We start from the raw sequence: 61911 nt of genomic DNA on the forward strand, positions 1-61911 counted from the left end.
CACTGGTAACACACACTGATTGTAGATTTTCTTTTTTAGGTACTGAGGTATTTTGGACGATGATTATTTTATTTTATGTAGCATTGCAGACTGCAGCTGTAAGCGACTGCTTATAATATACTTTAGCAGTCTTTTGTAGCGAACTTTTGGGCAGCTTAATGATTGAATATAGCCAAGTTTAAGTTTTATAAGAAACAAAATGATCTTGCGCTTGTAATTTCGCTACGAAAGCTGATCTGCAACCCTTAATAGCCTGAAGGCTCAACGTGGATCAATGGAAACGTGCTGCTATAGTTACACAATTTTACACATCGATCTAGCTTGGAGCTTAATTAACCTGCGCCTAAATACATAACGCTTAAATGGCGTCGTGTTCGCGTATGATTAATTAAATTATACAGTTTTGTACAGCATTGTCCAAACAAATTGAGTGACGACGCAAAACAATTTGGAAATGGACAGATTTTCGGATGCGGAAAATATAAACACTTTATCGACTGGTTTTGGTCATTGACCCGTGAAAATATTGGTCAAAACACGAAAATTGGGCAGCTGGTGAAATGTTTATGCAATAGATTTTTTGTTGTGTTTTAAATTTCATACATTGTTTTGTATTATTCGGATTTCAATATCTCAGGAAATATCAACGTTTTGTCACTTCGATAAATTCCAAGAGCCAAAAAGCTCCTTCAGCCATTAACTCCTGTTGCCTAATCCATAAACATACTAGGTACCACAAAACATTAAAATAGTGATGTCCCTCACGCTCCTGAATATCGATAAGAAAATCATGCTTAGAAGGGCACATATCGATAAGGTTAAACTACGTTAGGCGCTTATTGCGGCACATAAAGTGAAACGTTGGGTTGTCACCATAGATGAAGCCACTCAACCTATCAACCCAATATTATTATGATGTGCCCGTAAATTTCATTAGTATTAATACTAAAAGCATTTCAAGTAGTGTGAGTTGGAAGTAATTTATGTGTCTGAGAAATTTCCCCTCGCCCTAACTCGGAAACATTTTGTTCGAAGCATCGGTAATGCAATAAAATGCAGACAGACCGCCGTAGAACGTTAACGGCTGCGTTAAATGCTGAAACGTTTTTACTGGCATGCCTGACGCCAACCCACGTAAAAAATATTTCTTTATTTACTACAAATTACTTAATAGTATTACAGTAGAGGGTGTTCTTAATTAAGCTGGATAATTACTTGTACCTACTCGTATAAGGAGAAGCGCAAGGAACATTCTGAAAATCTTTCAGACCAAAGTATTTGTAGTTATGTTCTTGGAATAATAATAAGTATTTACCTATCTAGCTTTTGAAAAATAAAAGTCCTAATTTTTATCATCCAACTCCATACCTAATTTGTAAAAGTTTAATTTAATCAAACTTCAAGAAGTTGGTCAAATTGACCATGTAGACTTTAATTACCCGACAGGCAGCTGTTAAGGTTTTGCCGATTGTGATAACACAGCAATCTCCAAATTGATTAAAACACAGAGTCCTGTCCCAAACGCGCACAGTAACGTATGGAACAGGGAAGTCGTCGCCTCAAGCCCGCCACAGGTGTCGATCGATGCGACGCGCCGGCTCCACCGCGCCACGCACCACCTACCACCTACAGCAAACGCTAAGCATGCTGGCAGAAGCAACATGGGGAAATAGGCAGTAACTCAGTCAGACTATGCCTATTTATAGATCACACTTAGAGCATGCCCGGTGCAGAAGCAGCACGAGGAAATAGGCAGTAACTGTAGTTGAACTATGATGACAGTTTGCACTAAGCATGCTGGCAAAAGCAGCACGGGAAACTAAGTAAACTCTAGTAAAATAAGCTTATCAATTGCTGAGCTTGTTGGAAGAAACAGCAAGGAAAAATAGGCAGAACTCTAGTTAACTGCTACCAAACAAGACACAAAATAGAGTGAACAGTGCTAAAATCTACAACAAAGAACTCTGGTATCAAACATTATGCTACACGCCTGCCATGCCCCATTGGACCTACGGCCTAACGTGCCCTTCGAATCACTTTCTGACAATAAAGTCGCCAAGATCCCTTTCCAGAGTAAGTAGAGCCTCTATCTTTATCACCTACTTAGTTTCGAGCACTTAGGCTGAGTTGCACCACCAAACTTTGACCGTAACTTATACGATAATCCGTGATTTTTGTATGGAGTTTGACAGATTTTTGACGTTTGTTACAGTCAACGTAAAATGGTGCAACCCAGCCTTAGTTTCGACTGTAATTTTAATTATTTTCAAAAGCCACGTAGGGCATATCGTTTCGACTGTGCATTATTTTAAATGCCTCGCCGGCAGGGCCTCTGTATGTTTCTACCTAAATAGTGCATGGCAATCTCTGCGGCCTGCACAAAGGGATGACAGCCACAGACGCACGCGAACCGACAGGGATGGATTGGCTATAATAATTAATTCACGGACCGTTGGTCAAGCTAGACTACACCTATATTATGTATTGTACCCATGTGGGTACAACACTAAAGTACAGCCAAGACAGCAAACTAAGCCCACTCGGCATAGTTAGGTACTGCATTTCAACCTAGTGCTGTGCTTTCAAAACACTGCTGGACAAAAAGAATTTCCACGACGACGCTGTAGTGGCGTTTTCCTACTTTAGTTGGCCGATAGTTTAGTCGGGCAGTAATCAGTATGGAGATGTATGAGAAAGCGCACATTACACCGATTTGGTATCGGCAGATTCTTCATTCAAATTAAAATCGGGCCTAACTATCAGCCAACTAAAAGACGGTGGTCTGCGCCTAGGCTTAGGCAGGTATGTGAATTTACACCTAAATAAATACCCAAATAATAAAATATGTTGCAGCTCTATGTAGCTCTAATTCAAACGGGATCCCTCTCAAACGTCTTCGCCTTATGGCGCCTATAAAAAGGTTGAGTGTCGCTGGTCTAGACAGCCGGAACTTCGTAGAAACACCAAATTAAATGAGCCTCGAGAAAGGTCATGCGCCTTTCTGAAACAAAAGTTAAAAGGACGAAATAAAAATGTTGATAACCCTTTTGCCATGAATTGACAGACAGGCTCATAAAGACCGACGCCTCGGTTGTTAAAGCCCACGCGAATTATCGATGGGATTTTATTGACAATGTCAAATACGTACATGATACAGAAAGAACACTACCCTTTTAATGCGATCATAATGCTTTAGGTACGCATACCTGATATGCGGTATGCGTACTGCAGAAAGTTATATGGAACTCCTTGAATTTGTGACCAGCCCCATGCGCCAAGCTTAGGTATCTAATCTACCCACCACGTGATTTCTGCCTGAGACAACTATTGGTAGGACGACATTATCGCTTCAAAAACTAACAAAAGAAATATGCAAATCTATTACGTTCACAATCGGAAAGTGCTCTTAATCGATTTCGTACTCGCAGAATCGTTCAGAATCGGATCTCTACATTTCCGTAGATGGGAAAACGAATAAATATTGATCGTTAAAACCTCCGTGATTGTATGTAAACAACTCCAGGCTTCTATCACGAAAAATTGGGATGGAGTTTGGTGCCGACTCCGACGAGAAACGATTGCTTGATGAGATTCGTTCTGTCAACACGAAGTGCCTACGTTAAGGACGAGAATCGCTTTCGGAGAAGATTGCGTTTATTAATTGAAATAAAGATGGAAACTTTATTTTTACCAAAAAACGGTACCGGCACACGAACTATTAAACACTTTTAACTATACAATAGAAACCGATAATATATTATTAACTAAAATGCAAACAGGTGCTCTTTTGTAGAGTTGCCCATTGCTACGCTAAATCGTCGTCTTAATCCTGTTCAATGATTACATCTGATAGAAAATTGCCTTTGACAGGTGATTAGACCGGCAGACGAGTGTGATTTTGTGTTCCATATCTTTATAACTTTTCGGAACCCTAAAAATGACCCTAAAGCTCATAGCAGACTTATCAACTCGGAAAGGGATGAACACCGTATCGCCTTTCGCGAGCTGTCATCGCCGTNGTCGCCTTTCGCGTGATCGCGAGGCGAGGCGTTTGCGGTACGGATAAGTGTGCTTTCCAGTATGGAGTTTCATACAAATAATACTGACCGCCTCGAGTTGATACGGTTACGATCCCTTTCCATGTTGATAAATGCGCTACGTCCTTAATGCTGGACCAAACGCTCACAATTTGTCACCATAGACACCGGTCGTTCAATCACCGAAAGCCTTTCGTTTGTAATTCTTTTCCTATCCTAGTTAAAGCTCTGTAAATAGGAGAGGTCGCGGCAGATTGCCCTAGACATTCGCAGCTTTTATTGTCGATAAAACCGAAGTGGTTCGAGCCGATAAACAAGTGCGTAGCGGTCTTTGGGCGGTTTATGACCTTGGATACATAGTGATGCTGTACCATTCGATATTGCGTGGTGAAGATAATTTGAATTTATTAACGCCCGTATTCACAAACGATGCTTGCTTAAGTGAAGCAGCAAATCGAACGCACAGCGTTGAATAGAGCTGTGATTGGTTCGTGTGTCACCCTATGCGTCCACGCGCACTTTGAGACCCCTCCTCTCCTCAAGTAATGTTTGTGAATACGGGCGTAAGACAACTTACTTAATTCTTATGTTTTTTTCAGGATCTCGTGGGTCGAGTGAAGCAGTTTCTCTGTTAAAAAGATCAGTGACAGTAAACATGAAAGAGCAGCGCTAACAGATATTCTTCAGCCTAACAACTAGGGTCATGCGGGCACTGGCAAACTCACTGATACGAACTTTGCAGATTAGTGGACGGATAATGTGTCTAATGTTGCGATGAGCCAATGATGTCTGTCCTTATTATACTACTTGTGGATGCCGTGCCATGGTTTTGATAAACGGGTAATGAACGGCCAAAAAATATACTTAACCTATTAAGACAATGCGTACCTATTTATTATTTTGTAGATGAATATTCCAAAAGGACAATGTTCATTTCTGGCCTGGCGTGGACAAGCTGCTAATGAAAATATGAATTTGCCAAAAATTTTTAATTAATTTTTAAAGTATTCACTTAGTGCAACTTTGTATCAATTTGCCTTTAAAAAAATCTAATTTAAATAGTACTTTATGTGATAATTACGGATTACTAATGTTTGGCCAAAAAACGTTTCCCAAATTATCACATCGCAAACAACGTTTCGCAAATTTTCATTTGGCAAATTCTCATTTGGCAAAGCAACTTATTGCAAACTTTTAATTCGCAAATGTTGTTTTTGGCATATTATTGTTTAGCAAATTATTGTTTGGCAATGTATGGTTTGCCAAATGTTTCATTAGGCAATAATATTTCACGATAAACTATTTACAAAACAATTTGATTTGTGCATAGAATGGAATACAAATTAGCTTGTGGTTATTATTTTGTTTAGTGGGTAGTTAATATAAAATTTGTTCTACATTCATTTCCTTATTTCATTCTTTTTATCGAAATTTCCAAATGATTCATTAACAATAGAGGTGATTCTAGCGCTCGGCGGCCGCTGCCGCGGCACGCTTCGCTCGCCTTCGCGCATTAAGGGTCACTGTTCTAACCTAACCTAACCTACTATTTTCTGTAATACCTACTTTTTGCAACCATACCATTTTCTGAAATGTTTTACATAAAATTCTTGTGAAAACCATGATCATGTGCCTTATGCTTTGATTTGTGGGTAACGGTGGGTAANGAATGCCACGGAAAAAAACTGACAGAAAAATAGGGAAGAAATAAATAACGAAGAGATTGAGATGACTTAAGATCTTATAGGTAGCAATAAAAGTACTAAGAGTCGTGTTGAATTGTTGATTATAATAAGAATAGCTTGTGCAGTTTTGTTATTATTTCTAATAAAAAACTACGCGGAATGGGCATTTTCTTTTCATATAAATACTGCCTTACCACGTTAATACTGTGTACCACGGTAGTGAGTCAGTGTGTACACCTAGTAGTCCACAGTGACTCAATTTTCATTTTTTTGTTTTAGGTTCCTACTTTGACATAAGTAGTAAATAATGTAGAATCATGAGTGCTCAGTTACAGTTCAATAGTGTATCTAAAATGTGAGCAAATTTTAGGCCAATATTAAAGCGATATCTATTTTTATTAAGCTTCGAAAAAAAAGTGAGTCACTGTTGCCTCCCTGACCCTACATATTGTCTATCATATAACATCACTAGATACAACTTTATTCGGCCAAATTGGCGATACCTCAAAAGGTCACGTCACCTCGGCCACCGTCGTAAAATGTACGGAGCGAGTTGCAAATTTAAAACAGAGTCGCGTATTTTTGGGCGGAAGACTGGCAACCCTGAATATACAACGGGTGGTGTAATGCAAGTTGATGGTGTTTGGGAACATCTACCCACGTCCGAGTGTATAGAAACTAGCAATTTTTCCAACATAGGGAGTTTACACATTGCAACTTTTGCAGCGACTGCATCGCGAAAGCGACTACGACTGAATCGCGTTTGTTTGTATCGCTCCAAAAAGTTTCAATGTAAAAGGCCCCTTATGCAGTCAAATTGATGAAGAATCACTGTATGCATTCAGTGGCCTGTGATTTCAAATGAAGTAATTTAAATGGGACAGTTCAACCGATGTTATAGGGTCGATTTTTACCATACTTTATTTACAAAATTTCTAGTCTCCATTGGCCTGTATAACATGTTACTTCCGGTGCTTCACTGGAAATTAATAAAATAATGCTAACTTTGTTTTATAAAGGTACACGGACACTAATTTATTTTCAATCCCGAGTGCAGAAGCCTTAAACAAAACAACAATCCACAAGGCGGCCAAAGCAGAAGGCAGTGGTTATACTGAAACTGAAACGGTTCTCAAACAAGATCCCCTTACTAAGAATTTAATTTAAGTTGAGACGTTGTTGTAGCGATCGAGCACTGCCGATATTGCCTCAAATAATTGAAATGCTTAGGTATACATTACAAAATCACTTCCATAATAGAAGGATGTAGAGTAGCTTCCTAGTTAAATATAATTAAATGGTTTTGAATAAAATCATCATCATCATCATCATCATCATTCTCAGCCACATGACGTCCACTGCTGAACATATGCATAGGCCTCCTCCAATGATTTCCACATCGCCCGGCTGGTAGCTGCCTGCATTCATTTGATTATAATACCTATTCGACGTCAAAGGTGGATTGTGTACCTACATAAAAAAATAACATACGTACCTACCTACATTACATACAATATGATATGATTTATTGTTATACAGGTTAATCATTTAAAAAACTGTGTTGCTCAGCTCAAAACTCAAGAATGGGTTGATGTCTTTTTATTTATTGTAGAAATCTGAGGAATCTGTATTTAGGTTATTCTTTCTTGCAAATTAAGGAAAAAACGACATCTCTACAATCTTTCAAAAATCAGGTAGGTAGTAGTCAGTTTAGACGGCCTTTTTACCCGATTGCGCCAGGAGGGTTATTCAATAGTAGTTAGTTTTGTTAACGTAGTGTAGATGTCGGTTTATTGTAAACCTTATATTAAAAACATAGTGTATCTGCTGATTCAGATTGCTACTTTGTTTACTAATTAATTTGATTACGATTATGTTTTGGAGGATTAGAAGATATAATACCAGGAAATAGTTTAAAAATATACTTTTATTCAAGGGTAAAAAACGAAAGCAAAATATAATGTTCCTCGTTTGCCCGAAAATCAAAATTAAACAAAAGTACAACTAACAATTTCAGTACTTTTTGTAATTGACGATTCGGGGCGCATGTTGCCTGTGATGAGCCTGTTGAATTGTTCATCTGGAAGCAGCACTGGTGGCGGTTTCAGAGTATCCACCCGTTTCGGATATGGAACCATCTTCCAAGGTATGCCAACATTTACTGGAGTCGTTTTAAACATAATTCTACATGAATTCATCAAATTACCTCCGTTACAAAGATGATTCATGTTTTCAGCTTTTTTCGGTATCAGAAAATAATGAATTTTGTCACTTTGACATGTGCGTTTTCAATAACTGATAACGTTATTCCGTTATTTGCGTCTAGAATTTCTGAACGGAACACATTTTTTTATTGTCAACAGGCAACATTGGCTTTGGCAGCTGGCTAGCTAGCTGTCAAATTTTATGGCTTCCTTGGTCAACCGATCTTTTTTGGTTTTTTTGGACCTCTTTTAACAATTTGATGATACTGCAAAAAGGATCGTATATCTAGTTGATTACAACAATGTCTTTCTCTTTTGGGACACCTTCAAGTGCCCCAGCAACAACTGGGCTTGGAGGAGGAGGCTTCAGTTTTGGCGCGGCTAAGTAAGTACTAACTACCTGTGATTTCTTTCACAATTTTGTAGGATTTTAAGTGAAATGTTGCTAAATGTACAAAACAAACCTCTTTTATAATTAGCATTCGCTATGGATCTCATTCAAAGACAATCTTATTTTGAGAAATAAAAAAAATACTGTCCTTGTAAAAAAATAACCTCAAACCTTTATGTTTTAACAACAGTTCTTTACTAGTTTTCCATCCTATAAACTTCGTTTAAGGGTGTAAATAGCACGTTTTAGGGCCAATTTAACCATTAATTCTTTCCTACAGACCAGCAACCCCCGGATTCGGTTTAACCGCGACGTCGCAGCCATCAACTGGTCTTTTTGGATCAACGCCTGCGACCTCAGCGCCTGCATTCGGCACCACCACTACACCAGCGTTTGGCGCCGCTAATACGTCATTTGGCGGGGCTAACACGTCATTTGGCGCTGCTAACACCTCATTTGGCGCTGCTAACACTTCGTTTGGCGCCACTTCAACTGCACCGGCCTTTGGGGCGACTAATACGCCTAGTTTTGGAGCTACACCTGCCTTCGGAGGCGCTCCAACCTTTGGGGCTGCTTCCGCTGCACCTACATTTGGGGCAACATCGGCTCCAACCTTTGGTAAGAAGTATTTCTGCTTTGTTATAATATAGCACACACAATGCATATTATATTAAAGAATAATGATCAAAACATTAACTTCAATGTAATTGTTGTAATATGCTTGCATTTGTGCTGAGTTTAACTATTCTTTATCTGGGTCTGCATTAACATTATGGTTTGTTCCATTGCAGTAGTTTAGCTTAAAGTTACTAGACTACTATAACTATCTATTAATTTCATATAAACTTGGTTTGCTTGTTGCTATAACTATGCAATACTCATTATTATTTTATTTATTTATTTATTCATGAATAAAACTATGCCAGAACTTAATCATAACAATGAATTTAGTCATACATACTCCCATCACACTTGCACTGCATAGCTAATGCAGAAGAGACTCTTTGTTTTAATTTATTTTTGTTTTAGGATTGAAAATTTATACATTATTTTATTAAATTGTTTTAGGATCAACTACAACACCGGCCTTTGGTGCCACTACCACACCAGCGTTTGGCACGACAAGCACTCCTGCGTTTGGGGCCACAGGGCTTGGCACCGGTGGTCTTAATTTTGGAGGCGCCAGCACTTCTACAGCCGCTGGTGAGACATCTTTATGTTTGTAATTAACTGTAAAATGTACCCATCAGGGGGCTTAGTATGAGTTAACATTAAACGTCTTCACTAGCGACATTAAATGTATGACGGATTGAACAACGACCCTAGCAGTTCCTTTCAGAACTAAAACCTTCATTCAGAGTATGATTGTCTTCTTAAATTTTATTATTTTTATAACTACAAGGTAATTTTATGTAAACAACCTACAGCTAATTACAAAGATAGAAGATTATTGTTGTATTTCCTAGTTTTATGGTTGTTTATAATGTTTTCTCTTAAATAAAAATAAAAAAAGTTTTCTATGAATTTTCTATTAAAGAGCACTCAATAATTTATACACTGACAAAATATTCAGTTTTTATTGACTAATAAATGGTATTTTTAATCCAGTGCCAACTTTCGGAGCGACAACCACCACAGCGGCCACTACTGGGCTCGGTGGACTAGGTGGCTTTAGTTTTGGAGGCACAACTGCTACTACAGGGCTTTGGGGTGCCACTAGCTCTGCCACTACATCGTCCAGTCTATTTGGTGAGTGCCGACCAAGATCTGTATTATTAAAGAAGGTTATAAACTGAATTCAGAAATTGATCGAGTTAATTGATTTTTTATTGGTTCATTATTGCACTTCAGCCACTCACAGTTTAATCAAATAACATAATTATGCTTGAGTTGGAATTATGTTTTAAGTATTGTTCCATAAATTATATGGCTAAGACCAAAAATATTTTTTATATTGGGCTTCATATAATTGTGGTATACTTAACTGTTTTTGTCTAATACAGTGCTAAAAAAGGGACAGCTGCAAAACAAAACCTGAAATACCTATAACTAGACTCCAATTCTTTCCAGAACCATGTTTCCTCACCAAAGCTCTCCATACGTTAGTCCCTTCGTGCCCATCACCCAGACCTTCCAAATGTTGCCATCAGCACACTTTGAAGCCAGTCCGAAACCTACTTTTGAACTGAGTCCGATAGCTTGTGACCCGTGCAGTTATACCACTAAGAGCCCTAAAAGAAACTGTTACAAAACTATGTCACCATCTTGCGGTGAGATACTCTGAATGATAAGTTTTGTACGTAATACTGCAGTATTTAGAAATCGTCTATCCATTCCATACTAAGACTTAGTTTTTGTACTACTAGGTACTATGCTTTTCTAATAATTGTTTTATTAGTATGTATCTTTTTTCATTGATATATTTTCTAGTGTTTTGCTTCTAATATGTTATTAGTTCATTTATTTTATTTTGTATTCTGTGCACAAAATTATATTCTGTTTTATTTACTTTCAATTGGCTTTTTAGGTACAAAATTAGGAACAACCACTGTGACCGGTACACAACCTTCGACATTAGGTAATTTTTAATTGGTTTTAAATAATCTGCCTTCCAAAAAAAATTTTTTTTTCAATATTTTTGTTCTAGACAGGCATTAAAAATTAATGTTTATTTACACATTTAATGCAATTAGGCTAAAGTTGGTAATCTTTTCAACTTTCTGTATATTAAATGAAATGAAACAGCTTTTTTAATAATATTTGTATTTGTGCAGGCTCCACTAGTCTTGGATTAGGTGGCGTAGCGCCCTCTACTGGAACGGGAAATGCAGCAGATGTCAAAAGTGAGTAAACTATTTTACTTTTAAAATCTTTAAAATAATAGAATTACTTATAGATGTAAACGAAAGAGAAACTACAGGTCTGGCGCATAACCGACTCAATGCCTGAGGTACGGCGCGGCACGGCAGGTATGACATATAACGGAGGACTTCTTGGCGGGAATCTGAAGCGTCATGTTAGCGGTTTTGTTTTATTTCCTCAAATACGTGTTTGGGCGACTATTAATGTGTAATAATGGTGGCTTATTAACCATTGAGTGTTCATGAACCAGCGTTGCCAGACGTCCCGATTTTGGCGGGACGTCCCGATTTTTAAATCAAATTTAAATGTCCCGCGCGGGACAGGCTCGGTCCCGCTTTTCGGATAGAGACACTCACTTCACTAGACTATTGTTTGAAACGCCATATTATTCTAAAGAATAAAACTTTTTTAATTACGATTTTTTTTTTCTTTTTTTATTCTAAAGACGAATTTAACGATAGAGTAAATCTGATTTAAAATATTATTTTTTTGTTAAAATACATTTTCTATGGCTACTTTTGCTATCTATTGTCACGTAAACGTAATTTGAAGTCAAATAAAAAGATAAATATTTGATTGAAAACCTTTGATTATTATACGTTTTTTTACTATGTCCCGCTTCTGACGCAAGAATCCCGCTATTTTCACTCAAAAAGTACCAAAGTCCCGACTTGGCGAAAAAAAAAAAACTGGCAACGCTGTCGTGAACGTGCATGAGTGTGGGCGAGTGAAGCAAAACAGTGCATCGTGATTCTTCTTCTCTCAAGTTGTCCATAGGAGGTCTCAGTAAAGTACCACAACTTTACTGAGACTCAAAGGGTGGGAAGGGGTATCGTCTATCATCCTTCATTATATCATTGCTTGACCTCATTTTGTAACTCGTATCACATAAATACTTGAAAATGGCACAAATCAAGTCGACCTCGACGTGTATTGCCATCATCAAAAAAGAAGAAGACGTTGACGTCACAAAAACACCCTCCCGTGCCGCTTCCATACCTCAGGCACTAACTCAGATATGTGCTAGAACTGTAGAATTTTACCTGTTATATTTCTACTTTCAGTAAATCTATATATATAAAAGAAAGTCGTGTTAGTTACACCACTTATAACTCAAGAACGGCTGAACCGATTTAGCTGAAAATTGTCAGGGAGGTAGTTTAGAGCCAGGAGAAGGACATAGGATACTTTTTATTCCGTTCGAAATTAAAAAAAAAAAGTCTGCTTATTTATTGCCATTAAGGCGGAACAAAGTTCGCCGGGTCAGCTAGTAATTTATAAACGTCAGGTTTTAAATTAACTTGTAATATTTGCAGCTGAACCACCAAAGCAGCAGAAGCTTCCAAATGAAATATCCACCACCATAGACACATTCAAGGAGTTTGTCAAGAAACAGAAGTCTTTAAGCTCAGATGTCATGAGGGTCTCCATCAAACCATTGCACAAGGTAATTAAGCTTGTTACCCTTCATTAATTATTTTATTGACTGAGTTATAATTATTTTAATTATTTATTTCAATGTATAGGATTTAATTTATTATTTTTCAAGAACTTCCAGTCAGTTCAGTCAGTCAGTCTGTTCAGAGCATTACTCTGCCTTTTTATAGAGACATTCATAAATAACATTATTTCCTCTGTTATTATGTTGTTGTATGAAATAGATAGGTTATATGGACATCACTAGTCAATAGTTACTTTTTATGCTATCATCATCACCATATATTTTTTATGGAATATCCACATCATGATGATGTAGGGCCCTAAATATAAAGACTGTTTATTTATATTTGGGAAACATACAGTTTTTAGTCGGCCGTTTGGTGTAGTGGTTCGGAAAGAACTACTATGCCGAGAGGTCCCGGATTCGATTCTTCCCGGTCGGGCAGAAATTGAAATGATGAATTTTAATTTCTGTGATGGGTCTGAGTGTTACTATGTATAATATGTATGTATTTAAGTATGTTTTTATCCGTTGTCTAGTGCCCATAGTACAAGTTTTGCTTAGTTTGGGACTAGAAGCGTAGTGTATAATGTCAAAGGATATTTATTTATTTATTATTATTTGTACAGTTGTAAATCCCAACTAATATTATAAATGCGAAAGTAACTCTGTCTGTCTGTCTGTCTGTCTGTCTGTCTGTCTGTCTGTCTGTCTGTTACGCTTTCCCGCTTAAACCTCGCAACCGATTTTGATGAAATTTGGCATAGAGATAGTTTGAGTCCCGGGAAAGAACATAGGATAGTTTTTATCCCGGTTTTTGAAACAGGGACGCGCGCGATAAAGTTCTTCTGTGACAGACAAAATTCCACGCGGGCGAAGCCGCGGGCGGAAAGCTAGTATGCATATAATTCTCGCCCTTAACAATAAGCGTCGTTTCCAGGTGGCTCGCGAAGCAGAGTCTACTCTCAGGCTGGCTCTATCTTTAAGCGGAGAGGTCAGTAGAGCGCGGGCTCACTCGCGGAGGCTCCGCTCCGCCGCCGCCGCAGCCCTAGCGGCCGCCGAGGGTGCTGCGAGGGAAGCTGCACAACCAGGTTAATAAAATGATTGTTTTTATTATTATTACAAGCTTTATATTGACTTCACTTGTTAGTATGTGTGGGACAAATCTTGCAACTGAATTTAAGACCAGTTCTCCTCAACCGATTGAGCTGAAATTTGGTATACCTATGTAATTACGATGACAATGCAATGTTATGGTACCATTGAGCTGGTCTGATGATGGAGTCAGGAGGTGGCCATAGGAACTCCTAAACGAAACAGCGGAAACTTATTGAGTTTGGGTTCGTTGGATTCGACTTCTCGAGCACTTTGGTGCTAAATGATGACCAGGGCTCAGAGATTGAGATACAACTGAAAAGTGTAAAATAAAATAAATAAAAAAATAACTTTTTAAAAAAACAAGCTTTATTTCGAAAGTTTGTAGCGCAAACAGAAAAAAAGAGGAATAAAATCCATGCGCGATACAAGCTTTCGAAATAAAGCTTGTTTTTCAAAAAGTTATTTTTTTATTAATTTTTTGTGAATAGTAATTAATTACTATTATCTAGCTGCTAGAACACATAACTCAGTCAGTGTGTTTTTGAGACGCCAAGCGTCAGCGTACCGAAAACGCAGCGTGGGACGTCCACCCACAAGGCGGACCGACGACCTGATAAAGGTAGCAGGAAGGCGCTGGATGCAGGCCGCTACCAACCGTGCGATGTGGAAGTCATTGGGGGAGGCCTATGTTCAGCAGTGGACGTCCTGTGGCTGAAATGATGATGATGATGAAACGTCAGCGAGACTTCAGATATGCTTCAGATTTTTATGCTTTATCACGTCATAAATGTCGAGATTATGGCAAAACCCTCCACTATAGTGGAGGAGGCTCATAGTCCAGCAGTGGACTGTAAAGGGCTGTTGATGATGATGATGATGAAATGTCGATGTCACCTTTCCCGTGCCGCTATATACCTTAGGCACTGACTGATAAAAGTCCCGTTAACCCTTCTTGGTAAGCTAAATATGCTTCTGTTACAAGTGGGTTCACCACAATTAAATAATCCAGTGCGATAGCGTACGAACCCGCATTTCTTGGACCTCAAAGAAGTCCGACACCGACACAGTTGGGCTGCTATAATACAATTTCTCCTAGTTTATATGCATGTTTTCCGTACAAAATTGTTGTTCCAATATAACAGTTAGTGGGACTTATCCCACCTCTCTTTCCCACCACTGCAACTCCTGTTTATAGAGAGGATATCTTTAACTTTAATCAAACTAAATCAGTAGGCCTAAGATGCGCGCCGTGATAACTTTTATCGACGTCAAAATGTATGGGCAAAATCGATAAAATGGCGTGATAACCGCTTATCGCGGCGCGCATCTTAAGCCTACAGGTGTAGGTTTGTTGTCGACACGATAAGAAGAAGGACTAAATTATCTTGTCAGTTGTATACTATAGCAAAATATTATTTCCAGGTCTAGAACTAGAACGTTCGGCCCCACCAGCGTACGTGAAGGAACTGATATCGGAGCTGGAGCAGCAACTGATAACATTCCGCCGCCAGATGGAGGTGGCCGACAAGCAGATGCAGTCGTCGCCCAAACTGCTGACTGAACAAGGTACGGACACAGTTAAAAGTCTAGCTATGTTAAGAGCTTCCTTGTTGTGGATAAAAAAAATATATAAAAAAAGATCCGTAAGCAATTTAAAAAAAATTAACAGCACACCTGTGTTTACATCTTAATTAAAAAAAAAATACCCGTCTTTATTATCCTTGCATAAATAAATTGTCGCAGTATTTTCACACTAGGTACCATTATTCAAGCGAGGCGTTTGATGAACGTATGCGCAGCGCAGTCAGACCCTTCCGGTCTGCGTAAGAGTAAACTTAGCCTATGAGCTGTGGCCTAATTCACGTAACAAAACTTCAACGACATGCAAGCGATTTGATCGCTGGAGTTACTTTCGTATTTATTTGTTAATCCCCCGATTTTGTTTCGTTTCTATGCATAAGTTGCGGTCCTATCGAGTAATCGTTCTGTTAAAGTAACACGTCAATTTAGATTTAGGACTCTTTCAATAGGACGACTTCTAAACGTCAACGACATTTTGACTGTTTCAAAATACATGAATTACGTCACTGGTCCTGAAAAAGATCGAGGTTTATTTTTCTGCTGCTCATATTATTTATTTCTTGGGTGGGCGCCCGCGCGAGTGTTAGTGTAGGTCCCTAGCTAGAGTAAATCGAGCCTATAAATACACTCGGCATCAAATAAATCGCACCTCCCGTAACAAGCACTTCTCAAACGAAAGCCGAAGCCTAGTTCTAAACTTCATTTCATTAAAGAAAAGGTTTTTATCCCAAAAATGTATTGTTAGAAGGATCCAGTCACTTCTTCAAGAAATAGGTTGTTACGCTTGAGCCAACTTTTATGGCTATAAAACTGTTAAATTGGGATTAATCGCTATCCATCAGTTAAAAAGGACACGTAAGATCATTATTAGGTTTTATAACCACAAAAAATGGTCTAATTGATCCCAGAGGTGAGCCCCAAGTGAGGCCTTTTTTCAAGTCACATTTATGGTACCTGTTAATTGTTTATAAAAAATTAAATGTGTTTTTCAAGTTTATTTATTAGGCTTTCAAATAACACCAATATTGTTGGGGCACCATGATTGTGTCAACAGAAAATCTTTAAAGTTCGCGTCGCGGAAGGTGCGATTTATGTTGAGTATATAAGCCATTCTCTTGCAGAACTGACCCTCGGCATCCGTCGCATGCACGAGTCGCTGGTGGCTTTAGCAGGCCGGCTGCAGGCGGTGCACGCGCAGGTCGAGGCGCAGAAGCTGCAGTACCTCAACCTGCGCAANCTGTTACAAGTGGGTTCACCACAATTAAATAATCCAGTGCGACGGGGTTCGAAGTTCGAACCCTTATTTCTTGGATCCCAATTCGGCAAGTCTGACACTGACCCAGTTGGCCTGCTATAATACAATTTCTTCATGTTAATATGCATGTTTTCTGTACATAATTGTTGTTCCAATGAACAGTTATTTAGTGGGACTTACTCCACCACTTCTATGTATAGAAAGGATATCTTTAACTTTAATCAACCTAAATGGTGTAGGTTTGTTGTCGACACGACAAGAAAAAAAACTAAATCAATGTGTCAGTTGTATACTATAGCAAAATATTTTTTCAGGACTGGAACTAGAACGTTCGGCCCCACCAGCGTACGTAAAGGAACTGATATCGGAGCTGGAGCAGCAGCTGATCACATTCCGCCGCCAGATGGAGGTGGCCGACAAACAGATGCAGTCCTCGCCTAAACTGCTGACTGAACAAGGTACGCACACTGTTTAATATAGTCGTACATTATTGTCTTTTCTCTTGTTAGATAAATAAATTGCGCTCGCACAAAAGTACGCTGTTTGTGTGAGTGCAACAGCAATTTTTTTATTTTTTTATTTAGTGGCAACCAAACCTCTCGGGGAGGTTTATTTCTGCCAATGTCGAGTGACAAATTGATATAATTTATCAACAGAACGTGGGTGTTTCAGTTCTATTGATTTTTCATGGATTCCGTGGAGTTAAATATGCCCGTAAGCAGGTTTCAAGACACCACCGGGTCCAAAGCAGGTTGTTCATACGACAACCCACTCGACACTCGATGCGCGCTCAAATTCGAAGTGTTTCAATGTTTTTTATAATTTATCACTTTACTGCACTTTAGAACACAAAATAACACCAAATTTGTACACTAAAGTCCATTAAATAATAAATTGAACCATTAAAACAGATCGACCATGCTTCCCGTTCAACTACCCTCCACGGAATCCCGCAACAGCAATATAATTATTTTCCCTTTATATTAGCACTTGTCACGCGTAGGCGTTTGATCAACGTATACGCATTGCTGCGGCGCCTACGCTGCAGATAAGAACGCTGCGATAGTGCAGCATAGATGTTACTGTTGTCGTTTTGGTATCATCGGTGTACACAGGGGCGTGGGAAGAGGTTACGTAGCCGCGACGTTAGTGCAGCGCAGTCATTTTTTATTTGTCCCAACAGAGCGCACGCTGCTTGTTTCTTGCGTAAAAACAATCAAAACGTTGTCCACAGAGCGGCACGTTGCGTCCTACTTGTTGTCATGCGGTGTGCATGCATTCGTCGATAGGCTAGATGACAAAATCATTTTTATATAACGGAGAAAATTGAATTGATTAATTCAATTAAAATAATTTAATTAATCAATTAAATTTTCTCCGTCAGACAGATAATAAGGTAATATTGGACGCGTATTTTTTCATAATTAAATAACAGTGCTACACCGAATTGAAATGGCGCTTGACGTCACGCTACATTTCAACTCATTATACCAACTACTGTAATTATTTGATTATGAAAAGAATTAAAAAATACGCGTCCAATATTTTTTTATTATCTCTCTGACGGACTAAATGGAATTTATTATGACAGGGGGACAGTGCGCTTAAATCAAGCCTATAACATACGCCATTATCTTGCAGAACTTACCCTCGGCATCCGTCGCATGCACGAGTCGCTGGTGGCTTTAGCAGGCCGGCTGCAGGCGGTGCACGCGCAGGTGGAGGCGCAGAAGCTGCAGTACCTCAACCTGCGCAAGTACATCCTCAAGGAGCCCGCCGCGGCCTTCGACCCGCAGCCGGGTGAGTGCGCAGACTAAGGCCCGTTGTCACCATCAACCAGGGTTCGAAAGGATAGTTATCTAAAATATAAAAGGAGAAACCGACTGACTTATTGACATATCAACGCACACCCTAAACAGTTAAACGTAGGCACTTGAAATTTGGAAGGGACGTAGCTTAGGTACCGTAGAGGTGCACTAAGAAAGGAATTCCCGAAATTCCCACGCGAATGGGAACTAGCGGGAAAATCCTTTTGTATGAAAAATCTAAACCGCTTAAGTTAGACGCTTGAAATTTGGCATGCAGGTACCTTAGTAAACTTAAAGCTTAGTTACAACAGGATATTGCAAAATTCCCACGGGAATGGGAGTTAGCGGGAAAAAACTTTTGTATGAAAAAATCTAAACCGCGTAAGATAGATGAAGGGGTTAAACGTGATCCACGCGTACGAAGTCGCAGGCGGCGGCTAGTCAATGATAATTATCACGATAATTATCATGATAATGCACGAGTCGCTAGTGGCGCTAGCAGGGCGGCTGCAGGTGGAGGCGCAGAAGCTGCAGTACCTCAACCTGCGCAAGTACATCCTCAAGGAGCCCGCCGCGGCCTTCGACCCGCAGCCGGGTGAGTGTCACCATCAACCAGGGTTCGAAAGGGGGCGTCCATTAATTACATGAGACTTTTATATGTCTCATAAGAAGGCTCAAGGTCACCCAAAGGGCGATGGAGCGTGCTATGCTCGGAGTTTCCCTACGTGATCGAATCAGAAATGAGGAGATTCGTAGGAGAACCAGAGTGACTGACATAGCCCGCAGAATCGCTAAAATCAAGTGGCAGTGGGCGGGGCACATAGCTCGTAGAGCTGATGGCCGCTGGGGCAGGAAAGTTCTTGAGTAGCGACCACGAGCCGGAAGACGTAGCGTGGGCAGGCCTCCCACTAGGTGGACCGACGATCTGGTGAAGGTCGCGGGATGTGCCTGGATGCGACCGGCGCAGGATCGGTCTTCGTGGAAATCCTTGGGGGAGGCCTTTGTCCAGCAGTGGACGTCTTTCGGCTGAAACGAACGAACGAATGCACGAGTCGCTAGCAGGGCGGCTGCAGGTGGAGGCGCAGCAGCTGCAGTACCTCAACCTGCGCAAGTACATCCTCAAGGAGCCCGCCGCGGCCTTCGACCCGCAGCCGAGTGAGTGTGTTACCGTCAAAGCGGCCAATGGGGCAGAAAGGTTCAATTCAAAGTCAAAATCTAATCTAAGTAATAATAGTATATACAGCTTTGCGTAACTAAACGGACACCAGGTGAGTAATTCTCTATAGAACTGTATACATTTTGTTGGTAGCGGCGACTGGTTGCGCCGCCATGGTGTCCCGGTGAAATATAGCCCTAAGGCCAGAGTAAATACAAATGAGTAGGTCATCTTCATAGAAATGCCCGAGCGCGGTTTGTATGTGAACGCGCCAATATACGTATGCGGCGCGCACGCACACACTGACAAAATTCGACGCATCCACGACTGGCTCCCCGCTAATCCACGCTAAATTTTGTCAGTGTGTGCGTGCGCGCCGCATACGTATTGGCGCGCTCGTGCGTTTCTGCGTAAGTACATCCTCAAGGAGCCCGCCGCGGCCTTCGACCCGCAGCCGGGTGAGTGTGTGTTTCCTTCAAAGCGGCCGATAGGCAGCAAGGATCTGGAGTGAAGGCCACGTACGGGAAATGGCACCGTGAGACGCGTGGACGTCAGCCTTGTGGGTGGCCACAAGGTGGACCGACGGCCTCATAAAGGTCTTAAAACAGGAAGACACATGACGCTAGTATAGATCATCCACGAAGACGCATCCCACCATTCTTCCGCTAATATTTGAGTTTATCGGTACACGCTTAATTATCCATACTACAATAATGACGCTCGGATTGCTCGGATCAAACTCCCCGCACCCCACGCTTCCCTCGACAAAATTTGGTGGGGCACGTCTTCGTGGATGAAACGATCTATACCAACCGGTCAATATAGATATCATTGAAGGAGGCTTATGTTCAGCAGTGGACGTTATTTGAATGAAATTGTGATGATGATGACCACGGGTAGGAAGCACTTGAGGACCTATGCGAAAACTTACGCAGGTGCATAGAGAATGCCCGCTTCGGTCGTCCTAACGCGGGATTGCGCTCCGCGGTAGACATCCGCTCAAACCCGTCACAGGCGTCCGCGCCTCACTGACCTGTTCATACTATTTTTCTATACAAAGACACGTAGTACACGTACGGGCGCGCTTGTCAGTTTTAGCGCAGGCCCTAATGTTTAAATCACTTGGTTATTGGCCTCAACCTAGCTCGCACTGATGGACGTTAGAGCAAAAAGTTCCCGAGTAGCGACCAAAATGGGAAACACCTACCTGGATAAGGGCAGCTTAGAACCGGTCGTTGTGGATATCCTTGAACTGTTGTTCATATATTTAGCTAATTTATTAAGTTCCAATTCATCAAGTCAATGATAAACACTACCATTTTCAAACCCTTTTCGCCCTTCATTCCAGCACACCTTTCTGACTTCATTAGTAACGTTGGTTTTGTTTGCAGCTAACAACAGTCTGGACCAGATCCTGAAGGATGCAGATGGTTCCAGGAAGAAGTCTAAAACCGGGATGTCAGATGTCAGCTTCGGCAGTGCCGTGTTGTCAGATCCTAGGGTGGCTCTAGGTAATTAAACAAGTTAAAACATATTTTAGCAGGAAGGTAGCCGCAGATTCTGTCGGCCGATAGTTGGGTCGGGCTGTTAATTAGAATGGACATAACGTGTGGAAGTGGACACATTGGTATCGGCCGATTCTTCATACAAATTAAAGTCTGTTCGCCGAGAGTTGATAAAAAATTTTAAATATCAGAGGTTCTAAACTCATTATAAATTGCGGCCCGCTAATTATTTTTGTCGATATAATGAAAAAGTTGGTACATTATCATTATTATCTCTTTTAAATTTACGGGAATTATTCCGGTTAGGGCATACGTGGGGATACGGATCAAACACGTGGCGTCCATGTGTTGGATAAAAAGTATTTCATTATTATCAAGTGGCTTATAGTGTATCCCAATGTTGGGCAAAGCCCTACCCACTGTCATACCATTCATTTCGGTCTTATGTAAAATAAATCTATTATTGACACATGACGACAGCTAGGCAGCTGCGTGGCTCGTACCATGGTACTCAGTGCGCGTTGTGACAAACGACGCCCGCCATAATACAGAATGCGATAATTAAGCGACAGTCGCTATTGCAAGACATTTCATAATATTTATCAACTCTCGGCGAACAGACTTTAGAATCGTGCCGAACTAACGACAACTAAAATTCGGTGGTCTGCGCCTAGGCTAAAGCGCTGAAGTATGCCGCTGCCAACCGGTCATTATGGAAAACATTGGTGGGAAGCTTATGTTCAGCAGTGAATGGCCTATGGCTGAAATAATGATGATGAAACATAAATAACCTATCATAGAATTACTTAACGTATTATGTGTTACCCTATGCTGGCGCCAAACATTGGGTATATTGACTCAAAGTCTTGCATCTAATACACCAACAACGGTTTTTGCACATAAACGTAAAGCCAAGGACCGATGTACACATTGATGTATTGAATCCAAAACTAACTTAGAGCCAATTCAATGTAGCGCCGGCATTATCTAACGCCAGTTTAGTCGTAAAAATATATCATTATTTACTGAAATGTTAACATATTTTGAAGGAATATGTTTGTACAAATTCTCATGTAGTAAACGTAATTTTTGTACAGGAAACATATCGCAGTTGGCTGGACCAACTCCGTTCACATACTTGGGCAGTGCTGTGTCTCCTTTCCCTGCTGCTGACGCCAGTGGTAAGCAATTGCCTACTTTTAATAAAATAAAGAATCTTTGAAATTGTTGGTGTCAGTCAACTGTCAAAATTGCTAACTTAAAAGTTAAAAGTGCTAGCCGCGCCATTAGGCTTATTCCACTATTCCCCATTGACAATCCCCGTCAACGGGGATTAGTGAACTTTTTGTTCACTATTCCCCGTTATATTAGGATTTTATTTTTAACATTATAAGCTCCAATGAGGATCAGTACTGTTGTAGAAAATTCAATAAAACTAGTATCTACGTTAATCTTTAAGACATAAGAAAGATATATCTTTTTGAATTATCCAAATCNTACATACAATCGTCTTCACTCTTTAGAAGAGCACACTGAAACAAATAAATAATAAAAAATTAGGTCAGTGGGTGAAATATAGGGGCAGCTGCACGTCACTGAAAGACGATTCTGTTTACTCGGCATCTGGGCTGGAGAACATGAATCCTTGCTTACAGATGCAGATGTAAATAGAGTTATAATTGGACAAATTTTACATGAAATGTTTAACAGAATACCAATAAGGTTGCGGAGGGAAAGCTACCTATTATAAACTAGCGGCCGCCCGCGACTTCGTTCCCGTGGACCTCATTTTACCCATGTTGATAGATGGCGTTTCAGGTTTCCCCCGAATGAATATTTACGAACGTCATACCGTAGTTTGTCCAGTGCTGTAGATNAAAAAGAAAAGACGCCACCTTCCATACAAAATCTGGCATTGCCATTTGGTGGGGCACGACTTCGTGGATGAAACGATCTATACCAACCGGAGCAAAAAGTTCTCGAGTAGCGACCAAAATGTGAAACACCTACCTGGATAAGGGCAGCTTAGAACCGGTCGTTGTGGAAATCCTTGAACTGTTGTTCATATATTTAGCTAATTTATTAAGTTCCAATTCATCAAGTCAATGATAAACACTACCATTTTCAAACCCTATTCGCCCTTCATTCCAGCACACCTGACTTCATTATTAACGTTGGTTTTGTTTACAGCAAACAACAGTCTAGACCAGATCCTGAAGGATGCAGATGGTTCCAGGAAGAAGTCCAAGACCGGGATGTCAGATGTCAGCTTTGGCAGTGCCGTGTTGTCAGATCCTAGGGTGGCTCTAGGTAATTAAACATATTTTAGCAGGAAGGTAGCCGCAGATTCTGTCGGTCGATAGTTGGGTCGGGCTGTTAATTAGAATGGACATAACGTGTGGAAGTGGGCACATTGGTATCGGCCGATTCTTCATACAAATTAGAAACGGACCCAACTAAAGCCTGGTCCGTGAGCACGTAGAACGCTCTCGCACACTCACTGCGGGCGCGCGTCGCACAGTCGCGACAGCAATATCATTACGCGCGAGCGATAAGGATGGGTAGCTTGGGGTCATTGGACAAAATTCTACGTGCTCACGGACCAGGCTTAAGCAACAACTAAAAGTCGGTGGTCTGCGCCTAAGCCAAGGCGCTGAATGTAAGCCGCTGCCAACCGGTCATTATGGAAAACATTGGTGGGAAGCTTATGTTCAGCAGCGAATGTCCTATGGCCTATGGCTGATGATGAAACATAAATAACCTATCATCTGAATTACTTAGCGTTTTATGTGTTACCCTATGCTGGCGCCATACATTGGGTATATTGACTCCAAGTTATGTCTTGCATCTAATACACCAACGTTTTTTGGACATAAAAGTAAAGCCAAGGACCGATGTACACATTGGTGTATTGAATCCAAGACTAAAATAGGGATGATGACTGGGTAATAAAATCGAAATTCTATTTAGTCCGTCAGACAGATAATAAAAAAAAATTGGAGACATTTTTTTTTTTTTTCATAATCGAATAATAATATTGAGTTGAAATGTCGCGTGGCGTCACTTTTGAGTAAAGAATCTACTCGAGCGCGCCATTTCAATTCGATGTAGCAACGTTATTATTTAATTATGAAAGATTATTAAAATAAAAAATATGAGTCTAATATTTTTTAATTATCTGTCTGACGGACAAATAATTGAAATTTTGTCATCTAGCCTATTCAATGTGGTGCCGGCATTATCTAACGCCAGTTTAGTCATAAAAATATATCATTATTTACTGAAATGTTAACATATTTTGAAGGACTATGTTTGTACAAATTCTCATGTAGTAAACGTAATTTTTGTACAGGAAACATATCGCAGTTGGCTGGACCAACTCCGTTCACGTACTTGGGCAGTGCTGTGTCTCCCTTCCCTGCTGCTGACGCCAGTGGTAAGCAATTGCCTACTTTTAATAAAATAAAGAATCTTTGAAATTGTTGGTGTCAGTCTACTGTCAAAATTGCTAACTTAAAAGTTTAAAGCGCGCCATTAGGCTTATTCCACTATTCCCCGTTGACAATCCCTGTCAACGGGGAATAGTGGAATAAGCCCGCCATTATATCGTCTTGTCGATACATTTCATCGACTAAAATGGCGCGCATCTTATACCAGCTGGTCTGATCATGCTCAGCTGAGCACGAACAAATATCGTTCCTCTTATCGTATGGTAATCGTTTATTTTTTGTATTAATGAAAAAACAGCGCCGCCGCTGTGGTTGTTTAAGGAAAACGAATTCTATACGATCACAAGTCATTCGTATTCATGGCACAGTTATCCTTTATCATNTGACATATCAACGCACAGCCTAAACGGCTAAACGTAGGCACTTGAAATTTGGAAGGGCCGTAGCTTGGGTACCGTAGAGGTGCACTAAGAAAGGAATTCCCGAAATTCCCACGGGAATGGGAACTAGCGGGAAAATCCTTTTGTATGAAAAATCTAAACCGCTTAAGTTAGACGCTTGAAATTTGGCATGCAGGTACCTTAGTAAACTTATAGCTTAGTTACAACAGGATATTGCAAAATTCCCACGGGAATGGGAGTTAGCGGGAAAAAACTTTTGTATGAAAAAATCTAAACCGCGTAAGATAGATGAAGGGGTTAAACGGGATCCACGCGTACGAAGTCGCGGGCGGCCGTTATCAATGATAATTATCATAATGCACGAGTCGCTAGTGGCGCTAGCAAGGCGGCTGCAGGTGAAGGCGCAGCAGCTGCAGTACCTCAACCTGCGCAAGTACATCCTCAAGGAGCCCGCCGCGGCCTTCGACCCGCAGCCGGGTGAGTGTCACCATCAACCAGGGTTCGAAAGGGGGCGTCCATTAATTACATGAGACTTTTATATGTCTCATAAGAAGGCTCAAGGTCACCCAAAGGGCGATGGAGGGTGCTATGCTCGGACTCGGAGTTTCCCTACGTGATCGAATCAGAAATGAGGAGATTCGTAGGAGAACCAGAGTGACTGACATAGCCCGCAGAATCGCTAAAATCAAGTGGCAGTGGGCGGGGCACATAGCTCGTAGAGCTGATGGCCGCTGGGGCAGGAAAGTTTTTGAGTAGCGACCACGAGCCGGAAGACGTAGCGTGGGCAGGCCTCCCACTAGGTGGATCGACGATCTGGTGTAGGTCGTGGGAGGTGCCTGGATGCGAGCGGCGCAGGATCGGTCTTCGTGGAAATCCTTGGGGGAGGCCTTTGTCCAGCAGTGGACTTCTTTCGGCTGAAACGAACGAACGAATGCACAAGTCGCTAGCGGCTGCAGGTCGAGGCGCAGAAGCTGCAGTACCTCAACCTGCGCAAGTACATCCTCAAGGAGCCCGCCGCGGCCTTCGACCCGCAGCCGGGTGAGTGCGCAGACTAAGTGACATATCAACGCACAGCCTAAACGGCTAAACGTAGGCACTTGAAATTTGGAAGGGACGTAGCTTGGGTACCGTAGAGGTGCACTAAGAAAGGAATTCCCGAAATTCCCACGGGAACGGGAATTAGCGGGAAAATCCTTTTGTATGAAAAATCTAAACCGCTTAAGTTAGACGCTTGAAATTTGGCATGCAGGTACCTTAATAAACTTAAAGCTTAGTTACAACAGGATATTGCAAAATTCAACCGGGCGAGTGTCTGGGTTCCCATTAAATCGGCCGATAGGCAGCAAAGTTTTGGAGTGAAGGCCACGTACGGGAAAGGGCACCGTGAGACGTGTGGACGTCCACCTTGTGGGGCCACAAGGTGGACCGACGGCCTCATAAAGGTCTTAAACCAGCAAGACACAGGACGCTAGTAGATTATCCAGAAAGACGCGTCCCACCATTCTTCCGCTAATATTTGAGTTTATCGGTACACGCTTAATTTATCCATACTACAATAATGACGCTCGGATTGCTCGGATCAAACTCCCCGCACCCCGCGCTTCCTTCGACAAAAAGACAATGCCGGAAATTGGCGTCTTTTTTTTTCGCGCGGCCATCGATCAAACCTAGTTTTTTGATTACAAAATAGTGTAATAAAGCAAACTTACTATGACATGTATACCTCTAAACTCAGTCTGAACTGAGTGACGAGCATTAGAAGTTTGATGATTTTACATACTAGATTTGCTTTTTGCGCGCAAGTTTTGTAAGAAATTGCAACAAAATAGTGACATTGTATAATGTAAACAAACAATACCATCCATTAAAGGCTCCAGACATCAGTATGGAGCAGAATCAGCGCAATAAAAAAATAGCGCAATATTTTGTTGCAATTTCTTACAAAACTTGCGCGCAAAAAGCAAAGCTTGTATGTGTAATATTTATACATTTTTATATTTTACTTGGACGAAGATATGACTCTAACAACACTTATGAACACTTTATTTGAATAAATCCCCAAATATACCACCGCGGAGACCCTATCGCGTCTCCGCGCCGCGTTCCATTGAATCGTATGAGCGTATGGATTTTTTGCGATATTTTTCACAATATCTATTTTAAAAAATTACCTTACGATAGCTTACTTTATTCTGATGAATAAATGTCATAACAAGTTTTTCTCTAAAACTGATAGTTTGGCTAGAAAAAAATATTTTCTATCCACGCAGTACGCCAGCAGCGTTCGGATCGGATATAGTGACGTCATCGGTCCCGCGCCGGGCGGTCAGTGAACTTTTTTAGTAATTTGGCCATAACTTCGTCAATTTTTGTCGTAGAACAAAAATTTTTGGACTGTATATTAAGGATTTCTTAGACCTATAAATCTGCATTCACAGCTAAAAATCGAAATGATCCTCATTGGCGTTAACGAATAAGCCCGCCATTATATCGTCTTGTCGATACGTTTTATCGACTAAAATGGCGCGCATCCTATACCAGCTGGTCTGCTCATGCTCAGCTGAGCACGATCAAATATCGTTCCTCTTATTGTATGGTAATCGTTTCTTTTTTGTATTAATGAAAAAACAGCGCCGCCGCTGTGAAAACGAATTCTATACGATCACGAGTCATTCGTACTCATCATGGCACAGTTATCCTTTAATACGAATTAGAGACTGCATTATGACCTGCTGATTACCTATTGATGAATATGTTTACTGTAATTATTTGTGCGTTAAATTAAATAATTGTTATTACAATATTTAGATTCCATCAAGTGTTTTATTCGTGTATTGTTGCAATGATTTCTTATTACCCAGGTCCCGGCTGGCAACCGACGCCGCAGTCAGCTCTCGGCACGTCTCTGAACTCCTCACTGGTGCCAGCAGCCGGCGGCTTCCAGCTACAGAAGCCGCCGGGCAAGCGAACCAAGCAATGATACTGGCGCTAGGCTCGCCACCGCGATGCCACGCCACGCCACGTCACTTAACTCGTGCGCAGTGGAACACAGACATTACACGTTTTACACAGCACCGTGTATTATTGGGATATTTGTGTAAGCTGTCATTTAAACATCAAATCTACGCTTTATGGACTCTTTAAAAAAGACGCAGAACGTCAATTGTGTTAGCAAGACCGCCAAGTACTAACTATCCAAGCAATGATACTGGCGCTAGGCTCGCCACCGCGACGCCACGCCACGCCACGTCACTTAACTCGTGCGCAGTGGAACACAGACATTACGCGTTTTACACAGCACCGTGTATACTTGGAAAATAGTCATTTAAACATTATCAAAATAATCTACGCTGGCGCTTCCAAATGGACGTTTGGAACATCACGTCTGTTGCGTATTTGTAAGACCGCTCACTAAGTATCTAAGCAATGATACTGGCGCTAGGCTCGCCACCGCGACGCCATGCCACGCCACGTCACTTAAATCGTGCGCAGTGGAACACAGACATTACGCGTTTTACACAGCACCGTGTATACTTGGAAAATAGCCATTTAAACATTATCAAAATAATCTACGCTGGCGCTTCCAAATGGATGTTTTGAACATCACGTCAGTTGCGTATTTGTAAGACCGCTCACTAAGTATCTAAGCAATGATACTGGCGCTAGGCTCGCCACCGCGACGCCATGCCACGCCACGTCACTTAAATCGTGCGCAGTGGAACACAGACATTACGCGTTTTACACAGCACCGTGCATACTTGGAAGATAGTAATTTAAACATTATCAAAATAATCTACGCTGGCGCTTTCAAATTGATGTTTTGAGCATCATGTCAGTTGCGTATTTGTAAGACCGCTCACTAAGTATCTAAGCAATGATACTGGTGCTAGGCTCGCCACCGCGACGCCACGCCACGCCACGTCACTTAACTCGTGCGCAGTGGAACACAAACATTACACGTTTTACACAGCACCGTGTATACTTGGAAAATAGTCATTTAAACATTATCAAAATAATCTACGCTGGCGCTTCCAAATGGACGTTTTGAACATCACGTCAGTTGCGTATTTGTAAGACCGCTCACTAAGTATCTAAGCAATGATACTGGCGCTAGGCTCGCCACGCCACGCCACGTCACTTAATTGTGCGCAGTGGAACACAGACATTACGCGTTTTACACAGCACCGTGTATACTTGGAAAATAGCCATTTAAACATTATCAAAATAATCTACGCTGGCGCTTTCAAATGGACGTTTTGAGCATCATGTCAGTTGCGTATTTGTAAGACCGCTCACTAAGTATCTAAGCAATGATACTGGCGCTAGGCTCGCCACCGCGATGCCACGCCACGCCACGTCACTTAACTCGTGCGCAGTGGAACACAGACATTACACGTTTTACACAGCACCGTGCATACTTGGAAAATAGTCATTTAAACATTATCAAAATAATCTACGCTGGCGCTTTCAAATGGACGTTTTGAACATCATGTCAGTTGCGTATTTGTAAGATCGCTCACTAAGTATCTAAACAATGATACTGGCGCTAGGCTCGCCACCGCGACGCCACGCCACGCCACGTCACTTAGTTCGTGCGCAGTGGAACACAGACATTACGCGTTTTACACAGCACCGTGTATCATCATCATCATCATCATTTCAGCCATAGGACGTCCACTGCTGAACATAGGCCTCCCCCAATGCTTTCCATGTTGATCGATTGGTAGCGGCCTGCGTCCAGCGCTTCCCTGCTAAGCAATGACACTGGCGCTAGGCTCGCCACCGCGAAGCCACGCCACGCCACTTAAATCGTGCGCAGTGGAACACAGACATTACGCGTTTTACACAGCACCGTGTATACTTGGAAAATAGTCATTTAAACATTATCAAAATAATCTACGCTGGCGCTTCCAAATGGATGTTTTGAACATCACGTCAGTTGCGTATTTGTAAGACCGCTCACTTAGTATCTAAGCAATGATACTGGCGCTAGGCTCGCCATGCCACGCCACGTCACTTAATTCGTGCGCAGTGGAACACAGACATTACGCGTTTTACGCAGCACCGTGTATACTTGGAAAATAGTCATTTAAACATTATCAAAATAATCTACGCTGGCGCTTTGAAATGGATGTTTTGAGCATCACGTCAGTTGCGTATTTGTAAGACCGCTCACTAAGTATCTAAGCAATGATACTGGCGCTAGGCTCGCCACCGCGACGCCATGCCACGCCACGTCACTTAGTTCGTGCGCAGTGGAAAACAGACATTACACTATTTACCGTGTATACTTGGAAGATAGCTATTTATGTACGCTATTATTGAAACGTTATCAAAACTACACTTCAAAAGTCAGCGCACATAGAGGTGTAAAGGGTGGGAAAGCGATCCGATACCGATCCAGCGCGAAGCGCTAGACGCGTATCGTGCCGGGAGGCGTCCGTTTTCTATGCGACTGATTTTATATGAACTAGAAAAAAGGCTAGTTCAGTGATTCGTCCTACAACACGTTCGTCCCACTAGGACGAAACACTGAATTAAAAAAAAAATAATTATATTTTTCGTTCTGGATTCGTCCCATTTAATTTATTCTTTAACATTATGAGATTGAGTACCGTCAGAAATGAAATAAAAAAGAAAACATGAATTTGTTAACAATACAGAACTCATTATGTTAAAGAATAAATTAAATGGACAAATCAGAACGAAAAATATATATTTTTTTAATTTAGTGTTTCGTCCCAGTGGGACGAACCTGTTGTGGGACGAATCACTGAACTAGCCGAAAAAAATATCGTCCCTGATCGTGTTCGCTTTCCCGTGCTTCACGCCTTTATGTGCGCTGACCTCAAGGGCTTTCAAATTCGATGTTTTGAGTGAGACGTCAGTCGTGCATTTGTAAGACCGCACACTAACAATGCAAGCAATTTGAGACGAGACGCCAAGCGACCGAACTCGTCGCAGTGAAGTATAAACATACATGACGTGATTTACATACTGAAGTCTATTAAATAATAAAAGCATTAAATCGGAGGGTTTAGTATGAGTTTACATCAAACGTTGTCACTAGTGAGCGCGTTAAAAAATATGTATTAAAATTTTAGTTGTTGAAAGTTTCCGCTAGGGGCGCTGTACAATCCTTCATACATTTAATGACACTTTTTACGCAGTCACTAGTAAAGATGTTTGATGTAAACTCGCACTACGCCCACAGATCGACCATGCTTTCCGTTTAATTACCCTCCACGGAATCTCCAGTTAGCGGTCTTGCAAGCGCACAAATGTCTTGCAACGTTTTATTTAAAGGAGCCCTTATAGCTACTATGTTTACTTACTGGTCTTCATAATTTCCAGAAGCAGTGGTAGGAATAATGTTAAAAAATTACATTGGAGCTTTTGAAAAGCCAACTTGATAAGAGTAAATGCATTTATGTAAATACTTGTATTTAAAACTTGTTAAAAACATAAATAAGTTGTACCTTATCCAATCTGTTCACCTAAAAAGTTACTAAGATAAGACTGGTTACTTTTTATCAGGGCCAGGACCTTTAGATTAGGTTTTTTTCTAGCAAAATTTTGTACCCTACTAGACGCAGACTGCAAACTTTTTGTCGGCCGATGGTTTAGTTGAGCAGTTAATCAGTATGGGCAAGGGCATGTATGGAAGTGCGCACATTAAACCGATTTGCAATCGGCTGATTCTTCATACAAATTAAAATCGGGCCCAACTATCGGCCAACTAAAAGTCGGTGGTCTGCGCCTAGCCAAAACTTACATGAGTTTCATGACTGCAGTAGAAATGATTATACCTTTAGAATTAATCTTTAAAAGATTGTTGATCTTGTTATAACAATGCTTCGCAGATTGTGTATGAATTTCCAACGTCGGAATGTGTATAATAATATTTTCCTACTTGATCGTTGTAATTATTGTTATAATTGAATTAGGTTAACAAAATTGTAATGAATAAAATTATTTTTATAGCAATTCGAATGCCAGACATAACATTAAATTGTATGATGATTATAATTTATATATTTATTAAGGAATATGTTTTTATTTGTGTTTGTGTACTTCTTTTGACAGTTTAAGGTTATGTCTGTGCTGTTTTATTTTAGAAGTCCCTGTACGTTTCGCACTAGTTCTTCTGTGGTGTTACTTATTTTTTTCTGTTGTTTTTTTGTCCGTCTCGTAATTTTTGGGTTGAAAACTGTTGTCTATGCTTGAAGTTGTAGTACCTTTTAAAATACAGATACGAATGTGGTTGATTTAAAAAATAATTGTGGTTGATATAGTGGTCGCAAGAGTTGTTGTGTTTGCATTTCGGCGAGTAACTTACTACCTTTGTGTCGTCATCACTTGATCGATATTGTATGGCAATAATTACTCTTCTTCTTCTTCTTTTATTGATGGCGATGAACTTGTGCTTTTTCGCCACTGTTCCGCCAATGTCACGTGCAGCTTTTACACAGTGATAGAATCAAATAAAATAAAATAATTTAACTACAAGACTAAGCAAACTTATCGACCTAAAACAAAAAAGACATCACAAATCACAATCACGACAAGACAACACAAAAAGACGAAACACACAAAAATTTTGTACAGCAGGGGTTGGGGAAAGGCTTGAGGGATGGGGGTGATTTTAAACGAAAGCAAAAAAAAAGTCACGGGGGTTCTATTCCAATTGTAACAAAGACGTGTTGCGTACTTATGGTCTACTTTGGGTGTCACGAACTATTTGACGATTGACTGTAAAATAAGGTGATAAATTCATCATCAGTCAAGTATTTACTTTGGTCGAACTTCATTCAAGTTCAAATATCCCGTTGTGTGGTTTCTGCGTTTCGTGTGTCCATAAAATATAATCTCGTTTGAAATTCGAGGGCTTAAAGATAATTTCGGACAGAAAATCTGTTGCTCTGACCATTATTTTGTTTTATACTCTTTCATTCCTGTTGAGGTTAACATTGTGGCGACCAAAAAGGTCGTCCTCGTATTTTTTGACAATTGATTCCATTTAATGCGTTTTTTTATCGATCATTTGTTTTCGTGTCTCATTTGTTTGTTGTGTCGTAATACGTTCATTATGTGGGAGTTGTTGATGATTTTTTATGCCTTTTCCCTAAAGACGCCCGTTCTAATAATATTGAATGTATAAAACAATTGATTTTACTGAGCCTGAATCAAGGAGCACAAATAAATTAAAAAACAGCAATTTATTTCAATTTCCATCACTGTCCTCAAAATAGAGGGATTTGGCACGCAATCTAAGTCACCACTTGATGATCTGGCAAACTTCTGTACCATGGAATCATTACCTCTGGTATTTAGTCAGCATTGTACACTTTACAGTGATTTGTTCACTTTAAGTACCTGATATTTTTCTTGTTCCTCTACTGCATTAATATTTTTTGTATCTTCAATTTTAACACGATCTCTTCAAGTGTCCTTTCTTGCAATAACTACATTCAGCGTCTACATGTCGGCATTTTCTTGCAAAATGTGGCCCTCCACACCGATCAGACTAATGACCTGTAGCAATCCTTGTGATGAATGGTTGTCCAGTAGTAAAAGCACTTTGTTATTCGAGGAACTATTTGTGTGTCTTTGGAAATGTTGTAGGAACACGAGAAAATCATCTTCTTGCATCCAACCTGGTTTATTTGCAGTACCACTAATACCAACTGGCCCACCTCTCAAAAAATGACTTTGATAATGTACGCGAGGGAAAGTGAACATCGGTAGAAGGACATTTCCAATTGCGTTTGCTGCTACAGTAAATTAATGGGCGATGGAGTGGACCGTATATTTCTGACATAGGCCTGCTGGTGGTGAGTATATTTTATGCAAGAAGCTATTCAAGGAAAAACTCCAAACAGGGCCAAAACAGTATATTTGCTCAAGACATAAAACTAGACCGCACAAAAGACAGTAAAAAAGCAACTTCAAAATCCAAAAACAATATTTATATAAAAGTAAAAAACCATAAACAATATCAAAAGAGGATTGCTGGCCAAACTGCCACCAAAGTTCCAACCAGTCCTCTCCGGCAATTTCATTCGTATCTCACGAAGCTGGCCTTGTAATGTTATACTTGTAGCAATCCTTGTGACTGTTTATTGATGCACTATTATAAGAATTTTCTGCGATTTGAAGTGCTGTGTCAAGGGTTAATTCCTTCATTTCAAGTAATTTGTCTTGCACATGTTTGTCTGATATCCCGCAGTTGAACTGATTTCTCAAAGCTGTTGTAAGGAATAGTCCAAATCCATATGCAGCTGCCATTTTACATAAAGCTGCCAGGTAATGGTGATTCGCAAGCCGATTCGCCTTCCTGTGGCTGTCTGTGATGGTATGAATTATATTCTGCTATTTCAAAGTGATCCACGATTACTATACGTTTGTGTCCTTGGTTCGGCCGGTGACAGTAAGTCGTATAAAGTGTCGTGTGCCTTAGGGTATTTCCATTGTAACGGGTGCGACACTGACACTAATCAACATTGCTTTATTAAACATCATTCCAGATAAGAAAACAGGAAATTAACATGAGATTTGGTTTAAAATAAATTCTTTTGACGATTGTGCGATTTGGTGTTTCATCAAATCTTTTTTTTCTTTTTGGTTGTCTTTTTCCGATATTAATTTGTTGTGTATTGCTTCGATACGCTTAATTCCATCGCCTTTTCTTCGAAATACCTAAAGTTATCTCGTTCAGCTAAGAAAAACTTACAGAGTGATTCGTAAAGATCGGAAACGGTGATCAAATCTACAGTGGAAGCCTGAATTTGAACATTAACTTTATTTATTCTTTCTGTTTGGTAAAGCGATGGACTTACCAGAGGGTGAGGAGGAGAGGTCCTAGGAAGATAATAATGTGTTGTATTTCGTGCACTTTCACAGATAGTTTTTAAGACTTTTAATGTTTGACGCAAGAGCAGCGTCCGCGCGCGTTCGTTCGGGTTGTAGGTGTGCGGGGAAGGGGGGAGGGTGGCAAATGACAGGAGCAGGATACGGAAATATTGCCCAACGCTTCTAGAACGTTCCGGTCGCCGCAATCTTGTCTATGATGTCACAGATTATAATTTTATCGCTAACACTTTCCTAAAAATCATTCCACACAACAACCATTACCGCCGCTTCGTTTCGCGTTACAGGCTTTTCGGTACAATCGTGTTTGATTGATTCCAAAGTTTTAAGAATTTCGTGCCAAGAATCTCTTAAACTTTTACACGCGTCCTCTCTAGTTAATGATCCCACAACTGAATCATTCGGTCCCAGATGTTCTCTATTGGATTCAAATCTAGACTTTTGGGACATAAAGTTATGATATTTAAATCCCTATTTTCGGTAATAAATGTTTGAACCACTCTTGCAATATGAAACGAGCATCCATCTTGTATAGCGTCATTCGCGGTAGGACGATACAATTTTCACTTTCTTCATTACTACACTGTAATGAAGAAAGTGAGTGAATCCTAAACTTTAATTTTCATTTCTACTGATTTTAAATTACTTGTTAAAATATCTTGATATTCCAGCATTGTTTTTTGCTATCTGCTTCAGAATTAGCGCCTCTGCTATGAGGCACTAAGACCAGAAAAATTACTTGTTAAAATATCTTGATATTCCAGCATATGTTTTTTGCTATCTGCTTCAGAATTAGCGCCTCTGCTATGAGGCACTAAGACCAGAAACCATGCTGGTTTTTGGCGCTGCAGTAAAATGTGTGACAGTCGGATTTTTATTAGTTACTCTGTTACCATTCGTTTTTTACTTTTCCAAATTTCTTTTAAGGATTTGATAGATAGTACACCGTTTATATTTTTAATTTCGTGTTTTTAGCTGCTAGGAATTTTATAGTTTTTAATTTTTCATTATAAAAATTCCAAGACTTGATGTGATTAGTAGATATGTATATGTTTTTCCGAATCCCTTTCTTTATATCGTTGAATTATGATGGAACATTTGTATAATCAAATAATTTGTCTAATTCACTTCACCCTCATCTTAATTTTAAAGGTTGGATTGACAACGGTACTATTTAGTTATTTAAAATTTAAAAGAAATCTGAATGTTCTGCACCTACTGAATGATTCCATGGTGTAATTTTCCTTCGAAACTAATTTTTCCACTTTTGTAGAAATTGTTTCGTAATGAACTATGGCCCATACTGTTTCTTAAGTATTTTTTTATTAGTTTTAATTTGCTAAATGACCTTTCAGCTGCTGCAGAAGTGACAGGAATTGTGAAGAATAATAATCTTGCTGTAAATACTTCTGTCAGGTCGCATTCTAGCACTCCATATTTTGCTAATTATTTCCTTGGTAACCAAGCAGACTTACAAGACTCATCCTCGTGACATTAAATGAGGGAATAAAGACTTTGTAGTTATTAGTTACTAAAGTGTTGTGGTCAACAACAAGTTAGCGTGGTTAAAATTCGTAAATGAGATTGAAATTTTATAACGATTTATTCTTTTCACACTTCCATTTACAATGCACTGAAAAGAATTCTGTTTAAAGAATTTACCAAATGAAAGTGCATTCATTGAAGAACCTTCATTTGGGCTAGTTTAAATTCTTAAAATATCTTTTGTTTATTTCTGCATATTCTATTATAATTAATTATTATTTTGTAGTTCTGAACCTGATGATAACAAATTCTGTTTTGAACTTGGAACATGCCATACATCCTTGAAGTATCCGTCTTGCCATTTATCATTAACCAACATTTGCACTTGAATGGTTCCAACTCCTATTGCAAACATTTCTCCGTCGTCACCAAGCTTCAGTGGTAAGGTAAACCATTCCCTGAAACTAATGACATGGTGACTTGCTCCAGAATGAATAATTCAATCTTCACATAGGATCTGTTAGCAATGAAAGCTTGGCCTTGCTTTTCGTGGCCTTCTCTTCTGTGTTTCAACTAATAATTATTTTTGGCGTTACGTTCCACTATTGCTTTTACTCTTTGTGCCTCTACCTCGGTCCGTTGAACCTCGATTCTGTTCTCCTCTTCATGTAATTGTATAAAGTTTACTCTATGGCGACATACTAGATGCTCGAGCAAAAGGAATTTCTGTCCGTACTCGTCGCCGTCTTCCGCGTCCGTTTGATTTTTAACCATTTCACTTGCTGTCTTTGTGTTTTTGGTTCTATTCAAAATTATTGTATTAGCCAATTTTTTCAAGTCTTTAAATTCGTTGTATTTAAATTCCTTGACTTAATATTTTTTTTTTGTTATAGTCTTTGTGTCTTTCCTGTATTTTTTTTTTATCTAGCACGTTTGAAAACGTTGATCCAGTCAGTCATACAATAAATATCAACATTTTCTTGGCAGACTCAATCGCACTATGCATCGAGTCAGCTTCCATGTAACTGTGACCTGACTAAGAACTTGTGTTCTATGATTTGCAAATGGTTGCTGTTTTGAATTACCCACAATAGGATTGCAGCCACGAATTGATTCCTATTTTGTCCTCCACATGTGTCCGAGAACAAACTGACTTCCGTGACTTCCTCTGGTACACATTTCGTTAAATAGTGACACAAAATAGTTCCAATTTCTGAACTTCCCTTTTTACCATTTGTCTCGGACCATACAAAACAATAAGCTTCGTTAGGGAGGCGCACATTCGTACCGGGTTAAATTGTATAAAGTAAATTTTCTTGTACAGTAAAGGAGATCAACATCAGTACATGGCAATTGTAAAATTGCCTGCAAATCGAAAGTAGCAGACAGAAAATTTGTTTCTTCAGCTCTCTTCTTATCTTATGTTTACTCTACGGCGACAAACTCACTAGTTGCTCGATCAAAAGCAATTTCTGTCCGTACTCGTCGCCGTCTTCCGCGGCGAAGAGACCACATTGTTCCGCCGCCGAACCAACCGACTTTGCCTAAAATGTGGGAAACATCTAAAGCGCTAACGGATATTGTGTCCCATAAATCTCCACTAGGGAACCAATAAGTCCGTCCAGTCTTTTGCCATCCCTGAGAGACTTTGTCGGACGTTGTCCAGGGTGATGTTATGGGATGGTAAGCTTTTCTTTTAAAATATTCTTCTCTTTCTCTACAGACTTTGTGAGTCACTCGCCGTTTTATTTTCTAATAATGTTGTTTCCAATATAAAACTTTTGTAGTTGTCGTCATCAAGTCTGGATGGCAATTCAAATGGTCCATTAAATTCCTCATTCAAGATACCAGACCACATGTTGACACTGAAACGATGTTGGAATGATGAAGTTCTTGCAGCATGTGTCAGTCGCCCAGATGTGATAAATTATGGATGGTAAATTTTGAGAAATTTTTAAAAGACGGCAGATTGTTTAAGACGTCTGTTTTCCATTAATCATTACTTTTTTTTATATAATTTCGCCCATGTGAAATAATAGATAAGCGTAGAAAAATACAAAGTTCTTCCACGTCATTAGGGATGCTTGTTATCTTTCCAACTTGAGATTCTACTGTGCTCGTGAGGGCTCTCCAAAAGAACTTGGTGTTCATGGTTGGGGCAGATACGTAAATGATTAAGATGCAGTGTCAAATCTAAGACTATGATGTCTGTTGATGACTCCTTTAGTAAGGATAGCGGATCCGGAGTCTACCAGCAGTGTTATGGGGATATCTACGATTTGAGTCTTAACGAGGATATGAGGCAACAACTTTTGTGTTGTGTCAAGATTGATCTCGAAAACCTCGAGATTGGAGGCAAGTGGAAGTGCATCTGTATCAGACCGCCAGTTGTCAGTTGGATTTAGTAGGTGCCGCCGTTGTGCTTAGTCGACCCGCGTGGTCCCTATGGATTTGGCTGGTGTCAAATTTGTTTTTTTTTAGGTTGGACTTCGCGAGACACCGCCGCGATCCCCTGAGTCTGTGACCTGGTTTTCCGGACTGAGGTTGGAGAGCAAGGGTTCGTCGATTAATGCCGCGGGGGTCTCCTCGCTCTTGGCGGACTTTGACATTATGCTTCTAAACAAAGAATACATAGGAGGGCTTATCATAAAGTATTAACAGTTGTACGGGGTCTCAGAGTCGGAGTTTTAAAAAACAATTGTTTTAAAATTATAGTTTATTCTACTTTATAACACTATTTTTTAGAGTAAGTCATGTGCAGGGGTNTAATTATGAAAGAAGATTTTATTTTTTGTTTCTTTCCTTACCAAAATAAGTGGTACTAAATTCTAATATTGATTGTTGTGCATAAAAGTAGGTATATTAGATTAAAAAACCTGTGTTTTTATGAAATTTCAACCGATTTCAGCAGTTTTCATTAAAAGACTCGAGACCCGAGAAAACTCGAGACTTTGGCCTCGAGAATTCTCGAAACTCGAGAAAAAAAATAAGTCGAGAAATCAGAAACCCTAAGCATGAGATAAATTTTGACTCACAATTTTATGTTCTCGTTCCGTACCGTAATTACATTTACACCACATTTTGCTGATCTCTTTTTAGTGCAACACCAATAATAAGTAAAACCATTTTGTCTAATAAGATAATACGAGTATCCATCTATAAATAATATATCCTTTCCGCGATTGGACTTTAACAACTTGATGTTACTCATTCTAGAATAATTTTACACGTAGCGTAATTTACGTAACAACAAAACACACTACACTGTTAGAACGGCTTCCATTTGTCTTGATATCACACAACTACCCTCACTAAAATTTAAAAACAACATGACATGGATTTTTGAAATACCGCGTTCGAATATAATAATAAATATTTGATTAGTGTTACACAGTGCAGTTCTGAAGTCTATGAACCAAATATGTGGGTGGCAATTATTGATATTGCAACCGGAAAAGAAAAATACTACTAGATAGTTCCTACGAGAAGCGATTAATCAAAGGAATACAATAATTCGTTTTAAAATATATAATGTAAAAAAATAGATACATATTCTTATTTAAATTGAATTTATAAATATTTTATTGAGGATACAAATATTTAAATGAATTTGCCTTTTTGTTATATTCCTTAATCAATTATTTCTGCGGTCAAAAGTGGAATAAGAAATTGTACATAATGTCAATGGTTTTACGGTCGAATATTCATTCGGTGAACTGCTAAAAACTCAAACGTGCATTGGTCTACAGTTCATTCGGTGAAAATTATAAAAGTGAAAAAATTCCATGGGATCTGTCAGTTGGTAAAATGGTTTTCGAAAACATGTTCGGGACTCAATTTACTGTGGTAGATTTGTTTTTGACTAAATCTAAATTATTTTTCCTTAACAGAATATTTTTGTGAAAATGTTCTTGCTGTTTTATTAATTTTTTGTTTTAGAAATAAACCTATTAATTTTAACATATTTTTTTAAATTTAATTCTACTAAAAAAAGTTGTAGTTGTTGTCAGATAATTTAGTGTCGCAAGATACATTTAAAAAAATATTGCGGTGGTCATAATTTTTGGTGTATTCTACACCTTATCTATCAGTCTTATAATTGACACTATAAAGAGATCTTGAATCAACCTTAACATATATATTTTTTTAATTTTTCAAAACTATGGGGCACTGTGTAACACAAATGACTAATAAACAATGTTGGGCACCGGGTGTGCCCGTTACTATACCTATATAATATATTTAATTGATTTGGAGATGTTCACTTTTTACTATATTGAAACACGTCTTTGACTAATGGTGTTTAATGAACAACTGAACTAAAAAAGTAAAAAAACAAAGCGTCAAAATATAAAAAACATTCCAAAAGAAAAAAATACAAAAAACGCATATAAAAAAGGTCTGTCGCCAACATGGCGCCCCGCGGTGTGAAGCAACCATAAAGCAGTCAGGCGACAGTCGGCAGCAGCACCAGCTTCCTGACGGGGCGACGTAATGTGCCTCCTTTCGTGGCAACGTCAGCGCATCTGACGACTCCCCTTGATCCAGGCCACACGGCGGTCACTCTGCCTCGGGGCCAGGTTCCTCTAGGAAGAGCTCCATCACCAATTAGGACAAGGTCGCCAACTTTCAGCTGAACCTTTGGCTGCGGGGGTATGCTGCGCCTTGGTACGAGTGTTGGAAGGTACTCATCAACCCATCGCTTCCAGAAATGGTCAGCTAACCTTAACCCTTTCTTCCACTGGGTGCGTCCCCAAAGGTCTGTGTCTGAAACAGGACGCAGGACTGGTTCATTCGTGGCTGTTCCAATAAGGAAATGGAATGGTGTTAGGGCCTGATCTTCGTGCGGCGCCACGGGAACATGAGTAAGTGGACGCGAATTGACCAACGCTTCTGCTTCCAGTAAAAGCGTGTGCAGCGTCTCCTCGCGGGGTGATCGTTCTTTTAGGGTTACCGATAGCGCAGTCTTGACGGACCTCACCAGCCGTTCCCACGCTCCTCCCATCGATGGAGTTATTGGTGGTATAAACTTCCATACGATTTTATTGCTAGCAGCGAAGTCGTATATTTCTGTTAGCTTGTTGTTAGTTCCAACAAAAGCAGTCCCATTATCGGAGTAGATGAGCGAGGGGGTACCTCTTCTAGCTATAAATCGCCTCAAAGCCATGATAGCGGGGCCTCCGGTACCCTCACTCACTCGGCGAAACACAACACAAGTGCTGCTTCACGCCGGTTTTCTGTGAGGCCGTGGTATCACTCCGGTCGAGCCGGCCCATTCGTGCCGAAGCATGGCTCTCCCACGGTCAATTTATATCACACAATCAATCGCAAAAATACAATCACATTTATAACTAAAATCACACTTTTTCTGTGTTATGACAGTTTTTTAGAGGACGTGCGATGTCATGGTTGTATTATTTCACATTTATGTTTCTGGTGGGATTACAATAATAATTAAGATTTTGTTTTAATTAAGTCATCCTCTTTTATTTCTTTTTGACATTTTATATTTTTCATTAAATTTAACTGTTTGAAATTTTATAAAATTGACCCTGTATTTATTTGACATTTAGAAATTAATGTATAATTTATTACTTAATTTTTAGTCTGCACTCTGTATTCATTTTAACTGTGGAAACTTTGCTGATTTCTGTCCTATTTTTTGTGTGATTATTTGTCTGTATATCAAAATTGTTTGTTTCCCTAATATAAATAAATAAATAGTAAATATCGTAAAGAGGTAACTCTTTGGCCTCTTCTGGTATGATTTCTTTTTCAGTAACTCAAAAGCGTCGGGAATTGCCAAAGCTGAGAAATGTCTCATTTTATGAGCAAACTCGCTATCATTTCCATAACGCGTTGCAAGTCCTGCAGATTGAATATGCTGCCAAATGTTCTGAGTCAGGTGAAAAAAACAAAGTGATTGCAATCCGGGAATACTACTTTGACAGCATAGCGGCAATTTCAAAGTCAGTTATTATCATTCCTGGTGCTGAAGTTGCTGCANCAACCACTTCTGCTCTATGTGACATGTTTTGTTTATTGGAAATAATCCCGTTTTTAACTTTATCTACCTTGGTTAAAAATTATTATTTTAATATGCCCAAAATTCAAGTTTCTGTGACTGACTGTACGGTGATTTTGACCATTTTGGAATCCTTATTAAATGCGCCAAATTATGACGTCACTTGCCAAAGTTTTTTTTCAGTACAGTCAGTTTAAACTAGGCAAAATTTTTATTTTGATATTTTTTTTGGGAATAATGTATTTTTTTCATCCAACCTGGAGCAGCTGGTTTTGTAATTTTGATCACAATTTAGAGAAGCATTATTCAGGGTTACATAACAAAAAAAAATTTGGGAAAAAGTGAAGATTTGTGGCAAAAGGAGTAAAAAGACCGGGAGTAGATTTTTTTTATTTTTTTAAAATGCCTATTATTTTGACAAAATGCCAGATAGATTTTTTTTATATTTTTCTGATAACCAGCACAACTTGCCTCAACACCCAGTTCCAGCTTGACGTTGATTTACGGGACACCCTGTATATGGATTGTTGTATTCGTTCCTCTGAGATGGCCATATTAATGGCTTCGTTAAGCGACTTCGGAGCCTGACACCTAATAATGTTTGATATTCTCGAGAGGAGACCCATCACGAAGTGATGCAGAGCTAGGTCGGACATGGCCGCCGTGCGACCAGCGAGCTCCTTTTGTTTAGAATGGGAGAGAGATTTCTGTCAGCAATTGTGACAGGCAGGTCTCCTAAGAGCGAATTGAGAAACATTTTCGGCTTGGGCCTGACGGCACTCTTGCAGGTCCATTAATAAATGGGCATAATGTTTTCGTTCAGAGAACTGTGTTTTAAGAAAAGATTTTAGCTGGTCCCAGGATTCAAATTCTTTGATGGAGCAGGCCGTTTCGGCCTTGCCCTGAAGCTGGCACAGTATAACATATATTTGAAGAGGATGTCCTTTTGGGACTCCGTGGCCAGGTCATATGCATTATTACAATTAACTAGGAACGAGTTTAGTGTCTCCCGGTTTCCGTCGTATGGCTTAATGAACTTAAGCAAGATTCCAAGGTCCATTTCGCTGGACATTTTGGGGAAAACTTCTTCAATCTATTTTGAAAGAGATATTATTGTTTATGGGGACTCTTGACTTGGTAAAACCATGATTTACAAGTGGCAAAACCTTTTTAATCAAGGCCGAGACTCAATTGAAGATGAGCGGAGCCGGGGTGGCCTGTCGAAGCAACCACGACAGAAAACGTCCATGAATTTGGAAAAATCACATTGGAAGATGCTGTTAAAAAAAAGAAGCAGCTTATTTGTGTTTGTGAATAGTCACAGAAAACTTGTATGTCGTTAGAATAATTTATTGGAGATGGATGTGGATGCTAGTGCTTGTGAACTGTGGGAGTTACCGGGAGATAGAATAGATCGGCGAATAGACTCTGAATTGGTTTATTTATTTATTTAAAATCTTTATTGCACACATAAAAATACAGTGGTACAACAGGCGAGCTTAATGCCGTGTGGCATTCTCTTCCAGCTAACCAGAAAATTAAACAAAACAGAGAATTTAAGTAAGTAAGTTTATCTGTGGCTGGATAACTGAACACGTTGGTTTTTTAATTTCTTCCAAAAGTACGAAGTAATCCAATCCACAATTTTATTTTAATTATTCACATTCATAGACTATTAAACAATCTAAGTTCACATTAGGTTAAAAAACTATAAAAAATAGATTTTAAACGTCGCGTTAAAACCCGTGTCTTACTATTTTAGTATAAAAAAGAGGTCATGATAATTGCGCTGACCAAAGTCTCGCTACGAGTGCATTCCTCTCAGATTCCCCAGCAGCTAATGGGTTGTTTCTTCTTGTGGTACTTCCACATGTGTATGTGACATAATCTGTAACATAATTTTGTTTTGGTAATTATATCTTACTAAAATTATACTTATTGAAATAGTGAAATGAATACGAATTAATATTAATAATATTTTCTGGGAAAACTTGTTAACAAAAAGGAAGTTTTAAGAGTAAATAAATGTAGTACATAATTAAAATGTACATGTAACTTATATATGTGTCGGCGCCGGACACAGATGCTGCAAATTATTATTGATGATTAATAGTACCAATCTTAATATTATGTTATCTGTATAAATCTGTAGAGCAGAAGGTTTGTGATTCCTAAACGTAACACCCGACTGATGCGCAGAAAAAGATAACTGTCATTCAGTTGTGTCATGTCAAGTGTGAGCAGGCGGCTGCGAGGTTATCTAGGAGAGCGTGTTGAGTTTGGTGGAACGTTAAATTGTAGGAAAAGTGATTGTCGACCATCCAAGATATTATCTCCTTGCCCGTTAACCCACGCCAATGGAGATTCCACCCCTAGAGTTCCTTCTGATAGAGACCCAGTGCCTTTATATGTATAAAAAAAAGTAGCTTGTTGTAACGCACCCACCTGTTGAGTTATTTCACGTTGCTCCTCTTGTGGCAATAAAGGCGAAAAGAGCAACCTAGTTGCATTACAAATGTTGTGTAAAACTACACACGAATTTGTGATTAACCCAGCTGTTATAGGGTGGTAATATAATTTTCTATCGACTAATAGACATCGCCAGCGCGATTTGAGAACCCTATGCATCTCTCTACAGTATTCCGAGTCCGACAATGCAGCTCGGTGTAGTACTGTTGCGGAGAGTCAGGTTCGGACTGTTCCGTTTGCATTCTGCAATATAAACTCGGAAAACTGAAAGTATGTATTTTGTCTAATTGTGTAAAACTACACACGAATTTGTGATTAACCCAGCCGTTATAGGGTGGTAAAATACAGTGTTGCCAGAAGGTTACTTTTGTAACCTTTTAGGTTACTTTTGAACTGCATTGGTTACTTTTAGGTTACACGAATGAAAAGGTTACTTTTAGGTGATTTTTCAGAAATTGTAGAATTAACTTTTACAAGTTAAGTTATTCATTAAAAAATTTAATAGTGTCAATTTAAAAATTATGTCATAAACTGCATTTAAACATGTATGTGATTTATTATTTGTTAAAAAAAATGAGTTTTAGCGAATGTTTTTCGATAATAAAACGCAAATCCAGGAAACGTTTTTATACGACCGGTCACTTTTCGGTCTTCATGGAATGGTCAAAATTTCGAATTTAGGTAAAAGATAGATAGATTGATGATCAATTGTATTTCATTTTCGCACTTCGCATTGTCGCTCCGCACCCCCTCCCCCCCCGTATGAAAGTTACTTTTTATTCAAAAAGGTTACATTTTTTTATATTTCTGGTAACTTCTGACAAGACCCGACTGGCAACACTGGTAAAATAATTTTCTATCGACTAATAGACATCGCCAGCGCGATTTGAGAACCCCTATGCATCTCTCTACCTACAGTATTCCGAGTCCGACAATGCAGCTCGGTGTAGTACTGTTGCGGAGAGTCAGGTTCGGACTGTTCAGTTTGCATTCTGCAATATAAACTCGGAATACTCAAAGTATGTATTTTGTCTAATTGTGTAAAACTACACACGAATTTGTGATTAACCCAGCTGTTATAGGGTGGTAATATAATTTTCTATCAACTAATAGACATCGCCAGCGCGATTTGAGAACCCCTATGCATCTCTCTACAGTATTCCGAGTCCGACAATGCAGCTCGGTGTAGTACTGTTGCGGAGAGTCAGGTTCGGACTGTTCCGTTTGCATTCTGCAATATAAACTCATGTCCAGGGTCCTGATGATGAAGTCAATTATAATTTTCAAACGAAGTCAAGCTTGTTTTTAAAAAAGTTTTTTTTTTATTACAACTTTATTTTAAACTTTTTAGTTGTTTCTCAATCTCATGGCCTAAGTGCTCGGGAAGACAAATCCAACGAACCCAAACTCGATAAGCTTCCGCCGTTTCGTTTAGGACTTCCTATGGCCAGCTCCTGCCACCTCTTGACTTCATCATCAGGACCCTGGACATCATCTAGCACTAAAGTGCTCGAAAAGACAAGTCCAACGAACCCAAACTAGATGCAATTCCGCCGTTTCGTTAAGAGTTCCTATCTCAATGTCTCTCTGACTCTGACTCCATCCAGCTCAATGGTACCATAATATTGCATTGTCATCGTACTTACACAAGTATACCAAATTTCAGCTCAATTGATTAAGGAGAACTGGTTTTAAATTCAGTTGTAAGATTTATCCCATACTAACTAACAAGCGAAGTGCTTGTAAAAATGGTACGCATATCTTTTTTGTGACTAGGTTTCTTAGAGTACCATTTTGGAATCTTGGATAGTTGCGTCAACTTTATAAAAAACTTGCCGCAGTAGTGTTCATACTTTTTTATTACAAAACGATGAGTCAAAGTGGAGTGAAAGTAAAAATCGTTCAAAATTTTAAGGAAATAAAATATTTTGATTAACTTTTGTGTAAAAACTGCAAGGATTCTGGGGGTTTTAAGAGTTGGGGTGAACATCAGCACTACTTAAGTTGCCGATATAAACAGAAAACCAGGAATGATTGAAAAATTGTGGTCGTGGTAATGTAAAATATCATAAGGGGTGTCAATTTTCGTTGAATTTCATAATTTATTGTGTAAGTTAAAAAATAATTGAGATAGATTTTTTTCCTTATTTTTCCTAAAGTAGTCATGACTATGTCCATCCTGTGGCGTCGGCTTATCCTTGAATTTTGGGACACGTTGTATACATAGTTGGTCAGGGAATTTTGAAAAAATTGTCAGGGAAAGTCAGGGAAAAGTCAGGGAATTTTTTCGAACATTTGCAGTGGACACCCTGATTAATCAAAGGAATACAATAATTCGTTTTAAAATATATAATGTAAAAAAATAGATACATATTCTTATTTAAATTGAATTTATAAATATTTTATTGAGGATACAAATATTTAAATGAATTTGCCTTTTTGTTATATTCCTTGATCAATGGTTTTACGGTCGAATATTCATTCGGTGAACTGCTAAAAACTCAAACGTGCATTGGTCTACTACAGTTCATTCGGTGAAATTTATAAAAGTGAAAAAATTACATGGGATCTGTCAGTTGGTAAAATGGTTTTCGAAAACATGTTCGGGACTCAATTTACTGTGATAGATTTGTTTTTGACTAAATCTAAATTATTTTTCCTTAACAGAATATTTTTGTGAAAATGTTCTTGCTGTTTTATTAATTTTTTGTTTTAGAAATAAACCTATTAATTTTAACATATTTTTTTTATTTAATTCTACTAGAAAAAGTCAATGGCTGACTATTATTTTATTGCTCTCAGATAATTTAGTGTCGCAAGATACATTTAGGTCTGGAAGCACTGCACGTCCACCAGGGCTCCCAATTAGCTCTTCGTATAGGTTCAGAGTGTGTGTGAACATCTGCTGCTTTCTTTCCTCTTCGAAGTGCAGTATGGTCTTTTGGCGTCCCTCAGTTCAGCTTCCAACTCATTGTTGCGCATCAAGGCATATTTTTGGCTTGACTATTTTGGAGTTGGTTAGTTTGACGGATAGTGACGTTCACTAGGTAGAGATTATTGCTGCTATTATTATGTCAGTATCGGCAAATTATCCAACGTTGTATTGCTTGGCAATATAATTGCGGTATTGTAACTCTGTGGGATTAGTAGGGACAGTTGGGGTACAATGAAACGAAAAAAAATCATTTATTTAAAAAGAAATATTGCAGTGGTCATAATTTTTGGTGTATTCTACACCTTATCTATCAGTCTTATAATTGACACTATAAAGAGATCTTGAATCAACCTTAACATATTTTTTTTTTAATTTTTCAAAACTATGGGGCACTGTGTAACACAAATGACTAATAAACAATATTAGATAATTTAAGTAAAATCAACAAACAATAAAAACTTAATTAGCAACAGTCTTAACAATGGTCTTAATAATAGTGAATTATATTTAGCTGTTATGGATGCGAGCGAGTCATGCAGTTTGTGATTGTAGCCTGCAACCTTTCAACGTCTAAGTTATGAGTGGACCTATTTTCTACTAATGTGGTAGATTTCTAGACTGTCCACTAAATCTAAATTCTTTTTCCTTGACAGAATATTTTTGTGAAACTGTTCTTGCCGTTTTATTATTATTATTTTTGTTTTAGAAATAAACATATTATTTTAACATATTTTTTTAATTTAATTCTACTAGAAAAAGTTAATGGCTGACTATTGTCTCAGATAATTTAGTGTTGCAAGATACATTTAGGTCTGGAAGCACTGCACGTCCACCAGGGCTCCCAATTAGCTCTTCGTATAGGTTCAGAGTGTGTGTGAACACCTGCTGCTTTCTTTCCTCTTCGAAGTGCAGTATGGTCTTTATATTTTTTTAATTTTCCAAAACTATGGGGCACTTTGTAACACAAATGACTAATAAACAATATTAGATATTTAAGTAAAATCAACAAACAATAGACGCTTTAGCATATGATCCAGAATTGTTGTAACGCGACCGCGTCGATGAAGATACACTTTCAAATCTTCGAACCTCATCGAATCATGAACTACGAGAGGCTTTGTCTTGAAAATCTTCTTCACCGGCACCGGAATGTCATGAACCATCTTTGTAGGGCTACGTGCGTCAAAAAGAGCGACACCGAAAAAGCACTCATCTGTCATCTCTAAGAATCCATTCCAATCTGTATTAGTTAAAGGGCACAATCGTGAATTAATCTTTTTAATGGCTCGAGCGATTATAGGTGAAGGAATTGTATCTTCGGACACCGCCGGTAATGGTGCGGATTGCGTCACACTTCTAGGTGGCTGCAAAACGTAAGCACTCTTGGCCAGTCAAGTCGATCGTAGAGGTTGCATGGTAGATTCTGGTACTTGGTAATTCCCGATATTACTAACTTGTACAACTCGAGTTTGCGTATCGAGTGGTTTTTGAGAAAAAATTCACCGCGTGGTGACGGCAGAGTAGAATACATTTGTCACCAACCCCTATTCTTCCCACGGGTGTCGTAAGAGGCGACTTAGGGACTACACATCAAACATAGAATGGGCAGCAGGGCTCTCTGAAAAACATCAATCTTTTAAACTGCGATCTCCAACCCGCCTGCCAAGCGTGGGGATTATGGCAAAACTCTCCATTATAATGGAGGAGGCTCATAGTCCAGCAGTGGACTGTAAAGGGCTGTTGATGTTGTATGTTGCAAAAAACAATAAAAATTTAATTAGCAATGTACAGTCTTAACAATAGTCTTTAGAGTGTTCTAGACTAGAGTATGGACCCACGTATCTTAAGTCCGTTAGCCTATGGCATATTTCTTAAAAAAGTTTGTAGGGAATGTATAGATGCTTGATTGGCGCTTAGTTTTTCCTGGGTTCAGTCAGGATACAGGGGTAGGAAGTGGAAGTTTAGATTGGCCTTAACCTTGATTGGGGATTCAGAGGTGTTGGCTACGGTGATATTGATGGATTTACTATGCAGTTCGCAACGAGCAAGGAATCAGAAATGTGCTGGTCTACGATGATTCTTTAAGGTTGGTATTTTGGACGGTGCACTCAATCACCGACAATTAGAACTGGCTTTTCTTTTTTAAGACTTTAAAAGCTTCTTCTGTGAAGCCTGGTTCTGCATCCACCGTAGAGTACTGTATCTACTCGTAATCTGCAAATTGTTCTGGGGTGCGGAAGAGCTTTATTATAAATCTCTCTAACATATTTATTTATATTATGCAGCTGGAGAATAATAATGTAATGTAGCGTTTTTTTATATTTTTCTGATAACCAGCACAACTTGCCTCAACACCCAGTTCCAGCTTGACGTTGATTTACGGGACACCCTGTATATGGATTGTTGTATTCGTTCCTCTGAGATGGCCATATTAATGGCTTCGTTAAGCGACTGCGGAGCCTGACACCTAATAATGTTTGATATTCTAAAGAGGAGACCCATCACGAAGTGATGCAGAGCTAGGTCGGACATGGCCGCCGTGCGACCAGCGAGCTCCTTTTGTTTAGAATGGGAGAGAGATTTCTGTCAGCAATTGTGACAGGCAGGTCTCCTAAGAGCGAATTGAGAAACATTTTCGGCTTGGGCCTGACGGCACTCTTGCAGGTCCATTAATAAATGGGCATAATGTTTTCGTTCAGAGAACTGTGTTTTAAGAAAAGATTTTAGCTGGTCCCAGGATTCAAAATCTTTGATGGAGCAGGCCGTTTCGGCCTTGCCCTGAAGCTGGCACAGTATAACATATATTTGAAGAGGATGTCCTTTTGGGACTCCGTGGCCAGGTCATATGCATTATTACAATTAACTAGGAACGAGTTTAGTGTCTCCCGGTTTCCGTCGTATGGCTTAATGAACTTAAGCAAGATTCCAAGGTCCATTTCGCTGGACATTTTGGGGAAAACTTCTTCAATCTATTTTGAAAGAGATATTATTGTTTATGGGGACTCTTGACTTGGTAAAACCATGATTTACAAGTGGCAAAACCTTTTTAATCAAGGCCGAGACTCAATTGAAGATGAGCGGAGCCGGGGTGGCCTGTCGAAGCAACCACGACAGAAAACGTCCATGAATTTGGAAAAATCACATTGGAAGATGCTGTTAAAAAAAAGAAGCAGCTTATTTGTGTTTGTGAATAGTCACAGAAAACTTGTATGTCGTTAGAATAATTTATTGGAGATGGATGTGGATGCTAGTGCTTGTGAACTGTGGGAGTTACCGGGAGATAGAATAGATCGGCGAATAGACTCTGAATTGGTTTATTTATTTATTTAAAATCTTTATTGCACACATAAAAATACAGTGGTACAACAGGCGAGCTTAATGCCGTGTGGCATTCTCTTCCAGCTAACCAGAAAATTAAACAAAACAGAGAATTTAAGTAAGTAAGTTTATCTGTGGCTGGATAACTGAACACGTTGGTTTTTTAATTTCTTCCAAAAGTACGAAGTAATCCAATCCACAATTTTATTTTAATTATTCACATTCATAGACTATTAAACAATCTAAGTTCACATTAGGTTAAAAAACTATAAAAAATAGATTTTAAACGTCGCGTTAAAACCCGTGTCTTACTATTTTAGTATAAAAAAGAGGTCATGATAATTGCGCTGACCAAAGTCTCGCTACGAGTGCATTCCTCTCAGATTCCCCAGCAGCTAATGGGTTGTTTCTTCTTGTGGTACTTCCACATGTGTATGTGACATAATCTGTAACATAATTTTGTTTTGGTAATTATATCTTACTAAAATTATACTTATTGAAATAGTGAAATGAATACGAATTAATATTAATAATATTTTCTGGGAAAACTTGTTAACAAAAAGGAAGTTTTAAGAGTAAATAAATGTAGTACATAATTAAAATGTACATGTAACTTATTGTAACGCAGTTAGTAGCTTGTTGTAACGCACCCACCTGTTGAGTTATTATGATGCAATAAACATAATATATGACTATGAAAAGGGCAACCTAGTTGCATTACAAATGTTGTGTAAAACTACACACGAATTTGTGATTAACCCAGCTGTTATAGGGTGGTAATATAATTTTCTATCGACTAATAGACATCGCCAGTGCGATTTGTTTGAGAACCCCTATGCATCTCTCTACAGTATTCCGAGTCCGACAATGCAGCTCGATGTAGTATTGTTGCGGAGAGTCAGGTTCGGACTATTCCGTTTGCATTCTGCAATATAAACTCGGAATACTCAAAGTATGTATTTTGTCTAATTGTGTAAAACTACACGCGAATTTGTGAATAACCCAGCTGTTATAGGGTGGTAATATAATTTTCTATCGACTAATAGACATCGCCAGCGCGATTTGAGAACCCCTATGCATCTCTCTACAGTATTCCGAGTCCGACAATGCAGCTCGGTGTAGTACTGTTGCGGAGAGTCAGGTTCGGACTGTTCCGTTTGCATTCTGCAATATAAACTCGGAATACTCAAAGTATGTATTTTGTCTAATTGTGTAAAACTACACACGAATTTGTGATTAACCCAGCTGTTATAGGGTGGTAATATAATTTTCTATCAACTAATAGACATCGCCAGCGCGATTTGAGAACCCCTATGCATCTCTCTACAGTATTCCGAGTCCGACAATGCAGCTCGGTGTAGTACTGTTGCGGAGAGTCAGGTTCGGACTGTTCCGTTTGCATTCTGCAATATAAACTCNGCTTGCACTTGCATTAGACTGTACAAACTTGAGGTGTGGTATTTCTAACTGATTTTTCATTAGTTGTACAGAAGTTGTTCCCGTTCTTTTCAAGCCAGATTTTACACAGAGGATTGATGCAACCGTTTCATTATCGAGCCTATTGCGTTTATCTGTTTTGATATTTTTTAGATCACTAAATAATCGTTCAACAGCAGCATTCGAAAAAGGCAACGACATGAAATAGTTCACTAAAATTGGCAGTTGAACGAATTTACATCTGCTGTCAACATTTTTTTTTTCAAAAATTTTTTTCCAATAGCTTACCGTATCTATGGAATCATTACAATCCATATCGGACAGGAGACTTTGATTTCTCCATTCCTTGTCCAGCTCTGTTAAATCTACAGCAATGTGCGATGGAATGTATTTTTTCGCGATTTTGTACAATGATGTAGGGTGCAAATCAATGGCATTTTTCGGGTTTAAAAAAGACGAATCATTGTGCACATCTTCAAATACAAATCGTTTCTTGATTTGTACGATCGCTTCAATATAAAACAATTTTGCTGACTGAAAAATTTTCTGAATTTCACTCTCTTCTTTCTTTTCGATCTCTGTTAATAAACAGATCGCATCTACACCTAAATAAATATGTTTTAATTCAAGATGTTCTTCTGTCTGATGAGGATTGATTTGGTTAGCAGGGATTTGCTTAACATAATTTCTGTTCATGAAATTTAATGCCAATGTTTTGATTAACTCCTCAGTTTGAGTCTTCAATTCTGAGAACTTAGGATAATCAGCTTGAAACATGCAATTAAAATCATTAAAAATTCCAAGAGCGTAGTCTACAAAATGCATTTGGCTCTTTATCAAAGGGTTCTCCAAGGTTTGGAGAGTGTGACAGTTTGCATGTGTTGGATCTTCGTAGTTTAATATTCTCCAGTAACTCTTCAATGGCTCCCACTGTTCTAAAATTCTTCGCACGCATGCTTGAAGTGACAACCACCTGGTTTGACAAGCTCTCAAAATCTTGTGAGGTTTGACTTCATGGAAGCTTTGAAATTCTTTGAAAGCAGCAGAATTTTTAGGACTCCTCCCAAAATGATTGTATACATTGCGGCACAAATCTTCTAAAGAGTTGCTTAACTTAGTGCATGCCTTACTTGCCACCAGATGTATCATATGGCAAGAGCATTTTGACACGAATACTTGAGGATAATTTAGTTTGATTAGTTGAGACACAGAGTTATGCTGTCCCATCATGACTGCAGTTGTATCAGAACAAAAGCCTATCCAGTTTTGCAGAGGTACATTATTTTCTTTTAGCGTGTTAATCATTTGTGTGTACAAACCCACAGCGGTCCCGTCAGGGCAATCTACTACGTCGATCACATCTACTTTTGTTATAAAATTATGGCAGTAGCTGACTAGTATCGCTAGTTGCTTTGTGACGCTTACATCAGTTGTTTCGTCAATATAAACGGAAAACAAATGATTGTTCAGTTCATTAATAAGTTTATTATTAAAAAATGGGCGCAATCCATTCCTAATGACATTAGTGGCTTTTTGTTTCGCTAAAGAGATTTGCGATGTGATTGCCTTCTCTGGTAAAGATTTAATCAATTCAATTAAAGGTTCAATTGATGAAATAGGAAGATTGTTTTCGACGATATAAGAACAAATGGCAGCTTCGGTATTTTTCAGCTTTGTATTTTCTGTAACGAATGTTGTAATACTAGGTTGATTAATATTACTCTGTAGCCACGCCTCCATATTTTTTTTATGAGCTTTTCCATCACCATGCTTTTTAAGCTCTGATTTTCCCGCCTTCATAACCACATTGCACACCTTACAAATTGCATTATCATCCTTATTCCCATTTAATAACCATGCTTTGAACTCAGGTTGCTTAAGCCAATCATGCTGAAACTTCTTCTTAAATATCTTTTTCCTACCTTTTGCCATAGATTTTGAACTACCAATCTGCTTGAACTGCTTTTTTTCATTTTCAGTATTGTATCCCTCTTCTTCGTCTTCAGTACAGTTATCAACCTACAAAATACAAGAAGGTAATGAGCAAATTTTAGAAAACTCATTTATAAAGGTGATTTATTACAGAATATGGAAAAATATGAATATTTTAAAAATCTCGGCGATTGTCCGGCGAGGCGATCCTATAATTTAAGTATATAATAACCCAAGCAAAAGTAACTTGATTATATTAAGTAACATGACAATTACCGATTTTTCATTTTCGATTTCCATTACTGACGAAGTTTGAGGATCTAATTGTTCTTTCTGATCCTCGACATAACTAATGGACTGAAAACTCGTTCCGGGTTGAAGTTCATAAGAGCATGTACTAGTGCCGGGTCTTTCGGATGAGCTCAGAGGAATCTTTTCTTCATTCTGAAAAATTATTGATAGGTTTAGCAATCGCCATTCACTCAAATTTAAATTCCTGTAGCAATGTCAGGCAAAAATTTATTTAAAATTTTTCCCCGACTCAAATCAAAAAACCAGTTGGCAACATTCTTAGCACTTCAATCTTATCTTAACAATGATCGAAGGAATTAAACTTTTTTAATTAAAAAAATTTTTAACTCACCTGGAGCCTAATTCTCGGCCCGTGATATTTCTTAAATTGCGATATATATCGCATGAAAACAGTTTTTTTTGTATGGAGTTTCATTCGATATCCGCCATGTTTTTTAATATCGAAAATCCGAGAATAAGGCTCCTGTGGGGTGAATGGTAGTACAAATCTTTGCCTACCAATCAGCTTGGACATAAAAAAACAGTTTTTTCATAACATAACCTAGATATTTTTCATAACATTCTAACCTAGATTTTCATTGTGCACTAAATTATATACTGATTAATATAAAAATGGAAGCACAAACTTACCGATTTTTTAGCAGCAGTATTTATTAGCCACCGATCCATTTCTTTTCACATTAAACAACCGTCGCAATAAATATTTCTAGCTGTGATTATTTATTTGAATGGATCACCGTACCAACCACCATAGAACAAGTAGTACCAACAGTAAGGAAATTGNTACTCAAAGTATGTATTTTGTCTAATTGTGTAAAACTACACACGAATTTGTGATTAACCCAGCTGTTAGGGTGGTAATATAATTTTCTATCGACTAATAGACATCGCCAGCGCGATTTGAGAACCCCTATGCATCTCTCTACAGTATTCCGAGTCCGACAATGCAGCTCGGTGTAGTACTGTTGCGGAAAGTCAGGTTCGGACTGTTCCGTTTGCATTCTGCAATATAAACTCGGAATACTCAAAGTATGTATTTTGTCTAAATCAAGTGTTATTGCCTGTCATTTCAGGTGACAACTCTTCGTCCCACTTTATATTTTGCTTCCATAGCTCTTGAAGAAATACTTTTGCAGGCAAGACAGTTGGAGCCATGAAACCACAAGGGTCGTAAATAGAAGCAGTCACCTTCAATACTCCGCGTTTTGTATGAATGTTCTTGCTAGTTTCGTAAAATTGGGTTTTAGTCGCAAATCATCGGTTTTAGTATTCCATTCAATACCAAGTAATTTAATAATCTCTCTCTTATCCTGATCTTCTTGGGGAAGTTTTTGTATGAAATCATATGAATTAGAATTCCTCTCCCGGATATTCATTGATAAATCTTTGAAAGATTGTTTAGCTGTTTGATACAAGTTAAAACTATCTGCAACACTACTGGACCCAGTCACTAGATTGTCAACATAGATATTTTGGGCAATTTGTTTGCATATTTCGTTATTTGACTTGTTTAAATGGTATCTTATGGTAGCATTTAATAAAAAAGGACTTGATATTACTTCGAAAGGAACGCGACAAAATCTTAGATGTTCAGATAAATATCCTTAAAGAAAAACACATTTAATTTCTTAATAAACGATTAACATATATGTACAATAAATGTGACTTGAAAAAAGACCTCACTTTGGGCTCACCTCTGGGATCAATTAGACCAATTTTTATGGTTATAAAACCAAATAATGATCTCACGTGCCCTCTTTAACAGATGAATAGCGATTAATCCCAACTTAACAGTTTTATAGCCATAAAAGTTGGCTCAAGCGTAACTACCTATTTTTTAAAAAGTGACTGGATTCTTCTACAGACACATTTTTGGGGTAAAAACCTTTACCTTAATGAAATGAAGTTTAGAACTAGGCATTTAAATGGTGCCAATATTGGTGGAAAGTATGGGGATGCATACGTTTGAAAGTGCTTGTCGCAGAAGTCGANGGAGGGTCGATTTTTTTTATGACCAGTGTATTATATCCTTTAACTTTCACTTTAACATACTTATTTCATTTTTAAAATTTAGAATTTAAGAGTGGTAAATTATGATGTAAAAGTATTAGGCTCTCAGCCCTGTGACGCAACAAAATATTTCGTTTCTCTTCATATACATTGCCTGCTTCGAAGAATAACCGTTCACTGTATACAGTGGTTGCTGGAGAAGTTAAAAAAGTTCTGGCTAAAACAGCCAAGAGCTCATACTTTCCTTGATTTTTTGCCCACCATTTAAAAGGACTCATACTGCGTTGTAATAAAGTCTGATTCAAATATTTTTGTAATTCTGAAGCTTTTAGGACTTTGACTTTCTTCAGATATCGTTGACTGCTTAGTAGACGCTAACTCTTCGTAACAACTCCAAAATGCTGAATGAGAATCGTGAGATTCGCAAGTGCCCACATTTGTCATATTTTGTAATGGTGGTATTTCTTCTTCATCGCTGCTGCTATCATCACTCTTCCTGATATTGTTAGCGACGTCGACCAAGGAAATACGCTAATGACGAATTTATTAATTAGAATTAATTAGGAACGTTAACAGTTAGAAAATGTTGTAAAATAATCAATTAGAGTCGATTAGATATAAATAACATTACATCTCTTTCTCACATTATCTGTCATTTCGCTTGCACATCAATTACTCTTCCACACACTTCTGGAATATTCGAGAGAAAAAGAAACGGGACGGCAACATCGGACCTCTCGCTACGAACATTCCAGAACATGAGAGACAGAGACAGGAATATCGGGAGAGAAAGGGATGGATATAGCCCGGGGTCCTATAAATACGGAGCAAGGCGCTCCGGGCGACAGTTGAGTTAATTGTAAGTTTAGTTCGAAGTTTAGTTCAAAGAACAAGTGCTCCAAGCAACAAGTGATCTGAAGAAGCAAGAACTGAGAAAAGGAAGCGAATAATAAACGCGAGAACTCTCAGCAAGTGAAATAGTGGTTTTATACCTGCAAGTAGCACTTACGCCTGACATAGTAAGGGCAAGCTATCAACGGCAGTCATCATCGTCCGGTCAGCGCTCTCGAACACACATAAACGCATACAGTCCACTGCAGTCCACCGCAGATATGTTCTCTAAAAATGCTGACTTAATTGATTCAATATTTTCGGTAGAAAAGAAATTCAGTCGGAATCTGGGATCTAATAATGTGGCCAGTGTGTAATATTTGTCTTCTTGAATGCTTGCAAATCCCATCAAAAACAATACTTTATCAAGTCTCGCAACTCAGTTGTTCTACGGTAAAAAGTTGTGAGATCCATGTAATACCAAGTCGGTTATTAATTTATTCAGTCTCTACTTAAGCTACTTTCTGTCTTAATACGTCCAGTCCCTAAGACCACGATCGTGGTCCATAACAATTGAAAATCAATTGTGTCTGGAATCTCCGTACTCGAAGCATTAAGTTGTTACGTAATAATTAACAGCATCTTATAGTGACGTATATCAATATTAAAAATCTTTAACGTTTTATATAAATATATTGAGACTCGGCCATCGCATGAAAACACGTGTAAATTAAATTATTTAGTGCGATGGCCAATTGCATGGATCTCACAACTTTTTACCGTAGAACAACTGAGTTGCGAGACTAGGTTTTTTTAGACAAGTATTGTTTTTGATGGGATCTTATTTCTTTTTGTATTTTGTAGACAGTTCTACTTTTTTCCTTTTCGGTACCTTCTACTTATTGTATATATGTTTGTATATCTACCAGCAACGAATTTTCTTAAAGCCCTCTCTCTGACTTATGAACTTTTCTTATTTTTGTAGGTAGCCTTCCGTTTTCTCTTTTCCGGTACTACTTCTTGAGCTTCAGCTACAGTTTTTCTAAGAGCCAATATTTATAAATGCTTCTTAGTTTGTTGTATTCACAAATTGAGGATTCCTGCGCTTTAACACTTCCAAAGTCGACATTAATTAGATGTAAACCGCCCAGAGTTGTAACTCTCGAAAGTGCCACGTATGCTTGACCGGATGTGAATACTGCAGAACCGATATCCATCAGTGCATTATGTAGACTTAGTCCTTGACTTTTATGTATAGGCTATACATATGGGAAACTGTTCGCGATGAACATAAGCTCTATTAATAATTTCAAATTTAGTTTTAACTGGACAAAGTTCGTAAACATGTTCGTTATTAAATGTAATGTACCTATTTTTCTTAATGTTTTTTGTATTATCCGGATAAACCTTTACTCTTTGCACTATACCGATAGAACCATTAACTAAACCAAGACTAACGTCAATATTTCGCCTAAGCATGGCTTTTGCAGGGCCGGATTAACCATCTCGGGGCCCCTAGGCACAGCTCGTTTCGGGCCCCCCCTTTTCATACCACAACAACGCAATTTGGAAATTTTTACTGTAACCATTACGAAATAGAATGAAGGTACCATCATCATCAACAACAGACTTCAGTCATCACATTGCAAAGGTTTAGGTACGCCTTTCTTCAAGACAGTGAAAAGACTTTCGCCACAATCTACAGGACGAAGTATCGGAGTCATTTAAAAATGAATTGAAACAAAGAATAGGAAAATCTTGCATAAATTTATAAAGGCTCCCCTCTATCTGGCAGAATCTTGCTACGCAGAAACTCATTTGGCATAACTCACTTGGCATAATCTTTTTTAACCGAATATTTATAAGGCATAAACATTGTTAAATATAATCATCGTTTGGTAGAATGAATTACAAAATCCTGTTTAACTATGTAGAATCATAGGCATATGTTTAAAAGTCACTTATTTCATGATACGCTATTTTTATTTATCTGAACCCGATTTTCGTGAATGCAACAGTTTTTTTTAACTAAACGTTCTTGTAGTATTGTAGGAAATCTTTTTTTCCGTGTAGTGGGAATGTAACGACGCGCCTCGCAGCCTGTGTTGTAAACTGCAAAAATAACGGCAAAAATACGATGTAAGTTCTATATACAGGGCGGAAGATATCCATAAGGTCCACTCCGCCCATATGCATATTGTACTCCTGTACAATTTTGGGACAAGGCACTTTTACCTTACGTTTCTGTTTCTTGTCGAAACGCACGACTTTTCCCATTGGTTGAGAGCCTATGTAATTTGCGTTACTACTACCTTATTGTCCTTCCATACAGTTGCTGAAAAATCAACACCGTTTAACTGCGCCGTCCTTTCCTCGCGTGTGTTCCTCTAGGGACTGATGCTTTCATTAAGTCCTTGTCTGGTAGACGACAGTTTGGAAGTCTGTTTTGCTAGACAGTGCTGACGCAGTGAATCCCCTATTTTGTCAGGTAATATACACGAGACGCAAGGAAGTTTAGAAATTATAAAAAAATACAATGTGATTTCTCATCCTCGCCAAGCGTAAAACCACATTGTTCGTTACTCCTACCTAAGTCCGGTTCAGCTGCTGGTTTATCTTTCTTGCTATCTTGCCCAGAATAAATTTCGAAACGTTATGCGTACCCCATGAGACTGCACAAAACGAAGAGCTTGTATCCCCATTTATGTGGTTTATTTGGAAGATGCCGTAGACGTTAGAGGCGTTGGTCTCTATATCTATAGGTATCGATGAAAACGTTTCATTTAGGTGGTCAAACATCCCGACAACCAGACATCATGAGTCATGACATCCAGACATACATAAGTTTTAGATTATCCTTATCTCAGCTTGTTTTAGTCAAAAACTTGTAAATTCTTGAAGCTGAGTCATTATGTGTCTCGAATGGGTTACCTACGTGAGTGCGACAATTAACGTTACATCGAATTTTGTTTCTTCGAAAACCTTGTTACTGCGATGTTACGTTACATCGAAAAACTTTACTGCGAAAGATTTTACTGCGATAATATCATACTGCGAAGCCTTGCGTAACTTTCTGTGTAAATTATGTAGGTAGGTACATTGATTTTCTTTTTCAAAACGATACCTAAGATTTTTTACCTGCCTACGCCAGAAGGAGGGTTATGTTTTTCGAGTGTATGTATCTAATCTTCTAAATATATAAAAGGAGAAACTGACTAACTGACTGACATACCAACGCATAGCCTAAACGGCTAAACGTAGGCACTTGAAATTTGGAAGGGTCGTAGCTTAGGTACCGTAGAGGTGCACTAAGAAAGGAATTCCCAAAATTCCCACGAAACAGGAGTTAGCGGGAAAAAACATTTGTATGAAAAAATCTAAACCGCGTAAGATAGATGAAGGGGGTAAAACGGGATCCACGCGTACGATGTCGCGGGCGGCCGCTTAGTGTATGTATATTTCTTGGGCATGGCCTACACCCTAAACGGCTTGACCGATTTTAGTGTGAGTGGTGTTGTTAGATTCGTCTTAATCGTGAGAGTGAAACTGCGGGCACGAAACTGGCGACAGCCGAACCACGCCGAGCGATGGCGAGGTGATGCGACGGCGGAGCGGCGGCGATGCACACGCATTGACTGGACAGTATAATATGGTAACGCGCACGAAACGGGCGGCGGAGCGGGACGATCGCGATACTATTTCTCAAAACAAAAGTAATTTTCTCAAAACCTATCTAGTAGGAGGGGGGGGGGGATCAAAATAATAAAGGGCTTTTTAAGTAGCTTACAAAAATTTATGTTATTTAACTAAAGTCGGTTCGCCGAGAGTTGATAAATATTATGAAATGTCTTGCAATAGCGACTGTCGCTTAAGTATCGCATTCTGTATGGCGGGCGTCGTTTGTCACAACGCGCACTGAGTACCATGGTACGGCGGGCGGCGGCGGCCACAGCGTGACCACTTTTAGTAGATTTCTACTTTTTTGGTAGATTTGAGGCAAAGAGAACGATGATTTAGTAGTGCGTAATCGTTTAGTAGATTTTGATAGATAATCGGTATTTTTAGAACATTCTTATAAATGGTAGTCCAAAATTAAATTGTAACCGAGCCGAGAATACAGGCCAAAAAAAGGCCAGGTCAAATAATCTACCAACTTTTTCATTATATCGACAAAAATAATTAGCGGGCCGCAATTTATAATGAGTTTAGAACCTCTGATATTTTTTTTTTATTAACTCTCGGCGAACAGACTTTAAAAAGATTAAAATACAAATATTATTGAAATAACAAAAAACACAAATGCGTAAAAATGAACTAAAAAGATAAAAAAATATTTATTGAAGAAACAAAAAACCCAACTGCGTAAAAATGAACTAAAAAAAAGATAAAAACAAGACAACTTAGTGTTCACAAA

General features: G+C 38.9%; 2 protein-coding genes across 7 annotated transcripts; one reads left to right on the forward strand and one right to left on the reverse strand.

Moving 5' to 3' along the window:
* The first annotated feature begins 8092 nt into the window (after nt 1-8092).
* Nucleotides 8093-28987, forward strand: Nup58 (nuclear pore complex protein Nup58). Of its 6 annotated transcripts, XM_028310245.1 has the most exons (15): nt 8094-8311; nt 8598-8935; nt 9386-9520; nt 9926-10066; nt 10845-10895; nt 11092-11160; nt 12496-12626; nt 13561-13711; nt 15141-15284; nt 16421-16497; nt 18273-18354; nt 20910-21029; nt 22121-22204; nt 27735-27865; nt 28092-28987. In XM_028310245.1, the coding sequence occupies exons 1-14, from the start codon at nt 8229-8231 to the stop codon at nt 27851-27853; spliced, it is 1725 nt and encodes a 574-aa protein (XP_028166046.1). In that variant the 5' UTR covers nt 8094-8228; the 3' UTR covers nt 27854-27865; nt 28092-28987. The 6 variants fall into 6 exon arrangements, with proteins under 6 accessions (XP_028166024.1, XP_028166038.1, XP_028166046.1 ...); XM_028310223.1 differs by lacking the exons at nt 20910-21029; nt 22121-22204 and adding exons at nt 23214-23333; nt 24376-24459 and having other exon boundaries at nt 8093-8311; nt 27735-28987; XM_028310216.1 differs by having other exon boundaries at nt 27735-28987.
* Nucleotides 28988-53032: 24045 nt separating this feature from the next.
* LOC114357424 (E3 SUMO-protein ligase KIAA1586-like) lies at nt 53033-55436 on the reverse strand. Its single transcript, XM_028311032.1, has 4 exons — nt 55287-55436; nt 54621-54788; nt 53137-54431; nt 53033-53054 (listed from the first exon to the last, which is right to left on the reverse strand). The coding sequence occupies exons 1-4, from the start codon at nt 55323-55325 to the stop codon at nt 53033-53035; spliced, it is 1524 nt and encodes a 507-aa protein (XP_028166833.1). The 5' UTR covers nt 55326-55436.
* Nucleotides 55437-61911: the final 6475 nt, after the last annotated feature.

Source organism: Ostrinia furnacalis, unplaced genomic scaffold (genome assembly GCF_004193835.3).
Source record: "Ostrinia furnacalis isolate ACB-3 unplaced genomic scaffold, ASM419383v2 OfSCF0216, whole genome shotgun sequence".
In the NCBI taxonomy this organism is placed as follows: Eukaryota; Metazoa; Arthropoda; class Insecta; order Lepidoptera; family Crambidae; genus Ostrinia; species Ostrinia furnacalis.

What these genes read in the sequence shown, in the direction of transcription:
- Nup58 (XM_028310223.1), top strand. Translation starts at nt 8,229, where the DNA reads ATGTCTTTCTCTTTTGGGACACCTTCAAGTGCCCCAGCAACAACTGGG. An exon ending in AACATCGGCTCCAACCTTTG is followed by an intron (nt 8,936 to 9,385) that starts GTAAGAAGTATT and finishes AAATTGTTTTAG; the next exon opens with GATCAACTACAACACCGGCC. An exon ending in CAAACTGCTGACTGAACAAG is followed by an intron (nt 15,285 to 16,420) that starts GTACGGACACAG and finishes ATTCTCTTGCAG; the next exon opens with AACTGACCCTCGGCATCCGT.
- LOC114357424 (XM_028311032.1), bottom strand. Translation starts at nt 55,325, where the DNA reads ATGGATCGGTGGCTAATAAATACTGCTGCTAAAAAATCG. An exon ending in AAATCGAAAATGAAAAATCG is followed by an intron (nt 54,432 to 54,620) that starts GTAATTGTCATG and finishes TGTATTTTGTAG; the next exon opens with GTTGATAACTGTACTGAAGA. An exon ending in TTGAAGACTCAAACTGAGGA is followed by an intron (nt 53,055 to 53,136) that starts GTTAATCAAAAC and finishes AATCCTCATCAG; the next exon opens with ACAGAAGAACATCTTGAATT.